The following is a 72089-nucleotide window of genomic DNA, read 5'->3' on the forward strand; positions in this document are numbered from 1 at the left end:
GGTTAGCTGCTATGTTAGGAGACATAGTTAGGAGCTCCTCCTTCCTCCTGTCAGGGCTCTGCTCATACCCCGCTATAAGCCCTACCCTATTGGGCCCAACAGTGTCTCCTTCTCTATAGGCCTGGGGGTGCCTCTGGGATGGGGACCCCAAGGTCTTATCAGAGATGAGTAAGGGGAATGGCATGTGCTGAATAGCATCACATTGCTATGACTCTCAGCTGCTCAACCCATTAATTACCCTACTTAGGGGGGCATCCTTCAGACAGCAGGAATCTCCTTCAGAAAGAAGCTGGGTGAGGGCACAAATAATATGAGAAAAGAAAGGAGAAGGACTGGATAACCATCTACTGATGATCCTTTTAGGTCCATCAGCCAGGGTAATTTCATTTAAACTTGAATTTAAACTGAACTTGAGGAGAGAAGGAAAAGAGGGGAAATTGGAAGGTTAGAAAATTTGTGATCGGTTTCCTTTTCTCTCCAGGATGCAGGAGCTCAGGCTGGCTAATGCTGCCAGGAGCCCCTGTAGCTGGAAGGCAGCCAGACCCAGCCCTGAGACTCTACATCCAAGGGCTTGGCAAGGCATGGGCCAATTTCCCTTAACAACATTTGTAAAGTCATGTTTTCTTTTCTGGAAACAAACAAACAAAAAACAGAAAAGGAAACAAAAAAAGGTAAAACTTTAGTGCGATCCAAGTGTTTGCCCTGCTTGCCAAACAGACACAATTTCCCCTTAGGAAGGATGGTGGGAGTTTGGGGGATGGTGTCTCTGTGTGCATCTATTTGTTTATTTTTAAATGTTTGTTTATTTTGAAAGAGGGACAGAGAGCATAAATAGGGGAGGGGCAGAGGGAGAGGGAGAGAGAATGCCAAGCAGGCTTCCCACCATTAGCATGGAGCCCGATGTGGGGCTTGATCCCATAAACCATGAGATCATGACCTGAGCCAAAATCAAGAGTCAGGCACTCAACTGACTGAGCCACCCAGGCGCCTCTGTGTGTACATTTTATTGGGTAGATTCTCTTCAGTTGGATAGAGCACCCAAAGACTGAGTCCTTTTGTTACTCAGTAGAAATTCTAACCCACTCATCAAGGGATAATCAAGATCCACCTTCAAACAACACCTCTGAGATAACCTCAAAGACTTAAAAGCCAATATTTGCTTATAGAAACTCTATGCATATTTTACACATTTCATACCTCGGTACTTAAAAATTCCTTCCTTCTAAAAAAAAAAAAAAATTAAAGAAAAGATGAGGAGGCGCCTGGGTAGTCTGACTGGGCTGACTGAGTGTCTGACTTCAACTCAGGCCATTATCTCATGGTTCGCAGGTTCGAGCCCCTTGTTGGGCTCTGTACTGATAGATTGGAGCCTGAGGCCTGCTTTGGATTCTGTGTCTCCCTTTCTCTGCTCCTCCCCCGCTCATTACTCTGTCTCTCTCTCAAAAATAAACATTTAAAAAAATTAAAATTCCCTGTTTCTGATGAAGTACAGCTTGCGGATCACCACTCATCAGAAGGTCCCTATTTCCCTCCCCTCCCCCACTTTTTCTGGACAAAGCATGATTTTTAAGCTTTCTAATGATTGGTATTTGGCAATAGTAGGAGCTCTCAGTAAGAGGTTTTTGGCATGGTTTTGTCTATTTGTGGATCATTTTATGAATTGGGGAAAGATAGCACAATTTGACAGTTCTGCTTCTAGATATAAAAGATTTTGTTAAAACATTTGGAATTTAAAAGTTCTCTTTGCCTTGTAATGAGTCCTTTGAAAGATAATCTGTTTGAGGCCCTATGGGGTTTCTGAGGAAACATGCAGCTTTGAGGGGAAATGTGCTCTCTCTCCCCTGGTCCCACAAGCACACATTTCTCAACCTAGTGCTCTCACTGGATGGCTCTGCTTCCTGATGTAGTAATCAGATATTCTGGTGAAGGAAATTTTAAAGCCTAATCGTGCTGTAGTGAGGAAGGTGGGATTTCTTTCCTTGCATGTAACTCAAGGGCACATTTTTCTCAAAAACCAAGTGTTACCTTTTGGCTTTCCACAAGATGTCCAGCCCATTACTGTGAAAGAGCCCATAGTCTCTTCCTTTGGAGAGGTTACCATCCAGAGTGGAGGAGAGGCAGCCAGCCAAATAATTTACACGTGTGGTAATTGCAGTAAACTTTTATTACTGATGTCAGTACATTTGACACATTTATTACATTTACTGAGCCCAGTGCCTGGGGACACAAAGGCAAATACTAAAATTTATCAAATCTGTTGTATATTACCATCACAACACTACTCTTTTTTGGTGGGGGGTGGTGTCTCAACAAGAAAGAAAAAAACACTTCCAGTTGTAATATAAATGCATCTTGATTCCAGAGATGCAAAAAAGTGGAAAATCTGCATCTTAGAATGAATGAGATGCTGTAATCCCTTTCAGATTCACCCAGTAGGCAAGTTGAGATAAACACAAAGCAAGGAAAGAAGCACCATCATGTTTGAACAATGTGCTAGGTTGGTCCACAGCCAGGGACAACTGGTGCTAAGAGGCAAGGTAGGTAGGCTTCACAGAGAAGGTGACATTTGAACAAGGTCTTAATGAATGAATAAGGATTTGCAGGTGGAGAAGACAAGACATTCCAGGCTGAGGAAACTGTGTGTGGGCTTCAGATATATGTCTCAATTTAAGGCTCACAGGAATATGTTAGGTTTTATTATTGCTTCTCTTTTACAAAGGAGGAAACAGGCACAAGGTTAGTAATTTGCCTATTTCTCAGCCAGTTATCAAGAAGTATTAGCTATTGGGGCACCTGGGTGGGTCAGTCCGTTAAGCATCAGACTTGATCTCTGCTCAGGTCATGAATTCAAGCTCCACATTGGGCTCCACGCTAGACATCGAGGGAGGGAGGGAGGGAAGGAAGGAAGGAAGGAAGGAAGGAAGGAAGGAAGGAAGGAAGGAAGGAAGAGGGAGAGGAAGGGAAGGAAGAAAAGGGAGAAAAAAGAAATATTAGCTATAGTTCTTATTTTGGTCTAATTGTGGGGATAGCTGGACTCTCCAATATGGTAGCAACTAGCCACATGGACTATTGAGCTACATGTGGTCACTTGAATTGTGGCTAGTTCAAATTGAGATGTAAAAGTAAAATACACACCANATGCTTAACCAACTGAGCCACCCAGGCGTCCCCATCAGATTTTAAAGACTTAGATGCCAAAAAAGATATAAAATATCTAATAATTTTATACATGTTAAAAATGACAATGTTTTAGATATATTTGGTTAATAAATATATTATTAATGTCAACTCTTCTCACGTTTTTGAAATCGGCTTTCTAAAAAGTTTTAAAAATCATATACGTGGCTCACATTATATTTCTGTTGGTCAACACTGTTCTAGAGCAGTCTGCTTGAAGTGCTCAAAGGGGAGCAAAGGAAAGCAGCTGCACCCATGTGTGCTACACTCGGCCACTGGAGTCTGTGCCTCACATGCTGGCACCTCACTGGTTAGGTAGCTTGCCCGGGCTCCACAACTGCAAGTGGCAGTGCTAGGCTTTGAACCCAGGCAGCCTAGCTCTAGAGTCTGCCTCTGAGCTCCAGAAATGTGAGCTGTTGGTGACTTTGAGTGCAAGGGGGCAGGGTCAGATCATTAATGTGTTACTCCCTTCAGGCACATGCATGTTTCCAGAAGACCTTTGAGGAGTAGGTGGAACGCTGGGAATTTCTGTTACCAGCCTCTAGTTCTCCAGGAAACAGCTTGAGTCCGGAGCCAGGATCCTGTGAGAGCTGGGCACCTAGGGTATTCCCTGGAGGGCAACCAGGTTTTGGCCTGTATTAGTGAGCTTCTGCCTGAAGCCTAAGTCCTGAGCAAAGATCCAAGCTCCTCCATACCCAGGAACCCCACTTTCAAACATCACTGTTCTGCCCCTCACCCCACTCCCTACCTGCTGCACATACCCTATATACTTTGATGTGGCCATACCTCCATTAATGCTTTCCCTCAGCTTACTGGCCCTTTCTTTTGTTGCCTACAAGGCCAGTGCATCCTTCAAGACCCAGCTCAAACATCACCTTCTCCACAGTCTTCCCTGACTCACCCCAGGACAAAAGGTATCATCACATCCCCCTCTGCTCCAAGTCATAGTTATTGGTCTCCACAGCTGTGGCCCTGCTTGATGACACACCCAACCTGGTGGTGGCAGCATCCTACGTGTCCTGTCCACCCCACGTAAGTGTCTGCACACGTGCTCACCTCCTGCTTGGAATGGAATGGAATCAAATCACATCCAGTCAACTAAAGGAGACCAGCGACAAACCCCTCACAGTCAAATTCCCCTCTGTGAATCCTCAAGGAGGCCAGTGGCTCCTGCTCTTTGCCTGCTAAAAAGGCAGGACCAAAAGAGGAAACAGGAAGTAGTTATTGTTTAGCCTCTGAAGTAATGGTTAGGGAAGCAAATCATAAAAGGAAAAAAAAAAAATAACTCACCAGCACAATTCAGTGATGGGGCACATTCCAGGAGTCATGCAGGTTGGTTTAACTCACAGGCTTTTAATCCCTGAAACTCAATCCCTCTCCCTCACAGGTGTCACATGCTCTGATGTCTTGGGGTTGGAGGCACAATCGGGGGCCCATTTCCGTGACACCTGGAGGCTTCTATGCTTGATTGCTTGATTGATTTGCTTCTCACAGCAGCCTCATAGAGAGAGGTAAGTTTGGGGATGTTTCCATTGGTCTTAAAGTTTTGTCTCAAGAATCAACCACTTGTGACAACTTCTCCCACGTCCCCACAGTTTGATGACACCTGATGGTCAGTGCCTTGGATTACACCTCTGAGTCGGTTCTTGTTCCTCCCTTGCCATAGCCAGAAGCTGACCACAGTGATTACGTGCCAGCTAAGATCTTTAAGATGATGATAGGGCCTGGAGGATGTACCTGCCACAGGCCAGGAAAAGAGCCCCGAGTCAGACCCAGGAGCCTGGCACACTGCAGTATCTGTGGAATTGTCCCCCACCACTTTTTTGCAACAAGAAAGTAAAACCAACTCTTATTCTATAAAGGAAAAGATTTGACCCCCAACCCCCAAGCACACTGTTATTCTGCCCTAGGAGCCTATCTCCTCCATCACCTGAAATATTATTTTGCATTAAAATTTCACTTATTCTACTATAATGACTAGCCAAGATTCAGCACCTTGAAGCCAGACAACTCAACAGGATGATCTCTCAAGTTTTCTTTCTGATTGTGAAGTTGTGCACTAAATTTTGGCAAATTTACAATTTAGGGAAGGAAGTCTGCCTTATGCTCAGAAAAGCAGGGAATTTGCCTTGCAGTCAGTGTGTAAAAAGCTGTGTGATATGCGGATATTTAGCTTCTGTGGTAATGTTCTCATTCTTCTCCTTTCTCATCACCTCTTCTTGCTTCTCTTCCTACTGAGAAAGGTACCATGGAGTCTGGGAGGGTAAAATATCCTAAGAAACTGCATTAGCTCCCTCCTCCTGAGGGCAGTAAGGCCCCATAGAGACCATCAGGGTGACTCAGGAAGCCCTATCTTCTGGAAATGAGGAATGATAAGGACCTTTTTGTTTCAAGGGTTGAAAAGGAAACATTGCTGGACCTGCAGCAGCATGGTCCCTGGGGATGAAACACAGATGGAAGTTTGGGGTCTGCAGGGCTGGACAGCCTGGTAGAATCTGATGCAGCCCTTTTGGGTGACTGGATCTTTGAGGAAAGGTCACATAAAGGACTGAAAGTTAGCAGGAAAAGCTGCAATTCAGGGAATGTACACTGAGCCGAACACGGGGTCAAGGATCATTTTCCCCACACTTTCTAGCAGTCTGTGTGGAGCCCTAGACCGATATCATATAAAGGCTCAGTGTTCAGCAACAAATCTGCTACTGGGATGTAGAAGTCAGGCTGACCTCTCTTAATGGTTTAGGTGGGCCTTTGAGATTTTGGGCAAGTCATGGGGTGGGAGACAGCCCCAAGACAGAGAAGCTAGACTTTATGTGAATCCCACAATCTGTTAAACCACAGGAATTTAAGTCTCTTGTTCTGTGTGGAAAAAAAAGCTAAACATGATAGTATTTGTCCCCAGGTTTGTGATCGGTCCTATTGGTTGTCACCTCCAGAGTATGAGTGCACATGAATGATTTGAAAGCAAAGAGGTTTTTACCACCAGCCCCAAGTTGAAAGTTGGTGAAGGGGCTGACCCCAGGCTTCTGGTCTTGATGGTTCTGAGACCCACTGAGTCAAATATAAAAAGTAGAAGCCACTTGATAGATAGTTTGTGTTTATAATGGGAAGGGGAGAGGTGCCTAGGTGGCTCAGTTGGTTAAGTGTCCAACTTTGGCTCAGGTCCTGATATCGTGGTCCATGGGTTCAAGCCCTGCATTTGGGTCTATGCTGATAGCTTGGAGCCTGGAGCCTGGTTTGGATTCTGTATCTCCTTTCTCTGCCCCTTCCCTCCTAGTGCTCTGTCTCTCTCCTAATCCCTCAAAAATAAATAAACATTAGAACAATTATTTAATAAAAAAATGAGAAGGGAAAATGATCACTCTGGGGAAGATGTGCTAAAGCAAAACAAAATGAGAGCCTAAGCATTAAGGCAGGTTTGCCCCTAGTCATTCTGCATTTAATAAATATTCCCATAGTATTTTTAAATATTTTTTAAATGTTTATTTATTTGTTTTTGAGAGGTGAGGGGGATAGACAGAGAGAGAGGGAAACAGAGAATCCCAAGCAGGCCCCCCACTGTCAATGCAGAGCCTGGCATGGGGTTTGAACCCATACACTGTGAGATCATGACCTAAGCCAAAATCAAGAGTCAGTGCCTAACTGACTGGACTTCGGCCACAGAGATACCCCAATAGTATCTATTCTTCATCATGCACTGTGCTATGTACTAGAAAATAAACTGATGAAGCAGACATTGTCCTTGCCCTCTGGTACAGAGGTAGAGAAATATATTAATCAAACAACTACTCAAATAAGTAACCGTTGTTAGCACTGAGGACTGATTATCGTCTACTTCCAGGCTGATTAATTTTCAGTAAGAGACAGAATAGATGAGATCTATATATACAGCTCAAGATAGGAAAGAGTTAAGTCCTGCACAGGGAGCCTTGCTGAGGCTGTCCCAGGGGAAAAGAGGGGCCCATTTATCAGCCCTTGGGCAATGGGTTGGTTCTTCCTCTACTGTCATTTCAGAGAATGTGTGTTCCCTCCGGCATCCTGGCTGGCCCGGAAGGTCACTGCAGGCTCAGGGTGCCACAAATGCAGGATTGTTCACTCTCTTTGGCTGGGGAACTGGGCTGGGGACCAAGCTGGCCCACAAACTCAGGTTTTCCCATTTCATTTCAAGAGCGGCCAACTTCAGGGCCTTAAAAACAGGTTTATGGTAACACTAGGAGTGATGGCAAGGGAAGCCAAAGTCAATGCCATTGACAAGCCATCCTTTCTTCAGAATAATTTCCCAATTTTGAAACAACTGCAGAGTGATTGCCAGAGTAATTCAGAGGGGAGGAGAGATGGAGTGACTTTGGCTAGCAAGGCTGTATGTTGAAACAATATGAAATAATAAAAAGAATTTCCTAGGGATCACCAACTAGTCTATTTTTGAACAGTGTGGTTTTGGTTTCTTGTTATAATTCTAGGGCATAATATGAATTAATTTTCTATTAATTAGCAAATCAACTTCACAAATATTCATTGTAGTTCACTCTTTTACTAGCTATAAGACCTTAGGTTACAATCTATCCACCCCTCCTAGCATCCAACCAATAAATATTTATTTAGTGCCTATGGCAAGTCAGACTTTGTGCTGCCCTCAAAGAGGGGAACCTAACCTAACTCTTAGGTAGAGTAAGGGGAGAGGAGCTGGGTACAGTAAGGGAGACTTCCCTGACGCAAAGACAATGCTTACAGTTTACCTAATCTCTTGCCATTCACGTCTTCCCCTAAACACCCAGGAAAACTACATTTCCCAGATACTCTTAAACATCCTTATTTGGTTGGGCCCATGTGACTAGATTCTACCTATTAGGAAGGAGTAGAAATGGTGTATGTTACTTTCAGACCTGGCCATAAAATTCCTTGTGCAATTGTCTAGGGTCTCACGTTCCCTTCTATGGTGAATCCAGATGGCATCAATATAAGATGCAAGTCATGTGGAACCCTGAGTCACCACTTGAAGGAGAGCCACAGAAGGACTGTGGTGTGGAATTTATTTGTTATAACCTAGCCTCACCTTCCTTAACTTATGCATACCCTCTAAACATAAGGATGTCTAAGTTTAACACCGAAAGGAAAGGATAAATTATCTTGGTTAAGTCAGGTACCATGACCACTTTTAATTATCTTTTTCTAGCTAGAAAAACAAACTATATTCAAAAGAGCCAACGTACCACACAAAATATTTTGACCAAATACTAAAGTCTTGAATGAACCCCAGTTTCAATTTGAATAACTGGGTATAATGGTTGCATTCAACAAACTGGAGAATATAGAGATTTCCTGAAAATTCTAATTTATCCTTTAGAGAGTTTTAAAATGACTGAAGAAGGTAACAGGCTAATTGAAAGAATCACTTTCTCATCATAAAAATGGACCATCTTGACTATTTGGAGTTTAAAATTTAATGAGGTAGAATAGAGGAGAGAAGGGAGAGAATACCAAGTTCATTCAAATCCGAGAGTCAGCACCTAGACTTCTTTCCCTTTCCAGGAAGGCTCTTCTTATCACTTGCTTTCTCAGAGAATGCTTGGCTGACAGCTTGATATAAAGCAGTCTCCCAGTTACTCTCTACTCAGTCCCCTGTTCTAATTCCCTCTGTAGTTCTCTTCACTCTCTGATAGTTCTCTTGTTTATGAATTTAGTTTGTTTTATTATCAGCTGTCTCCTCACACTAGAATAGGGAAAAGAATATTCTCTTCAGCACAGTGTTTGACATTATCTCCAGCATGGTGAACAGTAGCTAGCACATAGTAGGCGCTCCATACATGTTTATCAAAATAAATGAATGGTATGTGGCCAAACAGGAGCGAAAAAGCAAATGTTTTATTTTGAAACAGATTTGTAAATATACTAAATGGCCAAGCTTGGGATGTGTCCCAAATGAGGATGGTGAGGTGGCCATGTTTATCATTTTGCATCAAAGAAAAACCCATGTCAATTGGCATCAATATCTTATCTTTTAAAATTGCATTTTCTCAAAAGACACACAGGAACAAGTCCATTTCTGGAGACTTCCTTCTTGACAAAGTCCCAGAGATGTAAATGGGTTTGAATTTAATATTATTCATATACATTAAACCTCTTTTTTGCATCATGTCTTAGACAATTTAATGCCCAGATGCAGTTTTTGCTGTAGATGCTAAAAGAAGCAAGAACTCTCTTTCAAAGGAGACATGAATTCTTGAATTTGCACTTCCTCTATCTGACTTAACTGCTCTGGACCCTGAGGCATGGGAATTTCAGATTAGAATTGTCAGGAAATCAGAAGAACAGGACCTAATATTGTCTTCAGACAATCAACTAAAATTTCAGTTTTGAAAGTCATGTCCAATGAGTGTAAAGTCTAAAAGGATGTGGCTGCAGTCCTGAAGCTAGAAGCTATGGCCAGAAAATAGGTCAAGAAAAAAAATTTTCAGGGGTGCCTAGCTGGCATAGTCAGTTAAGCGTCCGCCTCTTGATCTTACCTCAGATCATGATCTCACAGTTGATGAGACTGAGCCCTGCATCAGGCTCTGCACTGATGGCACAGAGCCTGCTTGAAAATCCTTCTTGCTCCCTCTCTCTCTGCCACTCCCCCACTTGTGCTCTCTCTCTCTCAAAACAAATAAATAAACTTTAAAAATGAAAACAAAAAAACCCAACTCTTCTCAGTATCTTCCTAAAGCCTAATAAAACCTGACCTTCTCTTAAAAAAAAAGTTGCCAAAATAAAAACTACATGGAACTGGGCCCGCCAAGCAACTAGCCTTGCTGGTTCACCAAACAAGATGGTCTTCTCAGGAAACCACATGAGTGGGCTCATTTTATTTTTTTTATTTTTTTAATATTTTATTTATTTCTAGGAGAGAGAAAGAGAGAGACAGCATGAGCAGGGGAGGGTCAGAGAGAGAGGAAGTCACAGACTGAAACAGGCTCCAGGCTCTGAGCTGGCAGTCAGCACAGAGCCCGACGCGGGGCTCGAACCCACGAACAGCGAGATCATGACCTAAGCGAAAGTCGGATGCTTAACCGACTAAGCCACCCAGGCGCCCCAAGTGGGCTCATTTTAAACCAGGCTAACCAACCAAGCACTAAAGAGGGGACTACATAGTAATAGGTTTAGTAACAGTTAAAACGACTAACATTTACTGGGTGCTCACTGTGTGGCAAGCCCTCTGTCAAGTGCTTTTCACACATCATCTCATTTAATTCCTCAAGACATGTGCCAGTGAGGGAGGGGTTAGTAATTTCTATCTATAGGCCACAAAACAGGTCAATTAAGTTGCCCAAATACAGATAGATTTTCCTGACTCTCAAGTTCAAGGTTGTACCCATAACCTCTTCAACTCTCCAACCTTAACATACATTGTAATTGTCATTAAAAACATGAAACACTTCGGAAGTGGCAAAAAAATAAAAACAAAACAAAAAAATAACCAAGCAAACATGAACTATTGAAAACGATATATTTCATTTGAGTCTTCTTATAATAAAAATGATCAAAATGTGCAACTCAGGAGACAGTATTTGGTGTAGTGGAAAGACGAAAACATGTCAAAGCCTCTGTGTTTGGCTTCATTCCTATATTAACCATTGGTATGACTTCACGTCCTCACTCACCTTCTCTCTGTCTCAGTTTCCTAGTCTATAAAATAGGACTAATCCATGCCCTATATTCCCCAGTCCTGAGAAGCTTTCTGAAAGGCCTAGCAAAGGGGAAGATTCTAATTTCGGTTATCTGAACAGTTTTGACCCATTTTAGTCTCCAGGATTTTTTTTTTCACTATCCACTATGTACACAGAAAAAAAAAAGACATGTCACAATAGAATCACAACACAATCAAAATCTCATCTGCACTAAAAGAACCTAAATCATTATTTGTGGCCTCAACTGTGCCTTTTCCCTTTAGAGGGATAGAAAAGGGAAGATCTCATGATCTATGCTGAAGAGGATTAGGAGGTAGCTTGGAAGAGGAGGTGGACAGCAGGTTCTCATCTCACGGCCATGGTAGGAGGCAGCCGGCATAGTGTGGCAGCTGACAGAATACCAGGAGAGTAGAGGTTGTGCCATATCCATCTACTTAAATTACTTCAATGCTTATATTATCTGCTATATAAATTATAAGGCCTCAGGATGATATTTCTTTGGAATTTTCTTGTTGGTATAAGTCTTCAGTCAACTCCATATGCTTTATATGCAGACAAGATGGAAAGGGACTTCTTGGTCTGGCTGTCTGTCCCTGAGAGGTAGAGGGAAATCAGGGAGGTCCCAGATGGGAGCTTGCAGCAGGGTGGGGGGTGTCTGTGGATCAGGAAGACTGTGATGCCCAGAGATACCGAGGGACTTCAAGGCTGAGCTTGAAGGGGCTCTGTGGTCAAAGGATGGGACCCAAGCAATGGCTCAAAACAACATTTTTCCTTCCTTTCACAAATGCTGATTGTGTGCCACATGCCTAGGCACTGTCCTGAGCACTGGAGAAACAGCAATGAGAAGACAGTCTATTATAGTCCAGTTTAAGACAGACCCTTGAAGCAATCAGGCTTGGACTTAAATCCTGCCTTTACCTCTAGTTAGCCATGATGATGGGGATCACTTGACTCTTTGAGCTCAGCTCCTTCAGTGAGAAAGTGGGGACAACCTCACAGTTCTCACTGTGAAAACTAAGTTACATTATTTAAGTGAATTATTTAGCACAGTAGTAAGAGCATCCACGCAATGCTGGAAGCCCTATGAGATAGGGATTGGGTCTTGGATTCACTTTGAATCCTCAGTGCTTATGAGAGTTATACAGAAGTTACTAAAAGAATTATCTGTAGAAAGTTTGAAGGTTAATGAGGGAATCAGATTGGACACCAGGAAGCAAAAACTAAGTTTCTAGAACAGGATTAAAAAGTCAAAACGTCAAGAACTAGAAAGAAAAAAGAAACACGATGTAAGAACGGAACATTCATAGTAATGGATTCCTGGGGGAGGCCTCCGCAGGAGGTCATGGGTATGTGGTGGTCATGGAATAAAGGGTTGTGGACAATACTGGGGTCTCGTCCTCACACCAGCCCCATAGGCTGTTAACAGTTCTCCTTGTTCCCACAAACACATTTTGACTCTCTTCTGGCAACCATAGACCGACACTGAAATAAATAGCTCCCCTTCAGGAGTTTCTACTTGCCTTTTATATCAAACCCTCTCTTTGGATTAGGAAGTACAAACAGAAAATTAACTGTCAACCTAATGAATATACCTTGGTCTACATACCGGGGAAAGCATCAGGGGACCTGGCAGTTCTGACATGGGGGACCGGGGGAGGTCTTCACAGGGTAGTAGCCCTACCAGGTCCAAGGAATCTTCTGGGGTTTTCCTTCAGATGTCCTGGGGTTTGGTTGTGAGGCATATGGGAGGCTTTGTGGAAGTTGGTCACTATACTCTGGGCCAAGAAGTGAATGAGGCACTGTGCAGAATGGGGAAGGGACAATCTGACTTTCATTTGAGAGGTAACATTTCAGATCCTTTCAGAGCCCTGACTAAATGCATGGAAAAGAAATCAAACTCATGGGGAACTGGACTGGATGGCATTAGAAAAGAGAGACTTGCAGGTAGAAATGAATTTCACATGGGGTTTTGCAGGAGACAATCCAGGGGGATTAGTGAAAGTGATGAAAGAGGCTGCTGGGTTGAGGGACTGGAAGGTGGAGGTGGAGAGGCAGGAAGGAACAAGATGTAGGAGCAGCCTCCCTGGAAAGCCATCAAGTCGGAAAGAAATGCCTCAGTCTGTCAAGGACCCACAGGGCACTCTTTTACTTCCGAGGGTGAGTCCCCGGGACAGCAACCAGCCCACATCCTGCCCTCCAGATCACGAAGGTCTAGCAGTACACAGTGCCCAGGAGTTTGGAGACCTCCCCAGGGGTGTTATTTTGATCATTCTTGCCCAGCAGCAAAATAACACCCAACTAATGAGTTACCAACTGCAAATTGTTTCCACCACCTTCCTCCCTCCCTGTCCCAATTCTCACCTACCCCGGAGTGGCCCTGAGTAGATTTTCCATGCACTTCAGAGGAGGGTCAAGTGAAAGGCACAATCGGGGCTTCTGGGGAGAGAGGAAGGGCAGGGAAAGGGCTTCCTCACTGCAAGACAAAGCTGGTGAACAACTGAGTCTTTGCCTCGTTCACAAAAGAGAATGAGGGACGAGTGCCAGGCTGGCTTGAATAGACTGGAGAAAAGTAACTTTTGTAATTCACGGCCCTCTGCGTGCTATGGAATTGCTGGCAAGGCAGGGAGACAGGCATATACTTTGCAGGCAGAAAGAGCATGAACCATGAGGCAATTTTGGGTTCCAAGGTCAAGGATGGGGTAGCCTCAGGGGCCAGGGGAGCCTCAGGGAACCAGGGACTGCCAGAGGAGGGGCTTGGCTGCCCTTGAAGGTCCCAGGGTCTACAACTACCCAGCACCACCTGCTGGACCATAAGGGCAGGTCCCACCCACTTCTATGATCACATGGGTCAGTGTTAGCCAATCGGGGTGGCCACTGCTGGGCTCTACAAGGTGTCAAGTGGAGCCAGGAGGCTATTCTGTAGGGAGGGAAGGCAGGGGAGAGTAGGAGGGAATCCAGTGCACTCCATCCATCAGTTGGTCGACAAGATATTACTGGACTCAGCATGACAACTGAACTTTGCTCTCACTGCCTAACTAACTCGTGGGCTTTGAGGCATAGATAGTGGTGAGTAACTTAGCAGTGGTGGAGTATACTTAAGTCTTGCCCCCACAGCGACTACAAGAACCTCAAGGAGGAGGTTGATGGCTGAAAATGAATTAATCATCAGTGTTTTGGGGTAGTGCCAAGCCAAAGATCATGGTTTAGAACAAATAAGTGTGAAGTTTCTCCCAACCAAGTGGTCTGGGAAAATCTATACCAATTACAGAGCGCAAACCTGGTGTGGATCTAGTGGTCGTTGAGTACAGCTGTGGTGAGGTGGAGAGCTCGCTAGGAAAAGTTTTATGGAAGAGGGAGAATTGGAGTTAGGTGCTGATGGATAGGCAGGCTATGGACAGGCAAAGGCAAGTGGGAAGGCATTCCAGGAGGGAGGGGGCCGCATAAGCAAAGACCATGAGCTAAACATGGTGAGTTTATGGTGGTTTAGAGGGATTAGGCTGTTTGGGTTTAGCAGGTGCTCTCAAGAGCATGGGGGAGAAGAAAGCACAGGCAGTTGGAAAAAAGTTCACTGCAGGACCTCATAGTGCCTAGGAGGGTCTCAGCTGTCAGCGTCTTCTCATGAGACTCATCCTCAGCAACTTTTGGGGTTTTGGGAGATCTTTCATTGGAATTCCAAGCACCTCAGTTGATTTTTAATTCCCCCTTACTGAGTCCTACGGAAGGGAGCCAAACAGCAGGTGCTCGACTGGGATACTAAAAGTGGTGCTGACAGTGACCTGGCCGTGGGGGAACAGAACTGGGCTTTAAGATAGAAGGCAGGGCTTGGGGAGAAGAGGGATGACAAGAGCCTCAAGCCACTGCTAGAAAGTTGCTATAATGAGATCCTGGGTATCTGTGGTACCTCCTCCTTTTCTGGAAGAGGCATCAGGGATCCCTTTGAAAAGAGATCATCCAAGATCTGTCAAAAGGACAGGACAGAGAAATGGCAAGAATGATTGTTCTCACCACTTCAAATCAACTTCATACAGGAGATCCTAGCCAATATGAATGAGCAAGAAAAAGACATTAAAAACTATACATAAAGATTGGTGAAGAAGCAACAAAACTGTTCTTTTTTAGGTGACATGCTCTTAATTGTAAAAAAGCCTAAAAAGTCTACAGAAGTCTATTAGAACTAATAAACAAGTTTAAGGGCATCTGCGTGGCTCAGTTGGTTAAGCTTCTGACTTCAGTTCATGATCTCATGGTTCTCTGCTATCAGCCCACTTTGGATCCTCTGTTCCCCTCTCTCTTCCCCTCCCTTGCTTGTGCTCTCTCTCTGAAAAAAAAAAAAAAAAAAAAAAAAAAAAAAAAAAAAAAANAAAAAAAAAAAAAAAAAAAAACATTAAAAAATAGAACTAAAAAGCAAGCTTAATAGAATTTCAGGATCATTATTAACAAATGACCAAACAATGAAATGTTTACAATTCCATTCGCAATAGCAAAAAAGAATAAAACATTTAGCAATAACTCTATAAAAAGAATTATAAGACCTGTACACTGAAAACCTCAAAACATTCCTGAGAGAAAGTAAAGATCTAGACAAATGTAGAGATATAACATGTTCATGAATTGAAAGATTCAATATTGTTAAGATAGGAATTGCCCTCAAATTGATCTACAGTTTCAACCTAGTTCATATGAAAATCATCCTACCAGCTTTTTTGTTTTTTTGTAGATTTTGACAAGCTGATCCTAAAATTTATATGAAAATGCAGAGGATCTAGAGAAATCAAAATAATTTTGGAAAAGAAGGGGCGCCTGGGTGGCTTAGTCGGTTGAGCGTCCGACTTTCACTTGGGTCATGATCTCGCGGTTCGTGGGTTCGAGCCCCACATCGGGCTTTGTGCTGACTGCCAGCTCAGAGTCTGGAGCCTGTTTCAGTCTGTGACTCCCTCTCTCTCTGACCCTCCCCTGCTCACGCTGTCTCTCTCTCTCTCCAAGAAATAAATAAAACTTCAAAAAAAATTAAAAAAAAATAATTTTGGAAAAGAAGAACAAATTTGGAAGATTTATAATAAAGTTAGAGTAATCAAGACAATGTGGTATTGACCTAAAGACAGGCATATAGATCAATGGGACAGAATAGACTCCAAAAATAAATCTCTAAGTTTACAGTCAATTGACTTTCATCTAAAGGTGTCAACGCTAAGGTGCTTAGGTGGCTTGGTCAGTTAAGCATCTGACTCTTGATCTTGGCTTAGGTCACGATCTCACAGTTTGTGGGTTCAAGCCCTGCATTGGGCTTTGTCCTGATAGCACAGAGGCTTTTTGGTATTCTCTCTCTCTCTCTCTCTCTCTCTCTCTGCCCCTTCCCCACTTACACATGCGAGCACTCTCTTTCTATTGCAAAATAAATAAATAAACTTAAAAAAAATAAATAAAGGTGTCAAAGCAATTCCGTAGTCTTACCAATAAATGATACTGAAACAATTGAATATCAATGGCAGCGACAGAGGAGGAGGAGGAGGAAGAGGAGGAAGAGGACTTATATAGGGGACCTGGGTGACTCAGTTGGTTAAGTGTCTAACTCTTGATTTTGGCTTAGGTCATGATCCCATGGTCATGAGATTGAGCCCTCTGCTGGGCTCCACACTGGAGCCTGTTTAAGATTCTCTCTCTCCCTCTCTCTTTCTCTGTCCCTCCTCACTTGTGCATTCTCTCACACTCTCTCTCAAAACAAACAAAGAAACAAACAAATATATCTTTCCCCCATACCACATGTAAAACTTAACTCAAAATAAATCGTAGAGCTAAAGGTAAGAGCTAAAACTATAAAACTTCTAGAAGAAAACATAAATATGACACCAAAAACATGATCCTTAAAGGAAAAATATTGATAATTGGATTTCCTCAAAATTAAAAACTTTTGCTTTTTAGGAGATACTATTGAAAAAAATAGAAAGATAAGCCATAGAATAGGAGAAAATATTTGCAAATCATATATGCCATAAAGAACCTGTGTCCAGAATGCAGAAATAACTCTTACAACTCAATAAGAAAGTTGATTTTTAAAAAATGGGCAAAAGATTTGATTGAATAGGCACTTCACTAGAGGAGATATACAAATGGTAAAAAAAAAAAAAAAAGCCCATGAAAAGATGCTCAACAGTAGTCACAAGAAAATGCAAATTAAAACTGAAATGAACTGCTACTATCTACGCTAGAATGACCGGGATGTGGAGAAATTGGAACTTTCCCACATGGCTTTTGGCAACAAAGTAGTACAACTAATTTGGATAACAATTTGGCAGTTTCTAACATGTTAAGGGGCGCCTGGGTGGCTCAGTTGGTTAAACGTCCAACTCCTGATTTTGGTTCAGGTCATGATCTCAGGGTTATAAGATTGAGCCCCAGGTCAGGCTCTGTGCTGGGCACGGAGACTGCTTGGGATTCTCTCTCTCCCTGTCTCTGCCCTGCCCCCACCATGCATGCACACACACTCTCTCTCATAGTAAAATGTTAAATATGTATTTCTTATATGACCCAGCCATTCTACTTCTAGTATCTACCCAAAAGAAATGAAGACATATCCACACAAACACGTAGGTACAGATTTTCATAACTACGTTATTCAGAACAGCCCCTGAAGGGTAGCAGAATATACCACACCGAAATATTCCTCTTTGGTATAAGGATTATTTTAAGAATTATCAGACATAGGAGAAGCTCTGAAAACAGCAAATTACTCCTTTGGAAGGGAAATTTACATTTGTGAAAGAAATCTCCGTTTGTAACGATGTATCCGTTTCTGTACCAGGAAGAGAAGGATGATTCTGACTCACAAGAGAATCTTATTAATAGAGAAGGCACTGACCTAAAGCTGCATAACAAACCTTCCCCTGTTTTACCATGCTTTTTCTAGTAACCTCCCATAACTGGCCTCCATCCCCACACTCCTTCCCCACACACGACTTTCTTTCTTTCGCTGAAAATGGTATTTCAGCCGGAAGTTTAGGCCACCCCAGGGTATTACACATTATTGCCTGGGTGTCTCCCATGTATACATGAGGTATACACATTAATAATCTTCTGTTTGTTTGTTTCTTGTTAATCTGGTTTTTATTACAGGGGTCTTGGCCAAATAGTCAGAAAAGTAAAGGGAAAATGGTTTTTCCTTCCCAGCACCCCAAATAATCAAATGTTCATCATCTAGTGTGTAAATAAACAAAATCTGGTTTATCCATACAAGGGGAGGGGCAACTACTTAGCAATAAAAAGGAATGAGCAGGATAGATGCAGCAACCTGGATGCACTTCAAAAACATGCAGAGCAGAAAAGATCACTGAGAAGACAACGTTTTTGTATGATTTTGTTTATATGGAGTTTTTAGGAAGGGCAAAGGTATAGAGACAGAAAGCAGATGAGAGGAGTAGAGGTAGAAGTGGGAATGAACTGCGTAAGAATAAGAGGGACCATTTTGGTGGGACTGAAGCATTCCAAAACTGTATTATTATGATAATAGTGATTGGACAACTGTTTACATTTAATTAATCAAGAGGCACCTGGGTGGCTCAGTTGGTAAGTGTCAGACTCTTGAAATCAGCTCAGGTCATGATCCCAGGGTTGTAAGATGGAGCTCTGCATTGAGCTCTGTGTTGAGTGCAGAGCCTGCTTAAGTTTCTCTCTTTCTCTCTCTCTCTCTCTGTCTCTGTCTCTGTCTCTCCTCCTTCTTTCTCCCTCTCCCTCTGCCCCTCTCCCATGCTTGCTCTCTCGCTCTCTTTCTAAAGTAAAAACTAGTAATAGTAAAAATGCAAAAATAGAAATTTACTTAATCAAGCTGTACACATAGGATGAGTGAATTTTATAGTATGTAAATTATACTTCAATAAAGCTATTGAGGGATAGGGAGCCTCCTGGAGAGATCTTTGGGGAGTGTGTGTGTGTGTGTGTGGGGCGGGGAGAGAGAGAGAGAGAGAGAGATACAGGAAAGGAGAAAACACCCTCGGAAGGTAGTTATGAATTTCAGTGCAGTGGAAAAACACAGGGGTTCTAGAGCCAGACCGCTGGTTCTGAATCTGGCATCTACCACTTACTACTATCTGTATGGACTTCAGACAAATTGTTTAACCTCCGAGCTTCCATGAAGTGGGGCTAATAGTAAACACTAAGCTAGCTGTGAGCACTGAAGGCAATGTACGTAAAGTGCTTAGCTCAGTACTCAGTGAGAGAAATTTCTAAACCAATTACTTCTACAGAAAATTCAGGGCTTTGTTTTAACTATAAAATTATGGGCTCTCTGAGTGTATCATAGCAGAATTACAAGCCTCTCACTGACCTGATTTAGCAACCTTATTAATGAAGAAACCTGGGACACCGTAGTCCAAAAGCATTGGTTTCCAGTTCTGGTTCTACCACAGTCACACCATATGACTATGAGGGGGGTTCTTAAGCTCTCTAGGTTCCTGAGATATGCCCACTTACCAAACTGGGTTGCCAGGATGTTCTGGAATTCAGAGTTTATTGCCAACATTAAAAGTGTTCTGTATAAGGTAATGATAGCACAGAGCACAGAGTCAGGGCTGGGGTCCAGTGTGAGAGCAACACCGTCTGGCCAAGGTCACTGTGCCTATGTGCTGATATGTGAGCATCAGCCTAGCAGGAGGCCATGGAAAATTTCACAAGCCAAAATTGGCATTTGGAGCTGAACTGGGAAGCTGTGAACACAGGATGTTGCTGAAAATGGTGCTGGGCAGGGTTGCTACCTGAGGTTTTGGCAGGCTTCACCCCCTGCCAGTTGATTGCAGAAGGATGTTGGACCATCAGGAAACAGGGATTTGAAATGATCCCACGGGAAGTGTGAATAACAACAGAGGCAACAAACAAAGCCAGCCAGGCCAGGTCTGCCAGGGGGGTGTTGGGTTGGGAGACCTGTGAGTTCTCACTTTCTTCAATACTTTGGGAAGTGCTAAGGAGGAGCCCATCAGGCAGTCAAAGATGTCTTTGTGTTAGATTCCTCCACACCCTCTGCCCTCCTCCATTAACACTCCTGGATGAGCAGAGGGAAAGTAGCAGCTTGAGGGGACAACTCATTTCTGGCCCAGGATGCTGGCAATCCTCCATGGAATGCTTTGTAGCAGACACCTGCTATATTTTGGGATGCCCAGCACACAATCCCCCTTTTTTTCTGGTGAGATCATGTGGATTATTTTGGGGGGGGTTAGTTTCCTCTCCCCATTACTATATTCTTGGGGGGATCATCAAAACAGGTATGCTGCCCTCCTCGGCCAATGAAACTCTCCCTCTTGGACTCTGAGTTGAGCTGTTATCCATAAGAATGGAACCAAATCTGTTGGAGAGGGTCTGACTCCAGGCCCTCACTCAACCTTTACTATAATTATACGGGCCTCTGTCTCAGGTTCTTAACTCTTCTATTTTGTGAGCCCCTGATATCATCCCAAGAAGTTTTGTTTTGCTTAAGTTAGCTGTAGTCCATTTCCATTTCAAAGAACCAACATGGAGCATGGCAGGAAAGGACATGCCCAGAAAGCATGACTATGTGGCCACAGGTGACCTACTAAATCCCTCGGAGGCTCATTTTCTTCAGCAGAATGGAAATACTATTTCTTTGTAGAACTATTAGGATGAAATGTATTTACTCACTGATTCATTTAATATTTACTCGTAGCCACCATTTTCTTGACACTCCATGAGGAACAAGAACTTTGAGACTTTGTGAACAAGACAGAATACAGTCCCTGTCTTCAGGGAGGGACATTCTAATGGGAAAAGAGACAGTGAACCTTGGTTTACAAGATTGATGATGTTATTCTGTATGATACAAGGCACAATAGAAGTGGTTAATAAGGGGATTCAAAGAATTCATTGGAGGGCCACAGATGGAGGGGCCTTAATAAATGCGATTACCTTTTCCCTTCCTTTCTCCTTTCTTCTTCATCATGATACCTTCACCAGTGAATGATCTTTGCCATGTACTTACGGGAGAATTAGGACCCCCCAGAGAAGTCCTGATTGGACTCTGCCTATTGTGCCTGAGGCAGAAGTCGGAAGCCACTCACCCCAACAGCTGGGCTTACCCAGGCATAAATGGAGGCCAAGGTTAGGAGGATGGGGAAGGAAATAGGAAGGCACTTACACCTTTACAACTGACTGCTCCTCAGACTAATGCGGTCTTGTACCGCTAGGTACCTTTCTAGCATAATAGTCTCAATATTCATAAATTTGTTAGAAAAGATTCCTAACACGTTAGCATGAGAAAAGACCTTAGAGACCATTTAGAAAGCCCCTTCTTTTGCAGAGGTGAGGCAGTCTGTTATCTGTGTCCTGAGTGTGTGGCTTTCTGACTCCTTAGGTAGGCAGTGAGGCAGACTGGTTCCTTTTTCTGTAGACAAGTCTGGTGGCTGTGCCTTCTGACAAATGATCTAGGTTGACCTCCCAAACAGCAGGGACAAAGGGAGTGGGGCTCTGTGCTGTGTGTTGGGGAGGTTACAAAGACAGTAAGGCACAAATCCTTTAGGATTCTTTTGACATAGCTGGGGAGCTGAGATATACATAGTCCCATATAATCACACAAAGCAACGATACTTGGGAACTGCCTGTTGGCCGCAGTCACACAGATGTGCTGGTACCATTTTCCTTGTGACATCTGTGAAACTTACCTCAATTTCTGCCCACTTCCCTCCCAAGTCTCCTACTGTGGGTCCCTTCTCCTCAGACGCCTCTATCTATTAATAGTAATTCTATCTTTCAATCACAAAGGCTTGATATATTGGAGTTCATTTTTACTCCTTTCTTCCCCCTCTTCCCAACACCCAGTTAGTCACTGGGTCCTGTTGATTTGATCCTTTTTTTTTTTTTTCCCCCTGTTGATTTTATCTTTAAATTCTACCTTATCCTGTCAAAAAATACCAGAATAGCATTCTTTTTTTTTTTTTAAGTTTGTTTATTTTGAGAGATTGAGAGTGAGGGGAGAGGCTCCAGAGAGAAGGAGAAAGAGAGAATCCTAAGCAGGCTCCGCCCTGCCAGTGTGGAGCCCGAGATGGGGCTCGATATCATGAACTGGGAGATCATGACTTGAGCTGAAACCAAGAGTTCTATACTCAATCTACTGAGCCATCCAGGCGCCCCCAGAATAGCATTTCTAATATAGCGCTCTTATATCATCCCCCTACTCAAAGTCCTTCAGGGTGCTGTAGAAGAATTTATAGAAGGAAACTCAAATCCCTTAGCTTAATTTCTGTGTTGCCTCATGATCTAATCCCAACTTCCATTTCCTCCCTCAAGTCCTATTTTTCTGCTACAGGAATGTGTCAACCATGACTTTTGGGTTTTTTTTTTGGTTTTGTTTTCTTTCTTTCTTTTTTTTTTTTTTTATTGTGATTCTTCGACATCTAGGCCTTGCTAACCCTGGAGGGACTGCCCCTTCTAGGGACTGCTAATTCCTAGAGACAGTAAACAACTAGCCCCAGAGTTCACCTTTGAAAGGCAAACCAGGGGCAGCTGGCTGCCTCAGTTGATGGTGAGACTCTTGATCTCAAGGTTGTGAGTTTGAGTCCCATGTTAGGTGGAGAGTTTACTTAAAAAAGAAAAAAGGCAAACCGGGGTGCCTGAGTTGCTCAGTCTGTTAAGCATCAGACTCTTGATTTAGGCTCAGGTCATGATCTTATGGTGGTGGTATTGAGCCCAGCATCAGGCCCCATGATCTCTGCCCCTCCCCTGCTCACACTTGCGTGTGTGTGTGTGTGTGTGTGTGTGTACATGTGCACATACTCTCTCTCAAAATAAATAAATAAAATTTAAAAAATAAAAAAGGTGTGCCTGGGTGGCTCAGTAAAACATGTGACTCTTGATCTTGGGATCATGAGTTCAAGCCCCAGGTTGGGCATAGAGTTTACCTATAAACAAAAGAAAACAAAAACCCAGTTCAGAGCCCATACCCCAACCACCTCCTCTATCAGTCTCTCACCATCAGGGCTACTATTCTCTGCCTGAAACCCCCCAGGGCCAGCCCTTATGCACCTGAACCCCCCAAATTATTCCTCCTAACCAGCACTAAACATGCTTATCCCATCACGCCTATTCCTTCCTATGGAAACCACGCTGAAGGCTCCTGGCCATGTTTTGCCTTGCTCCTTCTGCTTCCTGACCCACTGTGATGCTTCCCCATGTGGCCCCCCTGTGGTGTGGGGTGCCCTTTCTCCAGGGGTTGTGAGTATAACTCTTTTCAAGGGCAGTCTCCTCCTGTCAGCCTTGCCATACCTAAGTAAGAATACAGCTTATACTTTAAAATAAGGAGCCTTATGCTCCAGAGGAGCTCTCTGCTTCCCACACAGGCTCCTGCTTTCCTACAGACATGTCTTTGCCTATGCTATTTGTCATGCTCAGAATGAACTCCCTCTGCCATTTGTGCATCTTGCAATTCCATCCATACTTCAGTGTATTCTCACCAGCATTGGTCTGGATCTTTCATGTAATGATGAATGTGTGAGGTTTGGAATAGGGCATGGCTTGTATTATAACACACAGCAAGTGGAAGGCAGTGTCAGGCCTCAAAGCTCAGCAGGCTTTCTCTGTGCCCTTTTCCATCACTGCATTGGCTCAGATCCTTTGAGCACGTGCAATGGATGCTAACCCTAGCCTACTTGAGCACAAAAGGGATTTCCTGGAAGGATGCTGGAGCAGCTTACATAATTGATGGAGCTAAAGCCCCGGATCGCAGGTGAAGTGTGAACAAGGGCAGTCCTGGGAATGGAAGTCCGAATCTTCCCTTAAGATCCCAGTCTTTAATAGGACTCAGCTCAAGCCCACACCCTTAAAGTTTCAAACATCTGGAAGTAAAACTTTGAGGGAAACCTGTCTGGTCAGGTGTAAGCCCCTGGATCAATCAGCTATAGTGGGTTGTGTTCGGGAGGGGAGGGGGCAGGGTAACAACACTGATATGATCACTGGGGGACCACTCCTGTGTACTAAAGAGTTCCCCAAAGAAAAAGGGAGCTGTTGAGACTTGAGCATATACTCCAACTTGAGTCTCCTACAGCCATCTTTCTAGTATCTTAAATACTGAATTCCCCAAATCAGACTGGGCAATGGAAGGCTTGGATGAAAACAGCTCCAAAGCAACTTGAACTGTCCCACAGATTGTCACTGAATGCATATTCGGTGTAAAACCTATGTCAGACACTGGGTAGGGAAAAGGATGAGGTTGGAATGTGAAAACCAGTAAGACATGGCTCAAGGATAAGCTAGACATATAAATCAGGACAATGCAAGGCTCTAGAAGAGGGAGAAAGTCCTAGGAGATTTTGCAATATGGCGAGATACCCTAAAATTTATATCCAGAGGAAAACCAAAAAACTAAAATTCAGATTTTCCTTCTTACGGCAACTTTATCGCTTGCTGGAGAAACTATACATGATTCCACATGGAAAGGAACGTGGTATTCTTATTTTCACCTACCACGGTCTGGCCGCCAATTCAAACATCTGTCACCCCTTAAATGTGCACTTAGGGAAGCATCAGGTTCAGGGGGCTTGTGTGCCCTTGCCAAGCCCCTGCTTAAACAGACTGTATAAACATGGTGTCTGGGAAGGACAAAGGGAATTGCCAGAGGAGCTTTGCCTTTATTCCCGTGAAGATTTCAGGTGTTTTTCCCATCAGGGAGACTTTTTGAGAATCTGCAAGCACCAACACGGAGAAAGCCCTCTCACATCTTTACTGATAGGGTTCAGGATGGACTCTTTTGCTGCTAACATCGCTGTACAAGGAGAGTTTGCCACAACATTTCATAACTCAAGAGCCGCAGGCCGAGGCCACACTACTGCAACATATTTGGATCCATCTCAGGTTGTGGCGGTGAGAGAGAGAAGAACGTAAACATCTCGGTCCCACTGGGGTGATCAAAACAACCTGGCTTTCTTGAGGGCACCAGGTGCACCTCATGAGTCCTCAGGGTTAGGGAAAATCAGTTTAGGAGCTGATGTTGGGGTGGGGAATGCCACGGCCTCTTTACTTAACTACCAATCCTTTGGCTTGTCTTTTGTCAGCGGCTACAGCAGGAGGCGGGGGCCGTGGGGGTGCACAGGAAGGGAAGGCTGAAGAAGCAGGTTAGTGGGAACCAGAGGCAGGAGAAGGAGGTAAGTGGGAGCAGGGAGAATGACTCTGCCCGGTTTTCACTGCTGACGTGGGGCAGCAGGGAGAGTGAGCAAAGCAGAATCAGTGTTACTTTCAGCAGTAGAGAGCCGGGAGGTGATCAGTTGAGGGAGAAAACGAGCCACTCAGTATTTCTGCAGGCATACTAGGTGTCTGTCAGGCACTGCTGCATTTTCTTCCACTTGGGAACTTAGTTAGGAAGAGAGAAGTCTCTAGCATTTGTACTTGGAGACTTAGATCAGACATCTCCTCACCCTTAAGCCATACAGAGGCTTCATCTCTAGTTTGTGGCTTTCTTTTAGCCAGGTGCTCAGTCTCCACCCCTGGGTCAGAGAGCTTAGAATACTTTTGTTTGGAGGCTCACAATACACACACACACACACACACACACACACACACACACACACACACACACACACACACACACACACACACACACACACTGTTGTAGCAGGAAAAACACCTAGCATAAATAGTAGCCCTGCTACTGTGTCTCTTCCTCTGCTTCACTGAGTTCCTCAAAACACAATTTGCTTCACTCTAACCCTGCTGTGTACATGTGTGCATATTAACGTTATGTATGCTCATTTTTCAACAAATATTTATTAAGACCTCACTTTATGCTAGGCATTAAAGATCCAGTGGTGCATAAAACAGGCATAATTCTTGTGGTGAAGTTTACAATCTAGTAAGTGGTACAGATAAGAGGCTGATGATATACACTGTAAAAGCCACCAAGAAATGACTGGAGGCTGCAGGGTGGTATGGAAGTACCTTTATTCCTTAACTATAGGGTTTGGATGATCCGCTTATCCAAAGCACTGTTCTAGATTCTAAAGGAAGAGATGATAAATAAGTGGGAAGCCTGTTTGAGGAGGCAACATTTGAACGGGACACTAATGATGAGCAGGGTCTGAGGACCAGGGAGGAAAGGTATGAGGCACTAAACTCCAAATGAGAGCTCAAGGAAGGATTCCTAAAGGTCGTGATGTCTGAGCTGAGTTCTAAGGATAAACAGGAGTTATTCAGGTGACCAAGGCTGTGGTTTAATGAAGTATTCCAGGCAAAGGAAGGAGGATATGAAAAAGCCCAGGGGAGAAAGAGTAGAACATATGAGAAGTTTGTGGTGGGAAAAGATGAGGGTGTGGTATATGATCACTAGCCACCCCACCCACATTCCCCTTTGCCTGGCAAAATTGTTTTCATTGTGTAAGGGCCATTATTTTTGTGTATGTTTTGTTTGTTTGTTTTAATAGCCTTACTGATACATTAGTCCAAACATGTCAGGACAGCTGATAGAATGTGCCAGAGGGAATCCTGCCATCTGGTGGTTAGACAGAACATCACCATGTAGAGAAACTAAGTTAACTAGTGTCGGGCTCACAGCATCCCAGATTATTGCAATCTTCCATTCAATGGTTTAAAAGCTCTAAAAGGAGCTTTTAAAAAAAAAAAAGTGAGGAAGAAATATGTAAGAACATACTTAGGCCAGGGTCCCCTGTAGTAGGGGAAATGAAAAGGGAAGGTAGGGGAATACTTATGTACTATGTCAACATTCTACTGAGGGAGCATGCCTTCACATTCCTCCAAATGCTAAGGTAGGTACATAAACCCCATTTCACAGCTAAGCAAAGGCTCACAGTACAGGGAAGAGCCAACCTTGGCTGAATCCTTTGTTATGCTGGTTCTAGACATGGTTTATTTATAATCGCTAACAGGTAAGGGGGCATTGGTTCCCCAGTTGTTAACATCTATGCTTTTAACCTCGATGAAAATATTTACGGCCCTATTTGGTGATTAAAAGGCACTGGAAAATGGTCCATTTTACTCAAGAATATATACATTATTGGTTCCCAAAGCAGAAGAGAGCCTCAAATGCCATATTACAGCAAACATATTTTTATTTTTTTATGTTTATTTACTTTGAGAGAGAGAGAGCAAGCACACACAAGAGTGAGGGGAGGAGCAGAGAGAGGAGAGAATCTCAAGTAGGTTCCACACCCAGCTCAGAGCCCAACATGGGCCTGATTCCACAGTCCTGGGTTCATGACCTGAGTTGGACGCTCAACCAACCAAGCCACCTAGGTGCCCCATATAGCAGACATATTTGTAAAGCTAAAGAACGACAACACATTTCTAACAATTTTATACTACTTCTAGTTGACATTCTTAAAAATGCAATTTGGATGCAGAAATGTTGGAGTTCACAGATCACATCAAGCACTGACATTTTTGGACCTGAAGCAGTCTCAGGAAAAGGCGAGATGAACAGGGTCCTGCATGTATAAAAATGAATCACTTTGGCACTGCATAAGCGAGTGTGTGTATGATGCTTTCCCGTAGTACTTCATGCATACTTGTAAGTCCTTAAAACAAATTGATTTAATTGTTATGGCACCTAGCACATTGTGGGAGATAAAAACACAACTGTAAGAATTATGAAATTTTGCTCACTAGCCTCTTTCACAAGGATGTGAAGAGTTATTACAGACAGAATGTCCACCAGCTGTTCTGTCTACACTGAGGTCAAAGTGGAGGGAAATGAGAACTGATACAGCTAGATGGGGAGTTGGGAAATCAGGAGATGGAAAACAGTATAATCCTGTGGATGTTTAAGAATAAAAGGGGCAGGGCACCTGGGTGGCTCAGTTGGTTAAGCGTACAGACTTTTGATTTTGGTTCAGGTCATGATCTCATGGTTTGGGAGTTCGAGCCCTGTGTTGGGCTCTATGTGGACAGTGGAGAAGCTGCTTGGGATTCTCTCTCTGCTCCTCCCCTCTCCTCTCTCTCTCAAAATAAAGTAAATAAAATAAAATAAAATAAAGTAAAATAAAAGAGGCTGTCCTTAGACTGGGATTATTCTGGTTGGGTTTGGAAATACCTCCTGGTGTCAGGTTCCTGGTCATCCCCAAAGTTTTGATTGAGTACTTGATTCTCTAATGTGATACGAAATGTGGGGTGGGGACAGGGCAGGAGACATAATTTCTACCTTCCAGAAATTTATAATCTGGGTATAGGAAATCAAGGAAATGATCATTTGGATTGGAGTGATGAGGGCAGGTGTTTTAGAGGGAGGACTGACTTCTGACAGCCTACTAGTCACAGGAGGGATACACAGGAGCGAAAGGGCTGTAGGCAACTAAAAGTCCAAAGGCTCCTTTAGGTCTCTTCTGACCTAAGTCCGGCAATTGAAATACTGCTTTCATTTAAATTACGGACTTGTTGGGAGGATTGGGGGTGGGCAGAGACAGTCTACTGAAAAGAGATTATGTAAAAAGGAATGATGTATTTCATTTTACATCCCTCCCTATCGAGTAAATTGTACCAAACTTAAAAGAATAGGCATTGCTATTAAGAGAGGTTTTGGGCTTAATATCTTGCCAGGAAAGCAAATTATTAAATATAACTTAAATGTATTCACTTAATATTTATTGAACGCTTGCTCAGTAACTGTCAGGCCTAGTCATACTGCATAGGGACAAATAAGTAAGATGCTTCCTCAAAACACACAACAAAAAGATAGAAGATGCTGGTGTTTATTTTTACACATAAGAGTAATAACAAGTTTCTATTTTATGAATACACTTTTCATATGCCATTTATCTGTGGAGTTTTAAAATAAGAAATTAAGGGCACCTGGATGGCCCAGTAAGTTAAGCATCCAACTCTGGCTCAGGTCATGATCTCACAGTTAGTGGGTTCGAGTCCCGTGCTGGGGCTCTGTGCTGACAGCTCACAGCCTGGAGTCTGCCTTGGATGGTGTGTCTCCTCTCTCTGCCCCCCTTCTCAAAAATATATAAACATATATTTCTGTGAGTGACAGGATACTCACAGAAACACCAGGCATTCATTTCACAAACCTTGGGGAAAACTGTAAAGGAGCATTGCTAATACTTGTCTAAAGAATACTCCTACACACACACACACATACACACACACACACACAGTGAGGCTGGTTTTGTTCTTAATCAGAATATTTGAATGTAGGAAGACTAGCTACACACCAGAAGAAATAAAGAAACTTCTGGGTAAAAAAGCATTAAAGTGAGTATCTAGAGAAATCTGGAGGTGGCTGGATTCCCCACGCTCCTGCTTCTTTTGCTTATGGATGGATACATTTCTACATAAGAAATTTATATAAAAGATGAATACAGGGGCACCTGGGTGGCTTAGTCGGTTAAGCATCTGACTTTCACTTAGGTCATGATCTCACGGTTCGTGGGTTCGAGCCCCGTGTCGGGCTCCGTGCTGACTGCCAGCTCAGAGCCTGGAGCCTGTTTCAGTCTGTGACTCCCTCTCTCTCTGACCTTCCCCTGCTCACGCTGTCTCTCTCTCTCTCCTAGAAATAAATTTAAAAAAAAAACAAAAAACTACTTTCCTGGAATTAAAAAAAAAAAAAGATGAATACGTTATTAAATATACACCTATAAAACCACATCAATAGAATGTAGGTAAGGAATATATACGATAAAATTGATTGGAAAGAAACTGTAAGGTGGCTCTTGCATTTTCTGATTTTTGCAACTCATTCCTCAGCTGACAGTTTTTTCTGTTGATTTCAGGTGTTAAAAGCCCAAGTGACACTTGCCTTCTCTAAATCTAGAATTCGAGATGAATATAGAAGTTATTTACTCTGTATTTTCCTTCATAAGATAGTATTAAATTTTCTAGTGTTAAATTGTTATTTTTCTCAAATTGCTTCAGTAGGGTCCATTTTAAGGGCTAGGATGGTGTGTTAAATTTAAAAGGGCATTTGCCCATGGTATATGCTTAAATCTGAATCTAAACCCCTCACAACTGTTTTCTAGTCCTCTTCCTTGCATTAGAAAAGCTACGTACACACTCCCCCAGTTAGATTTTTGCTTATCCTTTTGAATTCTTTTCCATACATTATCTTGTCAGGTTTTTTTAAAAGCACCTAAAAACAGTTGTCAAGGACAATTTATTCTTTTAATTCATTTTCCTATGTTGAGAAAAAAAATTTAGCAGGTCACATTAAGCTTTTGTCATCACTTTTCTGAACTTCATTTTTATAATTTTCTCACCCAACCTGCAACCGCTTTCCAAAAATAATGCCTTTTCATTTTAGATATCTAAAATGTCCATTATTTAGTAAATACTTGCCGTAGCACTGACCTTTGTGGTTACTTTGTTGAAAATCTTGCTGTAATTTGACACAGCATTAACTACTCCTGATTACTTATCTAGTACATGGGTGATAATACCCACCTTTCAAGAAAGGCAGACAGTTCAAACAGCATTTGGCAAAATTAGGAAATGGCAACAGCATTTCTTAGAACACAGGAAAAAATCTGAAGAGAGTTGACATTTCTGCCTAGTGTTAGATAGTGTTCTTTAAAGACCTCAGACGGCACGCACAAATGTAGGCGGAAACAATACATCTGCAGACACTGGCAGACAGCATTACCCGCCAAATTTGGCCACAGTTTCTTAAGATAAATAACTTCTCGGTGACGCGTAGGGCTGAAACTACATAAACAGCAAAAATTACTAAGACCTAAGCCTACATGTTTTGTGGGTTTCAAGATTTTATGCAACCAATATTCTGACATCTGTAACACCATTTTGTTCCTAAAATGCTAATGCCAGAAGCATGAGATTAACATCACTTGATGACTTTTGTTCAGATTTTGAAACAAACTAAGTTTAATTCTTTGGAATAATCATTCTTGAACCACATTTTTATTTAGGTCATTAAGATAACCATAATCATCTCCATATAAGGGAAAGTTTCATTAAAAATGCTAGAGAGCTGCAGCCTGTTTCAAAAACCAACACTTGTAGTTTGTTATATTAATAGTTCTAAATGTCTAAGTCTTATTAAATGAAAACACCCTTAACAGCTTTATCTCAATAGTGTGAGCAGTAAGAATTTTAAAAAGCTGACAATGAAAAATAGCTGAATATTCTGGGAACTTCCATAATAATAGGAAATGGCATTAACTAGTTACCTTCTTAACCTTTCCCTAGAAATGACTATGTTGACCAATTAAAATCTTGTAGGGTGACAGCTGCTATTATAAAATGGAATTTAGAAGGTTGAGAAACTTGGAAGGATATGTATGGAAGCTCCTTGCTAATTTCTACCTGTAGGGCACCACAGACAGACAAGATTCTCTAGTGGGACTGAGACCCCCAAGAACTGATTCATAGCAGTGGCTCCTTTTTACCTCCCAACTTCCCTTCCGTATCAACCAAGTTCTATTCTAAAGTGGTATTACTAAAAAGTTGAAATTTTCTTTCTTATATATTAAACTTTCTTAGAGAATGTCTCCTTTCCTGTACTTCTGGTAGTTAAATTTTTCATTAATTTTCTTAGAATAGGTTAACTTGATTGTGAATCACACCAAGAAAATTTTTTTAGCTAACTGAAGACTTCTGTTACTGAGATGACTTATTATTTTACTATTTTGTGACAAATTTCCTATAAATGAGGTTAATGAGCACCTTTTCTATTAAAAATCTACTTCCATTTTTCATATATTTGTTGAGCCAGGTCAGTTTTCTTTAATCTACGTTCTGCTTTTTGCTGGAGAGAGAGCATTCATTAGTCTCAAGAGGAAAATATTTCTAGTGACAAATATTTTTTTAAAAAGTATTTTTCAAATGAATAGTTTGACATAAAAAATAGAAAAGAATAACTTTGATTATTAAACATACAAACTCAAGAACATTCAAGTTTTTGTTTTTTGTTTTTTTAAGGTTATAGTATGAGAAGAAAGAGCACATCAGTGGTAATGGCTAAACATAAGCCATAATTACCAGAGTAGGTAGACATACTGACTGGGTATCCATATGCTGTTTCTAGACTCTAGCCTTACTAAATGGGAAACTTCTCAGCAGATCCACTTGCTCATACTTATCTCCCACACAGAGAGTCTTGCTATGCTGTCACTGAGAGGTATAATTTTGGAATGCAGCAATTTATAAGCCTCCACCTCTGGTCCTCTTCTACTCTGCCCACTTCGTTATCTCTCTTCCCAACCAGCCCAAGACTCTAGTAATCAATCTTCTTTGAGAGGGAACAACTTATTTATAACTGGATATAGAGATCCTGATGGCTCCATGCAGAGGGAAGAATCTCCAATAATATTTTCAAGGCTGATTTCACTTTTCCTTTTAGCAGCCACCTAATTACACTTAAGATGGTGAGAAAAAGAAAAGCATTTTGGACTACTGGTCTTCACCTTGGCCTCGCAGCTTCCCTTTAATCAACCAGTGTATGCAGGAAGTTCCCAATTGTAAATACGTGCGGTATTTAACAATGCACCTAGAAACTTTGTGGAAAGCACCATGTTATTTCCAAGGAGAATGTGTTAGGTGGGGAAGAGAAGGTAGGAAAATCAAGAGAAACCATTAGGAAAAACATGGCAATGCACACAAAAAAATGCTTTAACAAAATACATTTAAAAACTGGATAAATTAAATTCAATTTTAGGTGGTATTACCCAGTTTCTCATAAGTTTATTTTAGTGTTCATAAAAGGTGTAATATATGCCTCTAGGAAAGGAAATGATCTCCTTTACCTATAGAATAGAGCACCAACATCAGGTTGATTTTTCTAAAAGTACACATGGCTTAACAACATCAATAAAGTAAGTCTTTTGACTCATTTAGTCCCAATCACATCCATTAATTTTAAGATTTGTACTCAAACCTCTGTGTACTAGGCTAAAACAGCTTCTTTCTCTGCTTACGGCAGTGACAAGTAATTAGGGAAGCTAGAGGTCTAATTCTACTTGGATAGATCTAACTCAAAGATCATGTAGTTAGTCCAAAGAACTATTCCAGGCATCTTTCATCTTAGTCCATATTTCAGAATCTGCCAGAAAGCAAATACTAAAATTTGAAAATAAATTATTCATCCTGCCCTGGTCTCTAATCAAGAACTTATGGTTATTATAAAAAGACTCTTTTTCACCCCATCTCATAATGCACAATAGCAAACATTACATAAAGAACGATAATCACAAGCTCATATCTTTAAAAAAAGGGTGCAACAAAGCCTCTTCAGCTGTTATTCTTGAAGCCGGATTGAGATCTAGAAGTTTATCAAGCAGGTCATAAGCTTCATCAGGTACCTCATTCCAGCCTTCTAAACTGATAGTATCTGTATTCAAACTACCCCCACAGCCATTATTGTCTTTATGCAATGAATTCCCGGGATGCTGTGCTTCAGGTGTTTGTTGAATAACGTGAGAAACGTTATGGTCAGTCTTCTCTGAAAATGCTGGGTCACGAGCAGCCGGCCCTTGAACATCACTTGTTAATGTGAGAGTGTTAGAATCTATACCTCTGAGCTTCTCACAGAGTTTTCTCAAGTCTTGTGCTGGGATTTCTTTGCTACACAATATTGATTTGCCTAAAAGAGAAAAAATACATGTACATTATTTGAGTATATCAGAAGCCTCTCTCATGGGAAACATCCATGTCCAACTGTGTGCTTTCTGGATATTTTTACCCTGCATAAGAGACAGAGCACCACATGCTAATATGTGTTTTGTACTACATAGCTGAAGGTCAAATCATAAAGTGGGAAGTGGGAAGTAGAAAGCAGTGGCTTACTAAGCTATGTAAGGAACTCACTTGACTGTCAACTTCTTCAGCTTCACCATATCCTTCTATAATCTTTCATCAGCTGCAGCTCCCATACCCTCTCCCCATTCCTAGCTTTTACATTCCTCTGGCTACATGGTTCTTATCTTTGCCTAGGATCCCCTGTGCTTCCCCCACGTGCTTGGGATACTCCAACTTATATCCTCACTCAGCTTAAGGATGACCTCTGTGAGGTGTGACACTCTGACAGAGTTGAACATTCTAAACTTGTGTTGCAACCTGTGAAAATTTCTATTACTTTTGTTAGCCTATATTGTAACTGTAGATCTATCTCCCCTACTAGACTAGGAGCTCTTTGAAGATAAGGACTATTTTATTTACTTTTGAATCCTCAAAGCCTAAACAATGTCTAATAGATATGAGGCTCTCAATTAATGGCTGCTGAACTAGACANAGACTTTCTTCTTGGGAAAACGTGAAGGGGGTAACCTGACTTCCCTCATTCCCTCTCGTCCAGATGTGGGGGGCGGGGAGGCTCCCTCTGGCTGCTCAAAGGCTTCAGGAAGACTTTGTTTTGCAACTTGCAAAAAAAAAAAAAAAGCTTTATTCAGTCTTTCAAGTCATTGTTCAAATATCATATCCTTACAGATACATGGGTCCTTGACTGACCCATTTGAAATAGCTGAGCCCTCTTCTCTTCTTTTATCCTTCTCAATACCAGTCATTTGTCTGACAGATTTGTCTCCCTCACTAGAATTTAAGTTCTGTGAGAACAGACTCAACAATACTACCTGGGCTACATAAGGTCCCAAATAATGTTTCTGAATAAACCAGATCTGTTTTTAAAAATATAAATGTCTCAAACAATTTCCTGACAGAATTATTCAGATATAGGCAAAAATAAGCTAAGCACACAAACAGGCAAGAGTATATTATATTTGCCTTATGTTTCCTTACTAAACAGAAATGTGGCTCTAAATGATAGAGCAGCACAGCATACAGATTTCTGGGGTACACTGGTTGTTAACAATCTAGCTCTGGATGATATACAGTTACTTTTACATGTCTTGATCTAACTACTGGATTGGTGTTCTAAGGCAGGGAAACCAGGGAGGAGGATGTGGCAGGCAGGGAAGAGACAAAGGAAAATAAATGACCAAACTAAGTTTGCTGAGGATACAACATGCCAATCCATTTTTACTCTAAATCTCTTTTATCATTTCTATTCTCTCTAGAAAGTTATAGGCAGAGGAGAATAGTCATATAGTTTTATTCATTAATTAATTAATTACTATTTTTTAATTTATTATTGAGAGACAGAGAGAGACAGAGTCAGAACAGGGGAAGGGCAGAGATAGAGGGAGACACACAGAATCCGAAGCAGGCTCCAGGCTCCGAGCTGTCAGCACAGAGCCCGACGCAGGGCTCGAACTCACAAACCGCAAGATCATGACCTGAGCCCAAGTCGGATGCGTAAACGACTGAGCCACCCAGGCGTCCCTTCCCTTATTCATTAATCTATAGGCTATGGTGAAGTCATAAAATAATTAACAGTATGTGTTATAATATTTCCCTAAGTTATACAACATGCTTAAATTTTTTCACATGATCAAAGGAGGACTCATTATTCAGGAAAAATAATACATTCAATCAAAAATATTTTGTTACAGACAAAGTGTCAAGCATTTGTTTTAGCTCAAGGTTCTTCTTTTGAATTTATCTGACATAACAAGTACTTGATGACAATCCACAGGGGGCCAGGTGGAGTTGAGGACAGTGAGACACGTTATACACAAGAGAAGTAAAAGTATTCTCAATGCTAATCCCAAGCAAGTCATTTCTTTGGGTCGTAAAGAACACAAAGGTGACCGATGAAGTTTTGAATCCTGTATTCAGCCCACAGTTATTTTAAGATTTGACTGAAACAGCTGCAAAAGTCACACTCATAAAAAGAGACAAATACTACATGACATTACTACTTTTCTTATATGAGAACAAGCATGACAATGATAAATCTTTAAAAGCCTAGGCCCGCTATCATGACCCTTGCCCTGGAATGCTTTTGCATAATATACTGTGCTTCCATTGTTGGTCCTCATTATAACTTTGACTACAGATAAGAGAAATTTAAGCTCTCCAAAAAGCTGTTTTGATGTTCATTCTCTTTAGAAACTTCATAAAATTCTCATGAAGTTATTCGACAGTAGATGAAAAGTTTTCTCAATCAGTTGAGAATAAATATACTCATGTAAGAATACAATTTCCAAGATATTGATTGATCTTGCTTTCCATTTATGGTCAACTTCCCTTTGTCTATGTGTATCATTTCACCCTATTATCCTCTGATAAAATTTTGTTATAGTAGGTACAAGAAAGTGACAAGTTATGGATTCACTTGGCTGAAGAAACACTTTTCTTAACCACCACCAAGTTTTCCGATGGATTAGACCACAGTTACAGTGCCTAAGGAAGGGGCAATCATTTTTGCAATGGTTCTTAGCAGCAGTTCTTGGTTAAAATCACTTGTTTTTTCAAACTAACAAGCCTGGGCCCTTCCTATGTATCATATTTTCCTGAATCTTATTTTCCAGGAAGGAGTAGGGTGAGATAGGCATATGTATTTCTTTAAGTTCTTTAGATAATTCTTATATGGACCCAATTAAGGCCTACTGATCCTGGAGCTGGGCACAAGGCACACCAACTTCTTATGAAGTGGGTTGCTTGAAATTTTGTCCCAAAGGGGTGTTTGTTCTATATTGTGTGGTAGCACATTGATTCAATCAGAGCCACCCACTTTGGAAAATATTAACTATAACTGTGCATGGAGAATAAACACAAGGTGAACATGTGAGTTGAAGTCCTTGGCCAGAACAATGCTGAGAAAATTCTCAAGTGCCCCATGAAGTACACTGCATATCCCAATCTTGGAAGTATAAGAACTTTTCTAGCTAAGGAGATGACTTCCCACATCCAATATATGCTTATGTAAATAATACTCCACCAGCAAAGGTGTTCGGCTCATTTCTCTTCCCCTGCTACCCTAATCCTAAGGAACCTAATAACCCACATTTTATTATCTTCCCTATGGAGTCCTTATTATTCTGTCTCAAAATTAACCGTTTACTTGTTAGTATACACTAAGATCAGTTAAGGCAAGCCCAAGAACACATGAAGCTTAATATACAATAAACAAACAAAAACATACTATTCGAAATATTTATGTAATAAAGTCAAACCATAACTACAGGGAGTTAAGATTTTATTCCTTATTCTTTTAAGATTATAAAGTTGAAATATTTAAATAGCACTTTGTGCTTACTGAGATCAAATGATTATATAGAAGAGAAGTTGATAAATTATTTTCTTACACAATGCAATTAGTTATTGAGCAACAGAGAAATTTTCTACTTAACATCGGAGAATTTTATGAACATAGAACATATTTGTACAGAGAATTCCTTAATAATCTGATTTATAGCAAATAATCAAAGGCATTTCTTTTGTTCTATAATATAAAACTGCTTACCAAAAGTTTTAGCTGCTTGGATAGTTTCCCTGGATCCACGAATTGTCATAATTTGAGCCAAAGCAGTTAAATCATCACTTGCTTTATAAAATGGATACCGTCCACTAAGCAAAGAAAGGAATATGACACCTGCAGACCACATGTCAATTGCTGTAACAGAAAACAAACTTTAAAAAAAAATCCCGTATCTATAATTTTATCATCAAGAGTCAATTTACATCAATGTTACACCCATAGTTCTCAACCTTTGCTGTACAAATCCTCTTGAGCCTTAAAAAAAAATTCTGATATCCAGGCCTTAGAGATTCTGATTTAATTGTGGAGTAGGGCTCAGAAATCAGAATTTTTTAAGTTCTTCAGATGCTTAGAGTGGAATACCATGATTGAGAAACCCTAGTCTAACATCCTTAATACAAAATACAATGTTTTCTTTCTTGAGCAATATGTTGGTAAGTTTAAAAGGATATTTCATCATTATAAAACACTAAGTAGATATGTACTTTGTAAGATCAAAAGAAATACAAAAATAGCTATGTGGAAAAATCTGGATGTTCCTCAAGAATTAGGCACCAGAGTGGAAAGCACTGAACATAAGAAGCTTTTCCTCAGCCAAGTGCTTACCCTAACTTCTGCTAAAGAAATTTTAATCTCTAGAATTCTGATAGTTAACATTAAGACTAGCACATGCTCATGTTAAGAAACTAATTTTTCTTTTAGGAACACCTCTCCTAACTGTTGACCTCCCAGCATCACCAAGTTATTTGCTCTCCATTCCCTTGGCCAGTGTATCACCTGCCTTTCTTTGTTCCCACTGTAGCTCTGCCTGTTCCTGCAACATTCTCCCCACCCCTTAGGGCTGAGGTTCCCCAGCGTTCCAACCTCTTCCCCAGTATATTCTCCTTGATTGACACATCTACTTCACAGCTTCAACCATCTTTTATATACTAATGACATTCAACTGTATTTCCAGCCCAGACTTCCCTAAGCTTGACTTTCATTCTGTTGGAAATCTTTATCTGGGTGGCCCACCAATATCTCAAGCCAATTATGTCTCAATCCACCTTTTCTTTCCCTGTAAACCAGTACTTCTTTATTCTCCTCCTTGGTTACTGATACCCATTCAAGTTCCCCAAGGTAGAAATACGATAAACATCCTGGATGCCTCTTCCTTCACCACCCCACACCCAAATTCCATATCCAGTTATCCAACAAGTTCTGCCTTTCCCATCTTTTATCTTTCTTTTCATTCCTATTTCTAGTCCCCTCATTCAGGCTTTCATCATCTCTCACCTGGACCATAGCAGGCCACCACTCTCCAAAACCTATCCTGTCGGCACCCCTGCCAGAATGATCCAGTTATAACATAATTATTACCAGGGCATCTGGGTGGCTCATTCAGTTAAGCGTCTGACTCTTGATATCAGCTCATGTCATGATCTTGCAGTGTGGGATCAAGCACTGCATCAGGCTCTGAGCTGACAGCATGGAGCCTGCTTGGGATTCTTTTCCCTTCTCTGCCCCTCCCTTGTTTGTGTGCACATGTGCTCTCTCAAAAATAAGTAAATAAGGGGCAACTGGGTGGCTCAGTTGGTCAAGTGTCTGACTTCGGCTCAGGTCATGATCTCAGTTTATGGGTTCAAGCCCCACAATGGGCTCTGTGCTGACAGTTCAGAGTCTGGAGCCTGCTTCCAATTCTGTGTCTCCCTCTCTCTCTGCCCCTCCTCCCACTCACGCGCTCTCTCAAAAATAAATGAACATTAAAAAATAAATTTAAAAAACATAATTATTACCATTTCTTTCCCTTGAATAACTTCCCAACAACTATAATATACAGCCCAAGCTGTTTAACATGTGTGATCTGACTTGCCTACCTATTATCAGGTTTATTTCTCATATACCTTCACGTCCATCTTACATTCTAGCAACACTGAACTTATTGTTTCCTACTGACAAGACCTTGCTGTTTCTTGAGATCCTCTGCTCATGCCAACCATTTACTCCAATTTAAGTTCTCTTCTCAGCGGTTCTCTCTTCCATGAACTTCCTTCCATATTCCCTTGAGATAGGAATAGTTATATATCCCTAAAATACCTCATATAAATATTTATAACCATGTTGAAGAGGTTATACTTATTTGAGAGTGTAAGCAGATAATCTTTTTTTTTTTTTTTCTATCAGTAGCAAGTATAGAATGCACACAATGGATGAATGTGTTTCTTTAAAGTCCATAATCCAGGGGAATGGCAGGATTCATTTACTCAGTAAGATTTTACTCAGTAAGATTTTTCCTGGGTTCTGGCTTCATAACAAATTTGGCACATTATAGATTTTTTTTTTCCTTTTTCAAAACTTTTTAATTCTACTGTATTATTTTCACAATAACAAAAAATAAGTTTAATCAAATACACAATCTTATGTGTAACACAGAAGACCTTTGGGGGTACTGGGCAAACAAGATAAAATGCTGCGAGTCTTAAGTTAGCAAAGACTACCAACCACAATTTTTCCTCCACAAACATGATGTTAACAAAATCATCTTATAAATAGATAAACAAGATGCGGAAAAAGTCTATGACAAGAAAAACACAAACAAAACCAAAAAAAACCCACTAGGAGTAAAAATTTTCATTAATAGCATTATCTCAAAAATGGGACTGCCACACTGCTAGAACCACTTATATAACTTACTAAAAGTGGAAAAACACTTAATATTAGTAAAAACATAAAGGTCATAAAATAAAATATATTTGGAATAACCAATTCTAATTGGGTTCTATATTTCTAGTGCAACATACCTGTGGTTTGATTGGGGCACTTTGTCAAAACCTCTGGTGCTCTGAATCCCGGGGTACCTGCCCTCGGGGCAACCTGTTGTCGCCTTATGATGATGAAGTAAGAGTTTTCTAGTTATGTTAAAGTTTAATTCTTTAAAACCAAAAAGTAACATTTATCTATTTCACAATAAATTCTGCCTTGATAGCTAGATAAAAGTTATTTATACAGCAAATGATAATCTAGTGTGATGAAAATCCTAGATTTTGTTTTACGGTCCCAACCCCGTCCCCACCCCTCAAGTTACCAGGCCTTATTCCAGAAAATTTTTAAGGTAACTTCTAGGTGTAAAAAGAGGTGGTAGATGATAAGAACCATTAACAGAAAAACAAAATATAACAGAATTGAATGCAAGAGAATTCAGAGGTATAAAATATCATTTGCTTGCAGTGATATTAGGAAATTAGTTTCTGATATACTTATTCACGTATACACTTAAGTTAATCAGGGAAGGCTCAAGAAAGCTCATGCAAGTTTTGAAAGAAAGGGAGGAACTTATGTAACTAAGAGTAGGAGATAGGAGTGAGAGAGACACTCTATTATTTGGTTCTGATTATTCTACACAGGCAGGAATAAGATAACAAAAGATTAAATCACCAAGTAAAATGTGTGATTATAAGGTTCCAAAAAAACTATCCCTGCTCCCACAAAAATTACCTGCATACAAGAGCAAATGTGTTTTCCAATGAGCAATTCATGTCAAATGAACACTATATGACAACTGTTATCATTTGCTCATCATGGTACCTCTCCACATTAGCGTCTGTGTAGTTCATAGAACTGGGTTCCCTTCCTCACACTGAATCAACTGCCCACCAAATCGATGCAATTCCTAATCTTGTCTGGTAGCATGCTGATGATTTTGTAGCAGCATTAAAACACATTACCTTGAAAGGCAAATGCTGCAAACTTTATCTGTTGCATAGCAGTCACAGGTCAGGCTAGCTGGGCAAGAACTGGCAGTTTTCCTCATCACACCACTAGTCATAACTTTTGAAGAAATAGCCTTCTTTTTTGGTGCTAACTTTCTAGATAATACATCCACAGTCTTTGACTGCTTCATAAGCTGTAAAAGAAAAGCCATATTTCCTATTTTGGTGATATTTAACCTAATGCCTTCAAATGCTAGCAAGGCAAAACGTAACCGGAGAAACATAACTTTTAAAAATGCTGAATGTGCTGTTGGATTATAAGTTAACAGTTGTCTACTAAAGTATTTAAAATCTTTTTAGTTTTCTTCTGTGGAATAAACATATTAAAATTTACTAATTAGTCCTCAATTGGTAAATATCTGACTTATACTTCATTAGAACTTTTCCTGATGTATTATAAAAGTGTAATATAGTTACATTCTAGTGTCTAACTCCATTTCAGAACTGTAAACTGCACAATTACATTGGCTTCAGTCAGTTTTAATTTCTTGCTCATACTATCTGTTACAGGATACTGTAAGTCAATTTAAAACCATTTAACACTGATGACAATTTTGTAAACTTTATAAACATCCTAACGCTATCAACTGTATGTCAGAAATGTGTTAGTTATTAGAAGCTCACATCCTAGCCAATGAGAGAAAAGGCCTTAATGTTCTAAATGTTCCTTTAGAAAACAGCAACAGTCAGCTAACCAAAAATGATGAAAAATTCCACCAGAAAAGTTCAGGAAAAAACTGGAGAAAATAAAAGTGTTGACAAGATGCTCAAAGCCACAGCAAAACTCTACTTTTAAAAACAGAATAATAATAAATGCTAGTCTACCAATCCCTAAATTCTCTTCAGTGTACTGACTGATGATTGCACTATTAAGCTACATTACTTACTTTCACTGCAGGGCTCTCATGTGAAATGGAGCTGTGTATATTGAAATTTCTTTCTCCAAAAACAGAGCGCTGGACAGAAAGGCCTACAGATCCCTCCTACAATACCAACAAAAACAAGGAAAATAAGGATTATATCTGTAACACTTTCTGCCAGCTGTACTCTGCCAGTTTTGAAAGAGTTAAGTGACATGAAACAAAAACAGCTGCATCCAAGTCATTCTCAGGCACCAAAACACTTCTATGAAAGGAGAAAATAGTCTAGACAGAACTCTTAATACCCATATAACTGTTACCATAATCCACAAATATATAACTAAAAAATTTTAAAAAAACCTGCATGGATGTTATATTTTGCTGTGCAGCTAAAATGGAGATAGACACTTTAAAATTTTTCCCCTATAACTAATGTTTTCTTTAAAAAAGGATAATTAATCTGAACTTTATAACATGCAGGGAAAAATTATTTTCCATTTTTGTTACATAATGTAACATTATAGAGACATTATAAGTCTACCACATACTTTGTTTTGAAATGATAAAACAATCTATTATAAATCTTAGTGGAATCTAATCAATTGAATATGTAACAAATGTAAAAATAACTTTTTTAATTGCAAGTATTATCCTGGTATTACATCTCCCTCTGTTGGATAAAGAAATACATTTCTAAAACTGTATTAACACTTAAGAAATAAGATAGAACCTTTCCATCTTTTCCTTGTTTAATCTGACTCTGTGCGTTTGTGTAGGGCCTCTTCACGGTCTTCACAGTAGGCTGCTGATCCAGTTCCTTAGGTGCTGCTGGGCCACTCAAGGAAATCTTGTTTCCTGTGATTACATGGGATTTATTTTGTGGACAGCTCTCCTGTTGGGCTTCAGAATGGACAAGTTTGAGAAGCTCTATTTTGGTATCATGGGTTCCTTGGGCCAAACCAAAGTCTACCAAGGCATACCTAAGAAACAAAAGCAAGCATTTTTACTTCTTTGTAGCAACTGAAGTTTAGTAACATCATAAAATGCTCTATTCATATTTACACAAAAAAAATAAATCTTCAGGGGATCCATTAAGAATTTATAACATTCTTGGGGTGCCTGGGTGGCTCAGTCAGTTTAGTATCCTCTTTATTTTGGCTCAGGTCATGATCTCCTGGTTCATGAGTTAAAGCCCTACATCAGGCTCTGTGCTGCCCACAGGGAGCCTGCTTGGGATTCTCTTTCCCTGTCTCTCTACCCCTCCCCACCTCTCAATAAATATTTTTAAAAATGTGTAACATTCTTGAAAAAAGACAAGAAAAATGAGTTTATAGCCAAGGTAATGATTTAAAAGTTAACTAGGCTTGAAAATTAAGGAATGATACATCCCAAACACACATAAAGTCTTTCTCCCTTTTCTCCAATGGCCTGTACTGACAAAACAGACAAGGACTACAGGATATAAGCCCAATCTTTTGTTCTCTCATGATCGTTAAGATGGCATCACAGCAGATACTTTGTAATTAACAAGCTTAAAAGAAAAATTAATTAAAATCATGGGTTTAGGGGTGGCTGAGAGGCCCAGGTTGGCTAAGTGCCTGCCTCTTGATTTTGCCTCAGGTCATAATCTCATGGTTCGTGAAGCCCCACGTCGGGCTCCATGCTGCTTGGGATTCTCTCTCTCTCCATCTCCTCTCTGCCCCTCTACCATTCTTGCTCTCGAAAAATAAACTTAAGAGAAAAAAAAAATATCATAGATTTAAAACTTGATTTAATTAAAGAAAATTAAAGAGAAAAGCCAGAAGAAAAGAAGTTATAGTTCTATACCTCCTACCACTCTTGGTAGACTGTATTGTATAGCAAACAGTATTTAAACTAGGTTTTCAGCTTTACAATGCCTCTATCAGCATAAAAAACACTAATGTATATAAACATATATAATATAAACATACATCAAAACAGAACTTCAGTGTTGGCTATCGTGTGATCTAATCCCCTCATGAAGGCCGGAGGTAAGAGAAATATGAAAGACCCTTTTTAAGGGTCTTTTTAAGTTTATTTTAGCTAAGTGCTATTTCCACTGAACCATGGTATATCTAATGATGTACACTGCTTTACTAATATAACTTTATCTTTTGCCTCACTGTATTTCCATTCCCCAACCACAATGAAAATTTAAAACATAAAAAAAATCTGTGCATGGCTGTTATAGTATGTTCTGTATCTCAGAGTTGAACCCCATAGCACAAATTCATTCAAGTGTAAGTATTTTCTAGGAACTCCTCATACTTACTTTTTTAGGCGCCTATTATATAAAAAATTGCTGGGTTTAACATCACGGTGAACAATACCAAACTGATGAATGCGTTTCAGAGCTCTGAACAGATTAAACATATATTCCCGTACTTCTTGAAAGGAAAGAGAATTCAAAATGTCCTAAAATAAAGTTATGAATAAGATCATAAAATTGCCTTCAGTTAAATATTTAGCCAATAAAAATTCAGTAAGGATTAAAACCTACCAAAAAGGACTCATGCTCCAGATACGGCATAGCAATAACCACATGATCATTTTTCCTAAAGCAGTATTTAACTCCCATGACATTGTCTTGCCCCCTAGTGGAAAAATGCATAATGAACTTTAAAGGAAAGGTCAAATGAAACGAAACGTTATGCTCAGTTTCTTTAAAAATGCAATTTTTGCTATGTATAAATGCTAGAAAACTACTTAAAACCACAATCTTATAGGATAGTACACATGTTTAACTGACTTGTACAAGTGTTTTTAAAAAACAAAAAAAGCACTATTTATGAGGTCACTTATAATAATTCAAACATGAGAGAATTATAGTTTTAACTGGGGAAGTGACAGAATGAGAAAGACAAGATGAAAAACAAAAATGAATTAAAAAGTTTTTGTAGCAGATAAATGATAATAGTAAATAAGTTAATTAAAAAACAATAGCTAATATTTATTGAGCATTCACTATATTTGCCAAGCTTTGATCTAAGTAAGCACTTTACATCTAGCAACTAATTCACTTAATCCTCACAACAGCCCTATGAGGACAGTGCTATTGTTTCCTCCCCCGCCCCTTTATTTTTTTACAAATAAGGAAATTAAGGCACAGAGAGATTGAGGAACTTCCCCTCAAAGTCACTCAACTAGTAAGTCATGGAGCCAGGATCCAAATCCAGACAGTTTGCTCTAGATCTTATGGTCGTAACCACTATGCTATATTGCATCATAAAAAGCTGCGGAAAATAGGGTAAAGTTAATTTCCATGGTTTTGAGTCAGCAGAACAACGTGGATACCAACCAGAGTTAGTAGAACAACATGGATACCAACCAAAAATGTGGAGAAATCAGGAAAAGAAGCATCAAAAACCAAGACCTCATTCTGATAAAAAGTTCTAGATATAGAACTAAATCTTATGTGAAAAGTGAGAGGTCAGTGACAGTGCTTGTGGAGAAGTGATACCTAAAGCTGTGAAAATGATTAGAGAGAGGAGCAAATGAACCTTGGAAAATTGCCAAGTTGGAGGACAAAATAAGGAAGAAGGGGCAGGAAGCCCTGAAAGCGATGTCACCCAGATGAGGAGTTTTAAAGGAAGTAGTAATCAGTATGAAGGTCATAGAGAATAAGGACTGAGGGAAGGCTTTGAGTTTGGCAAAGAGGAATTAACTGGTAATTTTTTACAGAACAATTTAAGTGGAAAGGAAGAGGCCAAATAGGACTTAAGGAGGGAAAATTGGATACACGGAAGCAGAACATACAATTTGCCTAAAATATCTGGCAAAGAAAAGAAGAAAAACCAGTGTGGGAACTAGAAAGGAAGCAAGATTAGATAAAGACTTTTTTTTAGCATGCACTTTTTTGAAGTACATGGAAAGGAAAAGTGGTAGAGAAAAGTATTTAAAACATGAAAAAAGGAACAATTTTATTCAAGGGAGTAGAACGTTATGTAATTATGCCTTACAGAGGTCATCTCATCCTTCTGTCTTCTCTAATAAACATAGGGGTGAAACAAAGAAATAAGATCGTCCATTTATTCAATATTTAGTTGGCATGGTTGTTATTTGGTAGACAGTATGTTAGATATTAGGGATGGGAAGGTAAATTAAACTTAACATGATTTCCACCTTCCTGGAGTTTACTAACGAACAATAACAGATAATAAACAAGACAACAAACGACAGATTATGAGGGTTTTGAAAGAGATGAAAAGGTGCTGTGACAATAACAAATAGGTGAATCTAATAATTTAATTCAGAAGACATCTTTGAAGTTTGCTCAGACTAGAAAGATCAGCATGCAAACACTGGGAGAGGTCTTACTGACCAGGGAACAGTATGGGTAGTGACCCCGAGGTTAGAAAGCTCGAGACAAATCTGAGGAACTAAAGAAACAAGAACACAGAGAGGGACGTGGGAAGCATGCATGAGATAAGGTTGGATTTTTTTTTCCAAAGGACACTGGGAAACCACTGAAGGATTTTAAGAACTGGAACTAACAGTATACAATTTATATTACAAACATAAATTTTTATATTTCAAAGATTACTCTGGCTATTCTTTGATCATGGGATTCAGGGGGAAAGAGAAGAAGCAGGCTATTATAGTCATCAGACTAAACTCAGGTTTAGTCTGAGATAGTGGTTGAGAAAATAGAAAGACATGGATGGGTTTTTAGATAGATTTTGGAGGTAAAATGGCCAGGACTTGATGATGGATGCTGAGATGAGCCGATGAAAACAGCTTTATCTTGAGATGAAAACTCAAGAAGAAATGTCAAATTAGTAGGTGGGTATGTACAAATCTGTAGGTAAGAGGTCTGAGGCAAGTTATATACTTATGGGAATCACTATCATACACTTAAAGCCACATGGAAATACATGATACTACCCAGCGAAGAATCCAGAGCAAGAAAGCCTAGGATAAGGCACAAAGAAACTCCAACATTTAGATGTCAGGTAGAAGAGGAAGAACTGGCAAAAGATGCTGAAAATGAAAGGCCAAATAAAGTAGGAAGAGAACAAGGAGTAAGTGGCAGTACAGAAGTCAAAAGACATTGGTTCCAATCAATTATGTTAAACTCTGCCTAGCGTTCACGTTAACAGAAGAAACTGGTAAGATGGAAGTCATGGTGGACTCTAATCGAAAGTTTCAGTTTAGCATAGAGGAAAGCAGACACGCTGAGAGTAGTAAAGGTAGGGTATGGAAGTGAAAACAGTATGTATGGATCATTTTTGAGAAGTCTGGCTGGGAAGAGCAGCAAAGGAAGGACAGAACAGCTGGAAGAGGATGGAAGTAGAGGGGGATAGGAAATACTAGACCATGTACATCTGTTGACAGAAATGACCTAGAAGAGAGAGACCAAGGATAAAGACATGCCAGATGATTCTGCTGTTTAAAATAAAGTAGGAGTTGGGGCTGTCAATAGCTGGGGAGACATGAAATAGGAGTTCCCTACATTAAAAAAAAAAATATCTAGACCATGGTTTGATTTGGTAGGAAGATTAGAAAAAGATGTGGTAAGAGAACAGGAAGTCAAGCTGAGCCTCAAGTACAATCCACTCTAAAGATATAAACTGAATTAACCATCCCAACATTAGAGGGGGAACAGCGCTACCAAATTGCAGACACCTGACTGAAAAATATGTTGAATTCATGGACAATCTAGCCATCCCTGTTAAGATATCCACTTAAAAATCTTAAATATATAGCCAGTTCAATAAAAGATATTGCCTACCCAGCCACTGTTAGGCACTGAAGTTCAGCTGCAATTCTTATTGGATGACTTGTTGGAATTAAGTGTTTCAGAGCTATTTTCTCTTCAGGTCCTACTTGCAACTGTGCTGTGGCCAAATAAACAGAGCTAAAAGTGCCTGTAAAACAATGTATTCAATTTTTCAATATTTGGTTTTTTAAAATATTAATGAAACAATGCTAAAATAGATCCTAAGACTGTTTAGAACCCATAAAATTATCCTAATCTATCATTAATATATTTAAAGATATTATACATAAAGAGCAAAAACATCTAAAAATATGGCTAACTTTCAATTTTTAATAAATTCTTAACTGTCTTCAATTCGTTAAGGGATGTATTAATTTACCAAAGTTCTATAGTAAATCTGTTGCCTGGGTTAGCATAAAATATTTCCATGGTCACAATCCATTCTAGTGAGTAATTTTCTATAGCACTGTCATTTGAAATTACTTCCTTTAGACTTGATACAGGTCTGTTAGAAGCAGTTAATAGTTAACAGTTGTTATTAATAGTCTTAGGGGGGTAAAAAAAAAAACCCTACAAAACCATCTAGGCTTTTAAACTTAGCATTAAACTAAGCAGAAAAAGTAAGAGTTGGTAGTCAGTTAAATTTGAGAAATGCTGAGTTAAAACAAATTGATAAATTTCTTTACTACAAAATTTTCCAGAGCTCTAATGCGTTTAAGTACATCACAAATAACCAAAAGGGAACTAAACGTACTATATTTTACAAACTTATTTAGCCTTAGAACTCCCCTCCCCCCTTCCAGGAATAGCTATTAATTTGTTAGGAGGACACCAGTAGGAGGACATCCAAACTGTTTTCCAGAACAAAATTTTTGAACACTAAGTCAGTGTTCAAAAAACATAAAGATGTAAGGATCTGCTTCTTATATCCTAAATCATCTCATCTTCTAATTTTTCTGCCCAACGATCTTGGCTTTTCTTGTCTGACACTTTTTATTGTGGAAAGCAAACAATGAAGTAAATGGAAGCTTTTTTCTTTTTAATTATTTAGGCATTTCCTAACATAGCCACCAAAGCCTTGTTAGCTTTTACCTTCTCATTCACTTCACATCTGATAAACTGACCCTTCATTCAGTCAACAAGACTGTCAGTCTCTCAATGACATTTATGTCAATACTGACCATCTTATAAATATTGTTATCACTTTATTTCCTTCATTTTGCCACCTTAGATTTCTATGTTTCAACATATATTCTACCTAACTCTAATGCAGAAAGAAAAATGAGAGGACTTTCCTTGATCAAATTCCTCCACATGAATCTTAAATTTCTCATTTTTAATAATTATCTTTAATAATACATTGGTATATCAACATTTTAATGGTATAACAGCATAAAGGTTAAAATAAGACTATTCATTTTACTGTAAATATTTATTCTTTCATTCTTTCCAGGGGAAAAAAGAAAACTTGATGACATAATTAGTAATATGACCATGGTCTTATTATTTTAAAAAGGATATGCTTTTCAAAAGGAAATAGTAATGAAAATCAAGATTATACAAAGGAAGGGGCGCCTGGGTGGCTCAGTCAGTTAAGCATCCAACTTCGGCTCAGGTCATGATCTAACGGTTTGTGGGTTCAAGCTCCGCATCTCACGTTTGTGCTGACAGCTAGCTCAGAGCCTGGAGCCTGTTTCGGATTCTGTGTCTCCCTGTCTCTCTGATCCTCCCCTGCTCATGCTGTCTCTCTCTCTCTTTCTCTCTCTCAGAAATAAAGAAAACATTTAAAAAATTAAAAAAAAAAAAAGATTATACAAAGGAAAACATAAGAGGAAAAAGCTTATAAATCAATCAATCTCTAAATTACCTTCTCCAATTTTGTCCTTAATCTTAAACAGATTACCAAGCTGTGGTACAGCTTCATAAAGCTTCTCAATATCTTTTTTAACACCTATCAAGGAAAAAGAATTTATAGTTATAATTAATGAAAATATATTTTATGCTTTAAGTTAAAAAACCTCAATGAAATAAATTCTAAAACATAATTAAAAAATAACTATAATAAACCTTAAAATCATGATAAAAATACTTAAAACCCTGATAAGTTGCCATAACACACACACACACACTTCTTGAACAAACAGATAAAACTGGTAAGTCCCAGAATCACACACATCAAATTTCTATTACTCAGAATTACACTAACCTATACATTGTCACTGCATAGAGTACAACACAATAAAGAAGCTAAATTTAAAACTAACTAAACAATTTGTGCTGCAATCACTAGATGGCATGACAAGGACACAATGTAATCTTCTTGAAAACTACTTCTCTCCCCCAAAGATACAAAATCTTATAAACTTGGGGAAGTTTTATATATTGAGTATTCACAGTGTGCCCTTAGAATTCTACCAAAGATCTCAGGGATGTTAAAAACATTTTTTAAAAAAGAATGGTCCCAATTATCAATAGTATCCTTTATCCTTGAGACCAGATAAGATAAATTGCTACTTTTAAATAAATATAAGCTCTTTACAAAAATATACATGGTTCAAATAAGAAAAGGCAGTAATAGCAAATGTGATAAACTACTGGATATAAAAGAAAACTACATACTTAGGAGTCATCGGATTTTATTACAATATCTAAGCCAAACATTAGCCACTTTTTAAGTTATAATAGTAATAATCTAAATAGTATATAATGTTTAAGACATTTTCATTTAAGACATTTTCAAACCACTTTCACATGTATTATCTTTTCAGATTTTCAGAATAGCACTAGGATATTGGCAAAACAGGAATTATCCTGATTTTCAGATAAGAACACCCTATTCAGGAAAGTGAAATTATTTGTCCTTTTAAACATGTGTTTTAAAAAATGTTCATGGTCCCCTGGGTGGTCCAGTTGGTAGGGCGTGTGACTTTTAATTTCATCTCAGGTCATGGTCTTGCAGTTCATGGGATAGAGCCCCAAATCGGACAGTGCTAACACTGTGGAGCCTGCTTGGGATTCCCTTTCCCTCTGCCTCTCCCCGACTCTCTCAAAATAAATACATTTTTAAAAACTGCTCAGCGATGGGTATGTCAAAAAAATTAACAAATTTGGTGCAACTTAGGAGCTTAGTCTAGTGGAAAAGTCAGATGTTAAAAGCTATGAATACAAGACACTAACTATAATAATACAGGAATGTATATGTTACTAGATATAAGGAAGGGGAGAGGAATGAACACACCTGAAGGTATTGGCAAGCTCCTGGTGACCATTAAGCTGTGTTTTGAAGTATTCACCAAGTAGAAAAAGGGGGCGAAGACATTTTGCAAAGAAGGAACTATGTATGCAAAGACACAGAAAAGGAAAAAGGCATGGACTATTTTGAGGGGAGGGGAGGGTGAGGGAGGTAATGAAATTCAATGTGGCTGAAGAAGGGAAAAGGAGAGAATGCAATTGAAAGCCATGGGAAATTTTTAAGCAGGAAGATGACAAGTAGAGGATGAAGTTGAGGGGGAGGAAGAACATTAAGAGCTGGAGACTAAATAACAAGCCAAGATCTAGCCCAGTATGCTTTCCACTATATCAATCCATCTAAGGAAATGGGAAGAACTTACTTTCCCATCTACTTCATGGGTAACTGGAGAAGCTTGATGGGTTTCAATATAAGAGGCAATACTAGAACAGTAATGGGTACCAGTTTTGGAGATGGGAGGCCTAAATTAAAATCCTGGCTCCATTATTTACCAGACTAGGTATGACTTTCCTTGAGCACACAGCTTATCGCTTTGATCCTTAGTCTTTCCATCTACAGAAAAAGGGTAATAAATGTACCCATGCCATTGAGATCCTATGAGGATTATATGAAATAATATACATAAGAGAAGCTTTTAACGCAATGCCTGGCACGTAGTAAATATTAAAAAGATAGTGGTAATTATTGTTATAGTTATTAACATTATTTCTTTAGCACTTTTGCTTTTCCCGCTACATCTTTTTCCCTTATTATTTCATGTGGCTAGCTCAAAGGTCAGTCTTCTCTGATATCCTATTTAAAACAGCATTCTTCTGGGGCGCCTGGGTGGCTTAGTCGGTTAAGCGTCCGACTTTCGCTTAGGTCATGATCTCGCGGTTCGTGGGTTCGAGCCCCGCGTCGGGCTCTGTGCTGACTGCCGGCTCAGAGCCTGGAGCCTGTTTCAGTCTGTGACTCCCTCTCTCTCTGACCCTCCCCTGCTCACGCTGTCTTTCTCTCTGTCTCCTAGAAATAAATAAAAATCTTAAAAAAAAATAAAAATTAAAAAAAAAAATAAATAAAACAGCATTCTTCTCATAACATTACCCTGTTTATTGTCTTTGGAGTGACTGTCCACTATAAAATCATCCTGTTTATTTGTGTGCTCTCTGCCTCCTCCCACTAGAACATAAGCTCCACCAGTACAGATCCCTGTGTGCATAATTCACCACAGCACACTCAGCTCCTAGTTAGGACAGTGCCTGGTATGTTTATTCAATGAATGAATTATTACTATCGTTATGGGCATTCAAAGATAGCTGTAGGGAAAAAAAGCAAAGTTTAGAAGTTACAAAAGAGTGAAGAAGTCAAGAAGTAGCAGCTACCTCACTATCTGCGACCACACTACTTCACTCTAGAAACCAAATCCAAAGTCTGGGGGAAAAGCCAGACTCTAGCAGTCATTCTTGCCACAGTCAATTACAATCTTTTTTTAAAAAAAATTTTTTTTAGGCTCCAGGCTTTGAGCTAGCTGTCAGCACAGAGCTGGACGTGGGGCTTGAACCCACGATCTGTGAGATCATGACCTGAACCAAAGTCAGACTTTAACCGACTGAGCCACCCAGGCGCCCCAATTACAATCTTAATCTTAATAGGTGTCAATTCCAACCAGCTTCAAATTCCAGTGTCAAAGGAAAGGCACCATGAAAGGGTAATAAAAATGACATGTTCAATTTTATATTACATTTCCTTGATACTGAAACACAATTTTAAAAACTCTGAAATTGGGATGCAACTTGCAATTATTGTCAGCCAGCATCAATATTTACAGAACAGGTATCAGTGACTTGAAGAAAATCTAAGAAATCATAAAAGAGCATTCACATTTAACCCTTTAAGAGCAAACAGCTGTAGGGAGAAGCGGTAAAGCAGAAATCAAATGTAGGCCAGCTCCACATAATTGGGCTCTTATGAGTGCATTAACAAATGGTAATAAAAAAATGAACTCTTCAAAGAAATTCTGCATCACTAATGTATAGAGAACAATATTATGAGGGGGAAAATAGGGTGTCAATAAGTGTGACTATACTGAGTGACTCAGAAAAGAAAGAGGTTAAATATTTGTTTCCTTTATAATTATGTACCAGACATACAATTGTCTAATTATATTCAAATTCTTTCAAAAAGTATAAAATAAAAAATTCTAGGTGATAAGAAAGCACTGTGTCATAGTATAACTGGCAGCACTTCTGAGCAGCAGATAAAATGATGTATCTAACAATCAATGTTATTTAGGGGAACCTGGGTGGCTCAGTCAGTTAAGCACCTGACTCTTGATTTCAGCTCAGGTCATGATCTCCCGGTTCATTCGTTTGAGCCCTGAGTTGGGCTCTGTGCTGACAAGGCAGGAGCCTGCTTGGGATTCTCTCTGTTTCTCCTCTATATGCTCTCTCTCTCTCAAAATAAATAAACTTAAATTTTTTTTAAATCAATGGTATCTATATACAATGAAATGTTAAGAACCCTGTTTGTGGTCTTTTTATTACTAAATGTACTAAAGTGTTTGTGTGTGTATATATGAGAATACTAAAAGCTTTATTGTAGTATGATACAGAGTTGTGCTGTCTTCTAGTTTCATGTAACTATTTAAATTTATTTTTTTAAAGATTTTATTATTATTATTATTATTTTAAGTGTTTATTTTGGAGACAGAGACAGCATATATGCNCTCAGAAATAAACAAAACATTAAAAAATTAATAAAAAAAACTTAAAAAAAAAAAAGAAAGAGAAGGAGAAAGGATCTGAATGAAGCAAACTGCGCTGAGAGTGGGAAGTCCAATGCAGGGCTTGAACCCAGGAACCGTGAGATCATGACCTGAGCAGAAGTTGGATGCTTAACTGACTGAGCCACCCAGGTGCCCCTTAAATTTAAATTAAAATTTAAAAAAAATTAAAATTTCCTCAGTTGTATTAGCTACAGGTGATCACATAGAAAGATATCCATTATCACAGATAGTACTATTGGGTACTGAAATAGAAGAAAGCCTAGGTTAAACTCCTATCATTAAACCACATTAATATTCATTTTCTTAACCTGAAAATCAAAGGGGTTAGATCAGATGAATTTTCCTATGAGTTCCACATTTTGCAACTTCCCTTTGTATTAACATGAGCTGGTAGATATGCTGGTTAACTATTGGAAATCACCAGAGAGGAAATATACATAATAAGGGAACTACTGTAATACACAAGCCATGTGAAGGACTATGTAAGCTCAATGTGCTTCCACACCACTACTAACTTGCTATGTACTTACCTACCTTTACAAAACTCAAAATATGTTTATATTAGTTTCCTGTCACTACAGAGCAACTCTGATATTTTCAAACAACAGTAAAACTTTCTGACAACCAAACTAAATGCAAATCCTCATTTCTGAAGTGGAGATGAGAGTAAACAGCAGAAGGGAACATTAAACAACGGAAAATACTACCAAAGGCAGACAAATGAATATATACTTTGAGGATTGGGGGAAGACCCTGAAAAGTCTAACAAGCCAAAAAATTATTTACATACTTATACTTTCCTTTTTTCAAGTTTATTTTGAGAGAGTACATGCCAGTGGGAGAGGGGCAGAGAAGGAGAAAGAGAATCCCAAGCACAGAGCCCAACTTGGGGCTTAATCTCACAAACCATGATACCATGACCTGAGCCAAAATTGAGCCAGATGCTTAACCAGCTGAACCATCCAGGCATCCCTAAATGCCTATACTTTAAATAAGGTCTAGGCTTCTATTTTGAAATTTTAAGCAAAAATATTTTTCCTGCTACATAATATATATCCAAGTGGCTTTAATACAGCAAGAGCCTCCTTAACTATGCTCCCAGCTTTCATCATTGCTGGCCTATTACTGTCTATTCATAACATAGTAGCCAGAGTGATCCTGAGAAAGCTAAGTCACCATGTCACATGTCAAACCCAGTAACAGCTTCACAGCTTGCTCCATATAAAAGCCAATGAACTACCTCCTCTCCTCACACCTCTCTTTGCCATCACTCCCATCACCCTCCAGCCTCCAGGGACAAGGACCTCCTTGCTATTCCTAAATACTAGGCACACTCCCATCTCAGAGTCTTCTCCTTTACTGTTTCCTCTGCCTGGAATGCTCTTCCCCAGATATCTATGTAGCTCATTACTTTACCACCTTCGAGTCTTCATTCAAATGTTACCACAATGAAGTCCTCTCTGACCAATTACACTTCTTAAAAATCACAATCTCCTACTCAACATTTCCTATCTCCACTTCCCTTCTGTATTTTCTTCACTATTTCTTTTATTGTCTATCTTTCCAGTAGATTGAGGGCATTGATTTTTGTCTGTTTTATGCACTGATTTATCCCAGCACTTAGAGAATATTTAATATTCATCATATAAACAAAATGTTTTTAATTACTTACCAAGGAGTAAAACTGCCTCTCTAGGAATATATGTGATGCTTATTTTGGGGCTTCATGTACTGTCTGACTTACATCTCTTAAGCTAGGAAGATCATATAATTTAGCCCAAACTGAAGCACCCGAGTGAAAGGAGGCACTAATAATAATTACAGTGTGACAATAGGCATAAACTGGATCTGTCCCACACAAATCATACAGCACCTATAACTCATTTTAGTAGCAAGAGCTAAGAGCATCCATACAACACACTAAACACACACCTATAGTATAGTTCAACAGTACAGAGAAAAACATTTGATACAATATTATGCCCAGTATTTTGTTCATTGCAGCATTTTTCTTAATAGGAAAAAATGGAAAACAATCTAAAGGTTCAATAAAAAGGGTAATTAAATTAATTGTAGCAAACTATGCAATGAAACATTAGGCAGTCAAGTTAAACGGAGCTGTAGATTATTTAATTACATACGAAATGTTCAAGTTACATATTGCTAAGTAAAAATTAAGATTAGAAATAAGTTGGTTACGATACTAATTTAGTTGTTTTTTTTGTTTTGTTTTGTTTTAAATGTATCTCAGTATGCACAGGACAACTAAAAGACTGTAACAAAAGCCCAACAGTGGCAATATTTGTATAATTTTGTATAAAATTTGGATGTTACTTCCTTATTTGAGTTTTCTACACTTTCTAAATTTTCTTCATCATGTATAATTTTTAACAAAAAAAAAAGAGCTACAAAGGCTGACAAATATCCTAAAACAAAGGGCCATGTTATTCATCCACTGCACTATTTTACTTTATATCTTCGCATTAAACCATTCATTCACCTATTTTCTTTTTTTTTTAATTTTTTTTTTTATGTTTTATTTATTTCTAGGAGAGAGAGAGAGAGACAGTGTGAGCAGGGGAGGGTCAGAGAGAGAGGGAGTCACAGACTGAAACAGGCTCCAGGCTCTGAGCTGGCAGTCAGCACAGAGCCCAACGCGGGGCGCGGGGCTCGAACCCACGAACCGCGAGATCATGACCTAAGCGAAAGTCAGTCGCTCAACCGACTAAGCCACCCAGGCACCCCATCATTCACCTATTTTCAAGCACCTACTCTGTGCTGGATAGTATTAGGTTCTGGGAATACAAAGATATACAAAAAGGTCCTACCATTCAAAAGTTATTCCATCAAGGGAAAGTAAATCATATTAGCTCATGAGACAGTTATGAGCCTGGATATCATCTACTTTATTCCTTACTGAAGTTGTTTTTATATAACCTTAGCTTTTACTAAGAGGAATATTGTTTTTAAAAAGCATGAATAAAATTTCAGCATGTTTTATGAGTTATTAAAGGTACTGCTTAAAAGGTTCAATGTTGTTACATAAAAGTCACAAAACTTTAGAAATTTAGAATACAATTCACTTTATTCTTTATTTCCCAGATTTTCAGGAGAATATTAGAATAGTAGTTTTCATGTGAACCCAATGGTAGAACCAAGATGGATTCATCTGTTCATACACTCTGCCTAAAGCACAAGATACACCACGAGCTATATGAGATACTGCCTTCAAGGAGCTTACAGTATAACTGAAAAGACAAAATACACAGAGTGCTCAAAGATACAAGAACTATAAAACAATGACTGTTGTTATTGTATTATGGGTCCAATGGCATAGGAGAAAGCTGAATTGTGAAGAACGGGAAAAATGGAAGAGGGACAGCAACCATGAAACTGGATGAAGTGGTATTTTAAGGTTAATCTAGTAGCAGTGTACCAGATGAACTGGAGGATGGAAAAGAAGTGGAAGCTGGCAGTTTAGGTGAGAAACTTCATTTTAATTCAGAGCATGGTGTAAAAGAATGGATTACTGTGGTGGAAGTGGGAATAAGAAGCAATGACATACATATTAAAAAAGAAGTAAGATAAAGTTGGGTAACTGCATATGAGGAGCAAATATTCAATCATTAAGCCGAAGACAACTCTAAAGTTTTTAAGCATAGGCAACTGGAATAATAGTGGCTTTCACCACCAAAAATAGAGACATCAGGAAGGGTACTCATTGTGACACCAAAGAGTTTAGTTTTAGTCAGAAAGCAAAAGCATGTGGTATCATTTTTTAGGATGTTGTTAAAGTCTATTTTGTAGTGGATAAATACATTTCATGGATAGAAGGTCAAAATTAGTATATCTCTGGACAAGCACTAAACACGCTTAAAACAAAGATGGAAAAGAAGAGTTAGCTACCTTTTAGGAAAAAGAAAATGGTCACCTGGAACTCCTCTATTTAACAAATATTATATTTATTATGGGGCACCTGAGTGGCTCAGTCAGTTAAGTGTCTGACTTCGACTCAGGTCATGACCTCCCCATTCCTGAGTTTGAGCCCCATGTAGGGCTCTGTGCTGACAGCTCAGAGCCCGGAGCCTGCTTCAGATTCTGTCTCCCTCTCTCTCTGGCCCTCCCCCGCTCACGCTGTCTCTCTCTCTCAAAAAACTAAACATAAAAATTTTTTTAAAAAACCCACACATGTTTATTAAATGCCTATTATGTCCCAGGCACTGCTAGAGCAGGAATGAAGGCACACGCATTTTAGCGTACAAGATCAGGTATTGTTTGACGCTCTCCTCACTTCAGGGTCTGGATTAGGGTCAAACAACACTGACACGTACACTGAGATACAGTGCTTTAGTACTGCTGCACACACTTCGTTATTTATTTTTGTCAGTGAATTCTGCTTTTCAATACTTTAAGTGAAAAGTCCTCCATTGTCGACTTCCAAATCCAAGTTTAATGCAATATGGTGAGGAAAGATAAGAGCATAGATCCCTAAGAGGAAGAAATTCTGGTTTGGGTATCAACAAACCGTTCTTGGATAATCACCAATATTTAGACCCTAGCAACTTTATCTCTAAAATGACACGGATGGATTACAATCTTTCTAAAATGCAACGGAATCCTAAATCTAGACCTCAGGAAGCTTTACTGATTTGTAAAACACTCCCATGTAAACATACAACTCACTTTACCATTCCGGAAGCTCCTTTTAAATAAAAAATAAGCAAAATCACAGAATTGTTGCCTGCACATCCACGGAAGTAAACACATACCTGATAGTTTAAAATTCTGCTCATGTTTTTTTAACGAGCCATCCGCCTGAACCTGGTCACACTGGGGAGAAAAAGCCATCGGTTCATCCATCCGAATCCCCAAAGATGCCTCCATCACAAAACAACTGGGATGCAAAATGCCAGCTAAGGGGTCATGTCCACCAGGGGAGCAAAGCAGCTGTGAAAACTAGAATACTGGAGAAGGTGAGAAGTTTCAATCACTCACTGAACCAAGCAGTAAAAAAAAAAAAAAATGCCAGTCCCCACTGGGACAGACATTTAAACGCGCATCATGTGTCTAAATCCCCAAAGAGGGTGTAACTGTGGGCCATTTCTAAAGGATTACATTTGCTTCCCTTCCACCTTACAGCAACATGGACAGGAGGGTAGGGGGACGAGGGGCAAATATCCTAGTCGGGGGAGCCTCCTCGGCGGCGGCGCAGGCAAGAGTGGTGGTGGAACTGGGGTGAGGGCGCGCCGGGGCACAAGCCTGCTGGGGAATACGGGGAGCAGGGGCAGGTGCGGTAGGCCTTGTGGGGAGAGCGGTTTGACTTTGACCTGAGAGAGAAAAATGAAGGAGGAATGATTACGGAAAGGGAGCGCCAGGAGTCTCGTTCAAGGCTCCGTGCAAGTTGACGGAGAACTGATCCGATACTGGCCACCGGTGGCGGGCGGAGAAAGAGAAGAGGGAATGAATGGGATCCTTCTGGGAGCACCGACCGCGAGCTCAGCGGGGAAGGACCTTCCTCCCTCAGACCGGAGCCCGAACGGGATGCTTAGTGCGCAGGCGCACGACTTTCCCGCCGTGGGTCCGCGGGATCCGAAGTGGGGTGGGGGGTGGGAGGCTACTGCGCTGCGACAAGACCGAAGTTACGATCCAGAATTCGTTTCTAATCCCTCAGAATCCCGCGCCAGGGAACAAACCGTCAGAAACTCACAGTTTAAGGGAATACGACTTCTGTGGCTCCCCAGGTGCCTGGGTCACCGCCTCCAAGAGCTCTCAACCTAGCGACTCTGCCGAACGCGCCTGCGCAACACTTCCCGCCCAGCTGCTTCTAGTTGCTCATGCGCACTGTATAGCTCTCGGTGCCGCGGCACCAGCTATTGGGCGCCTGCGCGATAGGGTTGGGTTTTTTTCCCCGTAGGCGGTGGTTGGTTAGAAGAGCGGTTACAGAAGTAAAGCCCGGGAATGGTTCTTTGCTAAAAGATAGTGAACCGTCAGGTTAAGGATCCAGCGCAATTTTCGGGAAAGATAACTCAGAGACATAAAAGTCTCAGGTTCTAGGAGTACTGACACATCCTGACATACTGTGGCCACACAAGACAGTGGACACTATGATTAAAAGATGGTCACATTCCTGACCCCTTGCTTTTCACTTCCTTTTGTTGAGTGCCCTACTTCGTTAAAACAAACAAAAGTTGCAGTTGCTGGTTGTTTATGACTTTATTCGCAGAAATGAGCCCAGCGACATTCAAACATTCAGTCAGTGTATTTATTGACCCCGTGGCTGAGGCAGGTTACTAGAGGCTGGGGTTCCGCTGGTGAACACAGAAAACCACCATCTCTTTGTGAAGTAAAATTCCAATAAGGAGGAACAAATTCCAGTGAGGAACAAATAAAGAACAACATTCTTTTAGGTATTCATTTGTGCTCTGAAAGAAAGTAGAAGGAGGGTTTAGTGACTAGGAAGGAGGCGCCATGATGGGAGCCAATAGGGGAAGAGACTGCCAGGCAAAGGATAGAGCAAGTGCAAAGGTAGGAATGAACTTGGCGTCTTGGTGGGGTGTGTGTGAGTGTAAATTCACAGAACATCAACATCAAACAAAGTCACTCTGACCATGATAAATCAAGACAAAAATAAAAAATTATTTTTGTAATTACATCTGTAATCATATCTGAACATAGGCAACACATAAACATTGTCTGAGCCACAAAAATGGGCAAACGTTTTCCTATCCTGGATAATATGAGTGACTTGCTGCATGTTTCCCTATTACAGTTATAGCCTTAGCCCAGAAGATAATACTCAGTCTTTATTAAAATACCCAATTATAAAATTACTCCTGCCTCCCTACAGCTTCCAATCCAGAACAAAGTTCCTCTTCCTTGAACCCTTCCTGAAATTACCAAACAAGCCCAAACTTTTAACACTCTTACTGAGATACCCATGGTTCTACACGGTGTGTATTCTCACTGAAACAATAAACCCAACTTGTTCAACTACAGTTTTATTCCTAGTGGTCTTTGGTTGGTAGGCATTGACAATTATCAAGTCTGAGACGCCTATGAGGTACCCAAGTGATAATGTCAAGTAAACAGATGGATATATTGGTCTGGAATGGAGTCTCGGTTGGTGACATAAAACTGGCAGTTATGAGTTTATACATGAACCTTAAAACCTTGGGACTACATGAGATTATCTAATTGCAGGTTGCAGCTAGAGAACTGGTCTTTGAAAATCTCCAACATTTCAAAGTTAGGCAGAGAAGGAAGAAGGAAAAGCCAGGAAGAGACGGAGAAAGAGCAACCTATGAGGTAAGAAGGTGATGTCATAGAAATCAAGAGAAGGAAGTTTTACAATTGAAAGAAAGTGGTCAACTACGGCAAATACTGCACAGAAGTGAAGTATTGAGGACACAGAAATGACCAGTGGATTTGGCAACATGTCAATCATTAGAGTCCCTGGCAAGAGTCATTTCAGGGTGTAGTGAGGCATAATGGCAGAGTGTGTTGAAGGGCAAAAGATGAACAATCAAAGACAAGTCTTAAGGTTTTGTTTCTTTGGTTGGTTTCTTGGGATTTTTTTTTTGGTGGGGAAGAGAGTGAAGATTAGAGAAATAGGATGGTGGTTGGTGGGTTAAGTAGAGCAAAGGAAGTCTTTTGTTACTGTTGTTGTGTTGGCAGTTAAATGCTTATATTATGGTGGGAATGATGTAGTGCAGAAAGAAATTGTTGATGTTGGAGAAAAGGGGAATACCTACAGGAATGAAATTATAGGGGAGAATGCAGGAATGGATCCAAAGCATAAATGGGCCTTTGAAAACAACCCAGATTCCCATCCTTTTAACATGAGAGAAAAACAAAATGAATTCAGATGCAGATGGTTTGTGTGTGGGTGGGAGGATAAAGCAGTTCCTACCAGATCACATATATTTTCTTTTCTTTTCTTTTCTTTTCTTTTAATGTTTTATTTATTTCTAGGAGAGAGAGCGTGAGCAGGGGAGGGTCAGAGAGAGAGGGAGTCACAGACTCTGAAACAGGCTCCAGGCTCTGAGCTGGCAGTCAGCACAGAGCCCGACGCGGGGCTCGAACCCACGAACCTCGGATTCATGACCTAAGCGAAAGTCGGACGCTTAACCGACTAAGCCACCCAGGCGCCCCTATATTTTCTTAATAAAATGAGATGAGATCTTCAGCTGAGAATGAGGCAAGAAGGAGTATGAGTTTGGAGGAGTGAGAAGACTAGAAGGATATTCTGAGAGTAAGAAGGTGAACTGTGGACAGATTGTGATATTGCCAGCACAGTTGAGTTCTTGAGTGACTCCAGGGGCACCTGGGTAGCTCAGTAGTTGGACACTCAGTGTCCAACTCTTGGTTTCAGCTCAGGACATGATCTGACAGTTTGTGGGTTTGAGCCCTGTGTCTTGCTTCGTGCTGACAGTATCCAGGAGCCTGCCTGGGGTTCTCTCTCTCATCTGCTCTCCCTCTCTCTCTCAAAATAAATAAACTTTAAAAATACATAGAGTCCAGATAGCATATTGGTATGATTTTCTCAATTAACCTTCAGTCAAGAGAATGCAGACATGGGGCACATGGGTGGCTCAGTTGGTTAAGCGTCTGACTTTGGCTCAGGTCATGTTCTCACAGTTTGTGGGTTCGAGCTCTGCATCGGGCTCTGTGTTGACAGCTAGCTCAGAGCTTGGAGCCTGCTTCAGATTCTGTGTCTCCCTCTCTCTGGCCCTCCCCTGCTCACACTGTCTTTCTCTCAGAAATAAATAAAACATTAAAAAAAGAGAGAGAGAATGTGGACATGGAAAAGAATGGTTGGATTTAACTAAGGCTAAATATCACAGGGGCAAGTGAGGGTGTTTTTAAGGAAGTGATTGGAATAATGCACCATGGAATCTTTGGGAGGCAAGAAGGAAAGGTTATATAGGGAGGTGATAGATACTGGTATATAGATTGACCGATACATAGACAAAATACGAAGTGCTGGGAACTATGGACTGGAACTTTCTCTGTAATCTAAGAATTAATATAATTGAAGTATAAGGTTGAGTTAGAAGGATAGTAGACACAGCATGGGGTGGTAAAAATTAAGATCTCAGAGATAAGAACATTTGAGAGAGCAGTTAACTTTACAGTGGGAAAAACGATCTGTCTTGGTGTGAAAAGGTTGTATTATCCTGAGTCCAAAACCCATGCTCAGGCCAGGGAGGTATCAGTTATTTTGCTTAATCCATTTTCTCCCCAGGCAGTAAGTAATACCCCTCCTCTGGGTTACATTCATATTTTATGCATGCTCCCACTTTAGGACATGGGTATGGGAAAGAAATGAAGAATCTGGGCCCCATCACAGACCTACTGAATCAGAATCTTCAGTATAATAGGGTCTCCAGGTTATTTGTATGATCTCTAGAGCCCCAGGAGCACTGTTCTAGAACACTGAGTCTCAGCCTTGCCTGCACATTAGAATCATCTGAGAAACTGTTAAAAATTCTGAAGCCCAAACTATACCTCACATCAATTATATCAGAAGTTCTGGGGGTGGAATTCAAACATCAAATTCCTATTTTATTCTACTTTATTTTATTTTACTCTATACTTTACCATTTTATTTTATTTTATTCTATTCTATTTTATTTTGTTTTATATTTTTTAGAGAGAGAGAATATGAGGAGGGGAGAAGGGCAGAGGGGAGAATCTTTAGCAGGTTCCACACTCACTGAGGAGCTTGACACTTAGCTCAATACTATGACCCTGGGATCATGTCCTGATCCTAAATCAAGACTTGGACATTCGACTAACTGAGCCATCCAGGTGCCCCCCAAACATCAGATTCTTTTAAAGCTCCCCCATTTGACTACAATGTACAATAGAGCGAAAACCACTAAGTTTGATTTGGTCACATTAATCTATAAAGCTTGTTATCATAATCCTTGCCGAAGTTATTTCCCCACAATCATATACTTGTATAATCTTTAACTTCTCCTTTGTATCTTTTATACTAAGTGTGCAGTAACTACTTATTTCAATGACTGTATCTTGTGTCTCAAATTATTTATAAACTTTATACTAGCTTTGTAGCCTGCATGAGTTACTCAGTATCTCTGACACTCAGTCTCTATTTCAAAAATGTAAAATGGACACAGTTCTTGCTTGGTTTGGCTGACGGATTGAGTTAGATAAAGTGAGATAAAACATGTAAAGTGCTTAGCCTAGTAGGCCTGACTGTGTTAGCTCATTTAATTTACAGTAGGTATTTTTCCTCTTTCCCTATGTCCTATCACTAGTGCTGTCCACATAGTAGATTCAATAAATGGCTATGGAATTAATGAATAATTAGAGTTTAGGTTTTAAATGGTTGCATTTGTATCTCCAGGAGCAAACTGAAGATGGATTGGTTTAATGTTTATTAAATTTTGATTATAAAATTCAGTTTAATAATACAAATTGTCATAGACTTGACATTTAATTATTAAATAAAAATTTAATAATTATTGACTTGTGGGTTGAATTAATAGTTGTTACATAGGGATGTTGATAACTATGTAACACAGAGACCAGTGCCTTCATTATTTTTCCTTAACAGCATGTTTATTTGGCTTCCACAGGTGCACGCACATGTGTGTGTGTATGTGTGTGTGTTGCCTTTTTCTTTTGTTCGTACCTATGCATCTTCCAAAATTAGTGAAGGTTCTACTTCTCCAGACATCCCAGCTCAGGATTGGACCCTTTCCTCATGGTTAACTCCTTATGGACCATCTATGAATAAACTCATCACATGCTGTTTTGTTTTCTAATTAATTGTTTGAACAGTTTAGTTCCTTATTAAATATACTTTCATGTTCTCTGAGGCACACTGCTCTTCTGTGCATTTCATGTTCCAATTTGACTGCAGTCTTGTGAAGGACCTTGTCTTCTAAGGATTCCTTTAATTTTTCATAGCACTTAATTCCATGTTAGCCACAGAGTAGTTGTTTTACTAATGCTTTTGGCAGTCATCATCAACATGTATTGAGTTTTTAAAGTTTTTGTTTTTTAATTTTTTTCTACAATAATTATTCCTAAATTTTATTTATTTTTTAAATATAATTTATTGTCAAATTGGCTAACATACAGTGTGTAAAGTGTGCTCTTGGTTTTTGGGGTAGATTCCCGTGGTTCATCGCTTATATACAACACCCAGTCCTCATCCCAACAAGTGCCCTCCTCAATGCCCATCACCCATTTTCCCCTCCTCCACCCCCCCATTAAGTCTTTACTTTAATTCCGGTTAATTAGTTAATATACAGTTTTATATTTGTTTCAAGTGTACAGTATATGTACTGAGTTTTTTGATCCTATCTAGATGAACTCATATTCCAAGGAAGGAGTTTGCTAATCTAGTAGGTTGTCTTCTCTTTCCTCCACTTCCACAGGAGACAGTTAAGGATCTAGGAGGTAGTCTTGTTTCAAAGGCATGAGAAAGCTCTGCAATGATTTTAGGCAATTGATATCAGAACAGGGCTTATTATTACATAGCTCCTTCTATGGTTCTAAACTGGGTCAGAGAAAAGACAATGACTATGTAAAATAACTTTTGAATTCTTCATCTTCTAAAGTAAGAGATAAGGAATGGGAAAGGGGAGTAAGAAAGAGAAAGTGAAAGTAGAAAAGGGAGTTAACATATGAAAATATAGATCACTGTGTTGGCTTTAATCTTATTATTGTAGATGTTCTGTATGGAAGGGGTAAAGTAAATAGGTGAGGGAATGGGATATGACCTTCAGAAGATTATGACCAGGTTGGTAGGTCCAGTCCACTGGAAGGGAAGGTGTAAATCTTGAGAAATGACTCAGCAGTTATAGGAAGACTGCTTCCTAGGCCTGGCAAGATGCTCAGCCCTGTTGACAGGAGCAGGGAAGAACCAGGTGGGCTAGACAGTGGGTACCTCATCACTAACAGGTGGTTTCCCCAGTGCCGTGGTGCTGCATGAGACGCCTCCCCCACCCCGGAATCTTTACATAATTTCCTAGCAGGGTTAGAGGGGATGCAGAGAATGAATTTCCTGTCATCTCAGCAGAATGATGTCTTGGAGATAAATGAAATTGGAATCAGATATATAAATGCAGCAGTTTTTTGAACAGTTGAGTTGGAACTTGAACCTGATTGATAAGTTCACACAACAGTAGGTGAGTCAGGATTTATGATTCTCCTCTTTATTTCCCAAAGCCTGTGCATTTTCCATTAGAGGAATGAGCAAGTTAGAGGGACAATTAGCTATTATCTACCTGGCCTGGGGCCTGGGGTACCATATGACCCTGCCTCCCCCTATGTTTATCCAATTGTGTTAGAAATCTGTCCCATCAGCACACCTCCTCTCACCCTCTACCCTTTAACACAGCTCCCTCTCAAAACCTTTTACTCCTGATGCTAAGTAGAGCAGAAATTGTTATTTGACAAATGAGGAATCATTTAGGGTTGCCCTCCAAAGTGACTAAGAGTGAATTCTATAGCGTCTGAGTCACACAGTCTGGATAAAGGAATAAACTTTATTGGGAAAAGTAATTAGCTAATGGTGAGCAAGAGAAGTCATGAACCTCTTGTTGCCAGTGAGATTGTGGGTCTGTGCTGTGGCAAAGATTGTCCTACCCTCCTACTGTTCTCCTTTCTTTATAGGGAACTCACAGGGACAATCTGATTAGTGGGACTGAAACTACTTGAGCATCAGGCAGTCTGTGTTTAGATGCCAGGTGATTATACACAATTTATCTGGGAAAAGCAGGTACCCAGTAGGTGGAGATCTTGGGCCTGAGCAATTTGAGTCTGGTGCAGTCTCTCATTCAAGGAAAAGCAGGGGGTTCCTCTCAGTTGTATAGTCAACTCTAAATAAGTTCTCAGCATAACTTTCAAATAATTCTGTTCTTCTTTCTCTCCATGGAGCAACTACTAACAGGAAAAGTTATTGGAAGTCTTATCCCATCCCCACTTTTTTTTTTTAACCTCCATTATTAAGCTGAGGTATTCTCTCAGGAAATCCTCAAAGATAGATAACCTAGGATAAAAGATAAAGCAAATACGTAACTTTTGGATATGAACAGAAATTTTCTCTTAGGGCAATCAATAGCTATAGATTCAATGTTTCTGTGCCCCCTCCATTCACATGTTGATTTTGACACTTAGTCCCTACTATGATGGGTGTAAAGAGGTGGTACCTTTGGGAGGTAATTATGTCCTAAGAGCAGACTACTGCAGTTGGAATTAGTGTCCTTATAAAGATACCCCAAAGAGCTCCCTGGTCCCTTCCACCAGATGAGGACATTACAGAATGGCTATCTGTGAACTTGATCTGTATGTTCTCATCTGTATGGGAGATCTTGATCTTGGACTTGTCAGCCTCCAGAAATGTGAGAAATATTTGTTTGTTGTTTAAGCCACCCAACCTGCAGTATTTTATTATACCAGCCTGAATGGACCAAGACAAAAATAAGTAAACAAAATAAACACCCACATTATAAAATAAAATTCTACACATTTATTGTAAAATATACATGGAACACAGCATTTGATGGGAAGAAACTATTTCAAAAATAAAAGTATAAATTATTTTATGTATGTATGTATATTTATTTATTTATATGTAGAGAGAATGCATGGGAGAGTGCAGGAGAGAGGGGAAGAGGGAGAGAGAGTCTTAAGCAGACTCCACGCTCAGCACAGAGCCCAACATGGAGCTCAATCCCATGACCCTTGGATCATGACCTGAGCAGAAATCAAGAGTTGGACACTCAAATGACTGAGCCACCCAGGTGCCCCAAAAGTATAAATTATTTAAAAGTTAAGGAGATATGGTTCAATTCTGAAACTGTAGTTGAAGAACAAGGATTTTTGAAATATATAAATGAATAAACAGAAGTTCAGTTTCTCAACTAGAAATGCAGGAGGTAAAAATAACTGCCTTCCAGGAATGTTACACAGATTAAATAAGAAACCATTTAAAGTTTCTGGTAGAGCTCATAGATTTTAATTAATCATACATTGATTAATCATACATTACATTAAAATGTAATCATACAGGGGCACCTGGGTGGCTTAGTAAGTTAAGCAGCCAACTTCAGCTCAGGTCATGATCTTGCAGTCTGTGAGTTCGAGCCCCACATCGGGCTCCATGCTGCCAGCTCAGAAGCTAGAGCCTGCTTCCAATTCTGTGTCTCCCTCTCTCTGCCTCTCCCCTGTTTGCTCTCTGTCTCTCTTTCTCAAAATTAATAAACATTAAAAAATTTTTAATGTAATCAGGGGCAGGTACCTGGGTGGCTCAGTCAGTTGAGCATCTGACTTCGACTCAGGTCATGATCTCACGGTTCGTGGGTTCAAGCTCCGCATTGGGCTCTGTGCTGACAGCTAGCTCAGAGCCTGGAGCCTGTTTCAGATTATGTGTCTCCCTCTCTCCCTGACCCTCCCTTGTTCATGCTGACTCTTTCTCAGAAATAAATAAAACATTAAGAAAATAAAAAAATTAATGTAATCATACATTTTAATTACTTCATTCATTCATTCAGTCAACAAACACTGTCTTATATTTGTGCCTAGCAATAGAATAGATCCTGTCATATGGAGATAACTAAAAAGAGGACTCCTCTCTCAAGTGGCTTGAAGTCTATCTAAGGGTTGAAGGAGATAGTTGTCATATTCATCCTTCATGATATGACTTTAAGCACCTCTTTCTCCAGGAAACCTCACCAAGTGTAGAGGTTAGGTCTCTAGGTGTATGCTTCCATAGCATCCTGTACTCTTTCTTTCATTACATTTTGTTATAATTACTTGTTAATGTAAATCTTTGTCATTAGACTTGTTATCTCTTATGATGGTGGCAAGGCCTGTCTGGAATGTGCATTCTGAACCTGGACTTCTAGAGTGACCACAGGCAACTTAACCTCTAGGGGATTCAGTTGCTTCATTTATACAATGGTGATAGTATCTACTTCACAAGGTTGTGCTTAGGTAAATAAATTAAAAATGTGTATTGTTTAGAACACTGCCTAGCACATGGTGAACTCTGTGGGCATTTGCTAGGAGAATAACAGTGGTGATGAGATTTCCTAGCACAATATTTGACATATATTAAGTAGATCAGGAAATATTTGACAAATGTTACTGATTCTTGTCCAATGAATGAATGAGTAAAATGGAATAAGTGCATAGAAGAGGGAGTTATTAACTCAGAATCAGAACTTTTTCTCAGGAAATTGAGGTCCAAGCTGAGTTTTGAAAAATTAATATGAGTTTACCACTAGGTGAATAGGGGAAGAAAGAGGCATTCTCTTAGCCATTGAAAGAGAATTGAAACAGACATATGTGTTCATGGACCTATAAGTTGTTTAGTATTATTTGAGCACAAACAGAAAAAGATTGGAGGGAGATGAGCTAGAGAGTAGACCCAGACATCATTATGAGCATTCTTGTATGCTAGTCTCAAAACGGGCAACAGCAGGCTAATAAAGATGTTAAATCAGGGTAAGAGAAATATAAACTTGAGTTGTATTAACATCACTTTGAGGAGAGTGCAGAAAATAAACTACAGGAGAAAGAGGTTACAAGCTGCATGACCTATTCAATAAATGTTTAGAGTCAGCAAGAGCAAGAACTTGAAATAGATGCCCTGAAATGGTCTCTTTTTGGAAAAGCTTCAATTTTTTGAGTTTGCTTCTTCATGAGGCTTTATGCTGCCTACAAGTCATTTCTATATGGTGTTTATATCTCCTTGAGGGGCGTTGAAAGGAGACCAAGACTTTAGTTTGTTTATGAGTTAAAAGGTGTACAAGAAGGCAAAAGTAGCAACCATGTTCTCATTATTGCTGACTTGACCTCAAGGATTGCCAATGTGGTTTCTTTTGCAAGAGAAAACAGTTGAAGCTATATTAACTAGGTCAGTGATTCTTATCAGTGGATATAGGAACAAATTAGCCATGAAATATATTTCCCTTATTTTTATGTAGCCATTTTTACAGGAGGTAGATTAGTGAGCAGTGGGTCCGCTTGGAAGTAGGTAGGGGTTAGGGAGGGGACAACCTGAGCCCTGGACATAGAAGGTGCTTCCTGTATGTGTCCTGCTTTATCTGAGTCATGGATTGAACCTTGATTCTGCCTTTTGGGTTTCCTCCTGAAGAAGAGAGTTAGTATCAGTGAAAGTCATTGGTCCAAGAAGTCACTAACATGGCACTTGCCTCCAGACATATCTCTCTTTTGAGAAAACACCCCAAACAGGAGAATATGCTACTCTAGAGTCAAGGTGAAAGCATGAACATTCAAGATTGATATGCCCTGTATATAAGGTGTGGGGTCACGTCAATCTAGCAGCTGGTGGCACTGCTTTCTTTATGGCCTGCTTCTCCTCTAATAAATAGGCCTCCTTATTTTAAGAACTTGTTGGATGGTTGAGAGAGAATTGGGATAAATGAATGATTCCAACTGTGGCCCCTTTACTCTGGGTTTGGCTATAGTAGAGGTAGGTAGATAATATTTAGGCCTAGTCCTCCGTTAAAATAGTTTGGGGAAATGAGAATTCCCTGGCATTGAGGGACATAATTATAGTGACCAAACTATAGGACTTTCCTCCCATTCAGGCATCCTGAACAGAAATTAGGAAAGCTCAATAGCAGTGCTTTTGGGAAAATCTCCAAGAATTTCCTCTCAATCCTATTTGATGTATGCTTGAATTATTTGTATAATGAGAGAAAGAGAAGAAGAAACATTTAATGAGCACTGTCATAGGCACTGAGTTGGGCACTAAATTAAGGCCTTTTATGTGATATCTTATTAATTCTTTAATTATTGAACCTATTTTATTGACCAGGAAAATGAGCTTTAGGAAAGGCTGAGTAAACTGCTGACAACAACAAGCCAGTAAGTGGCAGAGCTGGAACATGAATCTAGGACTCTTTGGTTACAAAGGTCTTGATTTATATTAGACATCAACTATATTTTTATTTTTTATAAGTTTTTTTTAAAATTGAGTTTATGATTTTTCTTCTTTCTTTCTTTCTTTCTTTCTTTCTTTCTTTCTTTCTTGAAAGAGAGAAGGCATGAGTGAGCAAGAGGCAGAGGCAGAGGAAGAGAGAGAAGATCCCATACAGGCTCCACACTGTCAGCATGGAGCCCAAAGTGGGGCTCAAGCTCACCCCAAGTGGGGCTCGAACTCATGAACCATGAGATCATGGCTTGAACTGAATTTGGATGCTTAACTGACTGCCACTCAGGCGCCCCTAGATATCAATAATATATTTTAAAATTTTGTATTGTGGTAAAATACACAGAACCTTAACCATTTTAACCATTTTTAAGTGTACAGTTCAGTGGTATTAAGTAAATTCCTGTTGTCATGCAGCAACATCATTGTCCATCTTCAGAACTCTAAAATCCTATAAAACTAAAACTACACCCAATAGACAATAACTCCCCACTCCTCCCTTGCCCCAACTCCAGGAAAACATCATTCTATTTTTTGTCTCTATGAATTTGACTACTTTAGGTGCCATGTGTAAGTGGAATCATACAATATTTGTCTTCTCAGGCGTGCTTGGGTGGCTCAGTCAGTTGAGCATCTGACTTCATCTCAGGTCACAATCTTATGGCTCGTGATTTGGAGCCCCACACCAGGCTCTGCTGACAGCTTGGCGTCTGGAGCCTACTTTGGATTCTGTGTTTCCAGCTCTCTCTGCTTGTCCCCTGCTCATGCTCTCTCTCTCTCAAAAGTAAATAAACATTAAAAAAAATTTTTTTAAATTGTCTTTTTATGCCCATCTTACTCCACTTAACATTGTAGCCTCAAGGTTTATCCATGTTGTGGCATATGTCAGAATTTCCTTTCTTTCTCAGGATGAATAGTATTCCATTGTATGTATATACCACATTTTGATTACTCATTCATCCATTGGTGGACCCTCAGGTTGCTTTTACATTTTAGCTTTTGTGAAGAATGCTGCTATGAATATGGTATACAAATACCTCTTAGAGACGTCATTTTCAGTTCTTTGGGGTATATACCCAAAAGTGGAATTATAGGATCATAGTATAATTCTATTTTTATTTTTTTGAGGAACTGCCATACAGTTTTCCACAGCAGCTATCCCATTTTACATTCCTGTCAACAGTGCACAAGGGTTCTAATTTCTCCATATTCTCATCAACGCTTGTTATTTTCTGTTTTTTATTTTTTTTATAATCTTTTTTTTACTGTTTTATTTGTGTGTGGAAGAGAGAGAGACAGCATGAGCAGGGGAGGGTTAGAGAGAGGGAGATACAGGACCTGAAACAGGCTCCAGGCTCTGAGCTAGCTGTTAGCACAGAGCCTGACGCGGGGCTCGAACCCACGAACCGTGAGATCATGACCTGAGCCGAAGCCGAAGTCAGAAGCTTAATCGACTGAGCTACCCAGGCGCCCCATCTGTTTTTTTTTTTGTTTTTGTTTTTTTTTTTAAATAGGAGCCTTCCTAATGGGTGTGAAGTTGTATCTCATGTGGTTTTGATTTGCATTTCTCTAATGATTAGTGAAGTTGAATGTTTTTTCAAGTGCTTCTTAATCATTTTTATGTCTTCTTTAAAGAAATGTCTATTCATGTCCTTTGCCCAGTTTTGAACTGGATTTTGTTGT

The 72089-nt window shown here is 39.9% G+C and overlaps 1 protein-coding gene across 3 annotated transcripts; it reads right to left on the minus strand.

Annotated features, from left to right (window-relative positions):
* Positions 1-31635: 31635 nt before the first annotated feature.
* Positions 31636-59262, minus strand: CDC7 (cell division cycle 7). 3 transcript variants are annotated; one of them, XM_077746134.1, is made up of 12 exons: positions 59175-59262; positions 58237-58431; positions 49321-49404; positions 47466-47601; positions 44235-44328; positions 44007-44149; positions 42444-42693; positions 41741-41836; positions 40809-40987; positions 39885-39967; positions 37090-37239; positions 31636-33369 (listed from the first exon to the last, which is right to left on the minus strand). In XM_077746134.1, exons 2-12 carry the CDS (start codon positions 58349-58351, stop codon positions 32975-32977), a joined length of 1725 nt encoding a protein of 574 aa, XP_077602260.1. In that variant the 5' UTR covers positions 58352-58431; positions 59175-59262; the 3' UTR covers positions 31636-32974. The 3 variants fall into 3 exon arrangements, with proteins under 3 accessions (XP_077602260.1, XP_077602261.1, XP_077602262.1); XM_077746135.1 differs by lacking the exon at positions 59175-59262 and adding an exon at positions 58605-58649; XM_077746136.1 differs by lacking the exon at positions 41741-41836.
* Between the last annotated feature and the right edge of the window lie 12827 nt (positions 59263-72089).

The sequence above is a fragment of the Crocuta crocuta genome, unplaced genomic scaffold (assembly GCF_008692635.1).
Source record: "Crocuta crocuta isolate KB4526 unplaced genomic scaffold, BGI_CrCroc_1.0 scaffold48, whole genome shotgun sequence".
Taxonomy (NCBI): Eukaryota; Metazoa; Chordata; class Mammalia; order Carnivora; family Hyaenidae; genus Crocuta; species Crocuta crocuta.

What these genes read in the sequence shown, in the direction of transcription:
- CDC7 (XM_077746134.1), bottom strand. Translation starts at nt 58,351, where the DNA reads ATGGAGGCATCTTTGGGGATTCGGATGGATGAACCGATGGCTTTTTCT. An exon ending in CAGTGCCTAACAGTGGCTGG is followed by an intron (nt 44,329 to 47,465) that starts GTAGGCAATATC and finishes TTTTTCCACTAG; the next exon opens with GGGGCAAGACAATGTCATGG. An exon ending in TGGAGCATGAGTCCTTTTTG is followed by an intron (nt 44,150 to 44,234) that starts GTAGGTTTTAAT and finishes ACTTTATTTTAG; the next exon opens with GACATTTTGAATTCTCTTTC.